We start from the raw sequence: 72,089 nt of genomic DNA, 5'->3' as shown, positions 1-72,089 counted from the left end.
CATCAGCAATTTATAGCAGGACTGCAACATTACAGCAGACAAATCTGACACCAAGTGGCACTTTTTGGGGCCCAGTGCCACCAATACAGTGATTGGTGCTACAAAAGCTGGTTATTGTTTTTTTTTTTCACACAGGAGAACCGCTGGCCCTGCAGTACATGTGGGGTGGTCGACAAGTGGTTAAGCATAGTGATTTTAGAAAATGGATTTTCGCTGTTTGAGAAATTGAAACTACTTCAAAAAGGATGAGAGTCATGTGTGCTACTGCTTGTTTTTGTTTTTTGTTTTTTATACCAGGTTTCTTTTTGGCTTTATTAAAAAAAGAAAAAAAAAAAAAAGGGGGGGGGGGAGAAGAAAATAATCCTAACAGGGAGGCTAATGAGGGACCCTACAAATGTCACCTTCATTTTTCCTCTACTCTGTCTCCAATGTATCTTTCCAAAGTACTGGTTTTATTTTGTAAAGATCTCAGGATTTTTGCTTATTTTATACAGCAATGATCGATCACTTTTCCCAGTCATTCACTGCTATTTTTGCCAATGAATGCCCATTGAAAGGTTTTCCACACTTAAAACTACATACACCATCAAGTCACATTTTGTTACCATGGGCCCACTTTTGGATTTCCTATCCTTTAAAAGTGATAACCAAGACTTGGATTTCTGATTAATCTTTTATTTTAGCTCCAACCGAAATTTGCTTCTAGTTTTGGATAGGGTCAGATTTTTACTTTTTTACTGTCTGACTGCTATTGGGCAGATTTGCCCTTCCCATCTCTTGTAGTGCCTGTACAAGAACAAGAAGATGGAGACAGCAAAAAACCTTGTCAGAGGTTCTTACCCATCCCTGCTCTACTAACAATGTGCATGCGCGCTTCCTCTTTTCCCCCATTGGAGAGATTTCTGTGTTAGTTATTGAGAAGATTTCTTAGTACCTAATGCCTGGGCAAGGTTCTAACCCTTCCACCCTCAAAAGTAAATAAAATATTTTGGATGTAACTGGACTTTAATCACAGATTGCCATGGAGAACCACAAGGCTTATTCTTGCTAATTCATTATTGCTTTGAAAATAAGTGTAGTATCCACCCTCTGCAACTGTGAATGTAAAAGAGGATTGCAGGTGAACATGGCTAAAGCCCCGTACACAAAGGTGCCATCAGCCGGTTCAATAGAAACTGGCTGACATTCAGTCCATGTGTACTGCAGTTGGGCTGGCTTCTATCAAAGGGGCATGACTGAAAAAGGTCTGCTGAGAGCGCTTACTGGAGTTCTGTCAGGGGGGCCGTCCCCCTGTCAGACATAACAGCAGGGAAGATTTCTGTACTAATATCAGATTGTTAGTAGAACGGCTCTGACCTGAGTGGTTAGGTTTTTTTTTGTTCAGCCCACTGGGCCAGCACACTGTAATGAGACACCAATAGAAGAGGGCTATGACATTCAAAGTGGGATAGAGCAGTTCTAGGGAATTTGCAAAAAAAACACAGAATAATGCAGGGAATGTACAGTCAAAAGAATACAGACATCCCAACCTGCAAAAACTAATTTCAGGGAGGTGGCAAACTCATTTCAGGGAGGTGGCGCTTCGCGCCAGCAACAAAGTATTTTTGAAATCACATTTTCAATATTTTTTCACAGTGCTTTGCAGATGACACCAAGCTATGCAGTGGAATAACGTCCTTACAGGATGTCTCCAATTTACAAGCCGACCTCAATGCACTGTCTAATTGGGCAACTATGTGGCAGATGAGGTTTAATGTTGAGAAATGTAAAGTTATGCACTTGGGGGCTAAGAATATGCATGCATCAATATATAAGGGGTCCATATAGTGAACTTGGTGTTGAGTTATTCACTTTACGGTCAACACAGAGGACAAGGGGACACTCTTTACGACTGGAAGAAAAGAGATTTAATCTCCAAATACGGAAAGGTTTCTTCACAGTAAGAGCTGTGAAAATGTGGAATAGACTCCCTCCAGAGGTGGTTCTGGCCAGTAGATTGCTTTAAGAAAGGCCTGGATACTTTCCTAAATGTACATAATATAACTGGGTACTGACATTTATAGGTAAAGTTGATCCAGGGAAAATCCGATTGCCTCTCTGGGATCAGGAAGGAATTTTTTCCCCTGCTGTAGCAAATTGGAGCATGCTCTGCTGGGGTTTTTTGCCTTCCTCTGGATCAACTGTGGGTATAGTGGATTGTACGATTTTTTTAAATTTTTTTTTTATGGTTGAACTGGATGGACTTGTGTCTTTTTTCAACCTGACTAACTTATGCTTCTGGGGAAGGGGGTGGGTGGTATGTGGCAGTGGACGGTGTCAGTAGTTTTTTTAGTTTTATGAATTGATTTTTTTACAATTTAATTCGTTTTTAATTGTTTTTCACAATGCTTTTTGGGGGGAGGGGGTTGAGGTAGTGGACAGTGTTGGTGGGGCAGGAGAGAGTGGTGTCAGTAGTTTATTCTATTATTATTTTTTAGAATTTTTTAAAATATTTTTTTGGGGGCTTTGGTGAGATATCAGGGGTCTAAACAGAACCCTGACATCTCCCCTTTGAGATAGACAAAGGTACTGAGGTCACAGATTCCCCAGTCCCTTTCTCAGCACTAGCACTAAAGATGAATGAACAGGAGACAGAGGCTCCTGTTTATTCATAAACTGAGCAGAGTAAACACAGTTTACTCTGCTCAGTTATCACAGGACACAGGAGTGATCTTGCTCACTGTGTCCTATTCCTGACAGTCCCCCCCCCCCCTGCAGCCGGTGGAAGAGGAGAGGAGGGGAGCCAGCTGCGAAGGATGAGGGGGGTGGAGGAGGACAGGAGGGGCGGAAGACAACATGGGGGCAGGAGGAGAACAGGGGGGGGAGAGAAGGACAAGGATGGGGCCGGGGTGAGGAGCACACAGAACAGCCGGGAATGATCGGTGCAACAGAAGGGACAGCTGTGAACACCGATCTCCCTTTATAGCTTTTTAGCTGTCAGCCACAGGAGGGAGAGAAGGAGAAGCGGCTGTCAGCTAAAAATCTATACAAAGGAGATTGGTGTTCACAGCTGTTCCCTGACGCACCGATCATTTACCGGAGTTCATGAGACGCTTGCGGGTGTGCGAGAGCCACCGCAGAAATACGAGAGACTCCCGCACCTCGCGGGAGACTTGAGATATATGAGAATATTTCAAACAAATAAATGTTTTATGGAAATGAGAGCATTTCAAATAAAATTTTTCTGTGCTGCTTTTTTTAAATTGGAAAAACAGTCTTTTATAATACTAGATGCTACCTGTCAATACCTGAGGTTTTACCAGGTGCCTATTGAAGAGCGCAGGGAAAAGGACCATGCGAAGTGAAGATAAAATATTGTTTCACGAGACATATGAGGTTTTCAGCAGTTAAATATCTGACGTTACAAAGTTTTATTGGGTTTAGAGGTTTCAAAAAGGAATGCAGAAAGTAAAATTATTATCACGGTAATAGTACAAAGACACAATAAGGGTTACAGACCAACATGGTTTCCAGGAAGTAAGAGGGAAATTAAAACTTAAAAAATAAATAAACTGCAACTGTAGATAAGAATAAAATGATACAATATGCCAATGCCAAGATGTGCTGGTGGTCATGTAGATTCCTGGGCCTGCATTGTAAAAAAATCAGATTCTTACATGTCTTCTTCCTCATCCTCTGTGGATTCATCCTCTGTCATTTCCTCCTCTGAGAATTCTTCAATTCTCCAAGCATAACGAAGATAACATGTGATGGAAACAACAGAGGATCGAGAGTCAGGGTCCTCAGAAAGCAATTTGTTGAACATGTTCAGTGCCTCTTTTGTCAACTTTTTCCATCGAGCTGGTGGAGAAATGTTGTTGCCACTTTTCTGCCAGCAGTGGAAGGCCTGGTACATCTCATCCTCCTCCACAGCAGCTTCCCAGGGATTGTCTCCCATTAGAACAACATAAATAAGAACTGCAAAGGCCCAGGAATCTATGCTTGTTGTCACAACCAAATACTCATCGCTTTTCATCGCACACTGCTCTGGGGACAGAGATGGGATGATGTGTGACACGGAAGTCACAATACTGCCAATAGGCCGAGATAGTCCAAAGTCACACAATTTGACACTGTGGCATTCTTTGTCCATAAGCAAGATGTTGTCCGGCTTAAGGTCTCGGTGCACCAATCTTCGGCTATGCATGTAATCCAGAGCCCTAGCCAACTGTGCTGCACAGCGTTTCGCCGTTATTTCTGGAATTTCTACCTGAAATATTAGACCGAAAAACCTTTTATGAGACATTTCAATAGTGCATGAAATACAATAAACATGGTTAATGTGAATTGGCTTTAATTGTTTTAAAAGGAATTTGCTATGCTGACTTGCAGCTTTCATGAGGATCCATACACCCTTCAGTTGTGGGTGAATTGACAACCAAAAATACAAAGGCAATCTGACATTTTTCCTTATTGCATGAAAGGTGACAGCTGAACAAAAAGGAACAAGTAATATATTTAGGGAGAACTGGGTTGATGTATTTTTTAGGTTTTGAAACATATGGAAGACCTTCATGTTCCTAGCAAAAATGAGCAGGGCTATAATGGAAAGAAATTGGAAATTCTGCAGATTTTTTTTATCTCAAACTTTACTTTATGCCCTTTTTGGGAGCAATCATCTAACTTTAATTGACTTGTCATGTATTTTATCTACTGAAACTTTAACCATTGCATTTGTATGAAAAATCTGCATCCCTTGTTCTGGAGTGAGACGCTAATGCAGCACACTTTCACAGTCATGTAGTGGTAAAGATGGAATATTGACTGCTCTCAATGTGTCTATATTGAACAAAATGTGGAGAAGTTGGCAGTAGCAATCAATCAATTTAGAATATATTTTTTTTCTCCATAAAGAAAATTTTAAATTTGGTTGGTTGAGGTCAACAATAACAACTCTAATTTTGTTTTTAATTTTCTTGGTTCTAGTTTTAAGAAAGGAGACACAATGAACCAAATGTACAAACACCTCACCTCATGCTCAATGAGTTGATGTAGGGTCCCAGCTGTAGCCAGCTCCTGGGTCATAATGTAATAGTTGGGGGTGTTTATGAAGATTGGGTGGGTGGCTATGATGCCATGGTGGTTGGATAGAACGATGGAATAGGATAGTTCCTTTAAGAAGGCTGTCAACTTGGTCTTGTCTTTTTTCACCGCTTTCATGGCCACTGGGTTACCTTAACACAAATGAGAGACACATTAACAATCAGATCCTAAACCGGACTCTAATGAACATCATACAAAAGGATTTTGTTGTCCATGTCATACTGTGCTAGAAAGATGGAGAAATGTTTTTTGTTTTTTGCCTTTATATAAAACAAGTTCTTCTTTTCATACATTTGACTTTGAGCGCTAAAAAAAAGTGCAAGACACATTTTCTTCAGACACAGTTTTGATGGGATCTTACAATGTCTCACAGAACAGTCTTTGATTTTCTATAGGAACCAACTGTTTTCAAACCAACCCTTTATCACTGAATATTACAAGATTACTGCTTACAGTTATTTGAATTCCTATTCCTTATTGAGAAAATTTTTGTTTACAATTTTGGAAATGTAAAAGTTTAAACCAATGTTTTAAATACTTTCTTTTTTCTAACCAATGAAGACCAGTTTATTATATGGTGTATCCATAATGGTCTGCAAAACATGCTGAGATAGAAGATATTCCATTGTCTATAAAGAGGGGGTATACCTTGCAGTCATTGAGTTGTTCTTTTCTGCAGCCCTTCTGCTAATAACCGTTTGTAGAAAGCTTATATTTTGCTTGGAGCTGGTCACTAACTGGCTGCTATTGGCTCACATATAAAATGCTAATATATAATTTCACGTTTTCCCAATTAAAATACTGAATACATTTAAAAAATAAATAAATACATTATATTAACAGATGATGCATTACATGTCAATTAAAATACTTTAGGCATGACAATAATTGCTTTTACATACCTGTGGCCTTGTCCTGAACGAGTAGGACTTTACCAAAAGTGCCTTTGCCCAGTCTCTTGATGTACTGAAAGTGATCAGAGATATCCTTAACGTACACTGTTGTAAAAGCAGGTTCCATTGTAAGGTGTGAGCGGGTGGGAGTCTTCGGATACCTTTTTTAAAAGAAATAACACATTTTTTCAAATGTCAATGACATTAGAAAACAAACTTTTCATAGATGACCATTTATGGCCCATTTTCATTCTTTCGAAGCAGGATCTGATTGTGCTGTCTTACATTAAAATCCCCAAACCTTTTGTATGCTATACCACCACAGTTCAAGTAAAAACACAGTAAAAATCGTATACAGATACAAAAAAAAAAAAAGTGGTGGATGACACCTTGGTGAGAGGGATTAGTAAATTGTCTGAGACAGGTTCACATCCAAACGAAACTCCATGCAAATTGGCATATTTAACAATGTGAACTGTTTGACTAATATAATAAATGATTTTGCAGGTTAGTCTTGAGTCCTGCCAATTACACAGCTCAGTCCCTGACATTTTTAGAATAGTAGAACATATTTGGTTGCTATTGTAACCCCAAATGTACTTTGACTATCTATGCAGAGCATAGCAGTAGAAATGTTTTGTGGAGGTTTAGGATTAAATTACCAGGTTATACAGTATTAGGCTGAGAAGAGCAAAAGCCATCTAACCTTAAACTGTCAAATTTTCTTTGATGTAGCAAACCTTCATTGACCCATGATGACAATCAGACAAATGTCCAAATCTGCATTCCACAAGCTAGAAACTCTAGAGCAGGGTTCTCAAACTGGCGGCCCTCCAGATGTTGTGAAACTACAAGTCCTATTATGCCTCTGCCTGTGGGAGTCATGCTTGTAACTGTCAGCCTTACATTGCATCATGGGACTTGTAGTTTTGCAACAGCTGGAGGGCTGTTAATTTGAGACAACCGCTCTAGAGCGTTATAAGACTCAAAAGGCTGCCATCACAGCTCTCCACTCATGGAGAGGCTAGTAAAGGCTGGCAATTCATTGGCTTCCATAGTTTTGAGGCAGAACAAGTATACATATTAGGCGTTTAGACTTGGCTTTGACTTTCTAATCTGCATGTTTGTTCAGGGGTTAGTGAAGAAGAAAAAAAAAAAAAAAAAAAAACTTTAAAAACTAGGGAATATGTAGGCTGCATTTGCTGACCTAAGAATACTCAGTTCTTGGTACAGGTTTCTATTAAATATCTGCAAATGTGTATCACTTTTTTTTTTTTTTTTAATTGTTTCTTTTTTATTTTAAAATGGGTGGAAATGTAGGCTGTACTTAGAATTGTATTTACAGTGCATATACATTTTCGATAAAACCAATTAGAACTTTTTAATAATAAAAATAAACAGGCTTGTGGATATTTGTCGGCATTAAATATAATCTATCTTTTGGCTTAAAAATGACTTGCAACACTGTAGTCGGCTTCATAGCAAGGGTAAATACAATTGATGAAAGATGACCGATTCCCCCATCAACACACTCACATTGTGGGGTTTATTTACTAAATCTAGAGAGGGCAAAATTAATCACAATGATGCAGAGAAATCAATCCGCTTCCAGGTTTTATTGCTAAAGCTTAATTAAACAAGCCGATTGATTTCTCTGCAGAATTGTGACAAATTCCGCCCTCTCTAGCTTTAGTGACACTACACACAGTGTTGATGGGGGATTCAAGCAATTATTTTTTAAAGAAAATTGCATAATTTATGGCCAGCCTAAAGTGCTACCTCCCTCATTTTACAAGCATTTCTTGCATCATTTCAGGGACTGGAACCAAAATGGAAATCTTCCCAACAGAGCACAGGCAGCAAAATACAGAATAACAGTTTGTTCTAAAATTTTTCTTACCCAATCCAAAACTGAAAAAGTTTGGGCTTTCTATACATAACATATACGGTTGTGAATGGTGATGGCCATTTCTAATGTCTATTATGATCCTTCCCTTGCCATCTTAGCCTGATCCGCAGCCCATCAAACTGAACACCAGATGGAAAAAAAGACAGTGACCAACTTACCTAGAAAATGCAGTCACTGCTCAGTTGGATGGAGAATATTGTCCTGTAGGACAGAAAATGTCCTCAGTCTGGTTAGTCGGTTAAAATTGGCTCTTGTAGGATCCAAGCTACCTTCTCAGTCAGATCTTGACAGGTTTTATATTGACTGAGGGTCCAAGAACATCAGACTTTATAGTAGAGATCAGAAAGTGGGCTGAGATCACCTATTGTCTAGAGCTAATGAAATAAACCTAGGACTCTTTTAAGATGCTAATCAAGCATCACCAAGAACCTGACCATCCTCTGAAGCTGTATTGTGATTGAATTAGATGTAAATGAACCCAGGTAGAAACCAGGCAGGTTAGAAAAACTAGGAGGTTCTGGGTTTATGTATTTTTAGTAAATATGAATTCAAGATCCTGAAAATTAAAATGGGAAGAAAAATATTATATTATAATAAATTTTTTTTTACATTTTAATATTTTCCACTCCTCTACCAGTGCCTCTATATCCAAATTGAAAACTATGCAAACTCTGCTAATAAGAAAAAGGTCATTTCGGTTATAACATTTCATCTTGACGTTATAATAGTATGTATTTTGTATAAAGTTTTATTAAAACAATTGCTTATCTTCTCAATGAGAACGGTTGATTGTGCCCACTGCATGTGTATCTGTTCCAGATATAGCTAGAATTGGCAATATATGCATCACCCATTTGTGGCCACTACAGGTCACAACGGCTGTTAAAAGACAAGTATCCATTGATATTATTTCAGGAAATTTCCAACATAAATTAAGGGTTCTTAATATTTAAGATCACAAACTGCCAATGGATTCCCCAATATAACTCCCTACCAGACTGTCAGTCAACACCCCTCGTCCTATTGGGTACCATCTTCAAAAGAGGTCAATTGCTTGGTTTTAATTGAAAAGGAAAGCTGAAAAAAAAAAATATAAAAAAAGGTCTTCATAATATTTATATAGGAACAGAAAATCAAAATACAATAGCTAGTGTTTTTTGTGCAAGCAACACACAAAATAGAAGTGCAGTTACTGAGCATGCTTATGCTGATCCTGCCAACGTTTTCTGAGAATACTTGTACTTGCAAAGATGTCCATGTTTAGGGATATGACATTGACATTATTGATGATCTAATTTAAAAACCTTTTAAAAGGTTTTAGATCTGCTTCTCTGGCAATAGTGAGGACTTAATTAAGAATAGACATACATGATAACCACCTCCTGTAAAATGGTAGGTGGGAGAAGCCTGCCTGTCTTGACATGGTCTAGTGCTTCTGATTCTCCAATTAACTACATGGGAAAAGTGATCTACCCACCCACAGGGAGATTATACATATTCAGTAATATACCTGTGCAATATCAAGCACTTATGACCACAGAAGGTTATCATTCAGGTAGCCTAGCTTAGAACACAAACTACTTAACAGATTCAAACAACGATGAAAATAAGGACCACCACTTGCCAATGCTGGGCCACCTTTATATTACTCATAGATGTACGTTTAATCTGAGAATGTGCAGTCAAATGTTGGTTTATCTAAAACTGCCAAAAGATATCAGAGGGTGTTGCATTGCAATGAAAAGTGTATAAATCTGTCCATAGACACCAGAAGATGGTCAGATATGCTCAAACCAGCTCCATAGCTTTTTGCTGCCAAGCACTTTTACATTTTTCTAGGCATGAATAGAAGTCAATTTGTGTGTATCCCTATGGGTGAGGTGGGGGGGGGGGGGGTAGCACACTGCAGATATTGCCAGCACAGTCTTATTAGGGGGAAAATGATTTCCATCCAACATGAATTTTCCTATTCCTCCCTATGGAGTCTTGACCCACATGATTTGTGGGTGCCACAGAAATGAAATGTTTACTAGATCTGATTTGAGAACTACTACGTAATGTGTATGGACACTTAAAAGACGAATAATATATAGTGAGACATTAACAATTTTGTATGAAAATTATAAATACTCTTTAATAGAGATTCTAACTTGTCGCCTTTCTATGCGGGTTGTAATGGCTGACAGACACCCCACCCCCCTTCGTGTAAAAAAAAAAAAAAAAAGACACGAGAGAAAAAAAAAAAACCCACACACACCATTATGCCTTTTCATTTGCCCCATTTATTGTGCACAGTATGAGAGGTACAATTGTACCCTTCCTGTATCTCTTTACCAATATTTGGTATGCTGAGGGGTAAATACATTATGAATTTGAACTCGCTTCTGATTAGGCTGCATTCATATAACCTCAAACTTGTCAGTGGATCTAAATGTTCTACCCTTTTTTACATGGTGACACAATTAAAAATATTCAATGGTTAATACTGATTTTAGACAACATTTGCTTTTTATTGTCCTGGAACAGAATTTTTTAGTGTTTGACAAATGTAAAAGCAGTACAGCTTAGAACATTTATTACCCTTTTTGCACATTTAAAACAAAATAAATATCAGAATGTAGCAGATGTGTGAAACGTGTCTCCTTGAAAAGGGGATAATAGGAGTGTTTTTCTGTATGTGTGAAACAAAGGATGTATTGTCATGGAAGCTGTGAAATTATAATGAGCGGGAGGTATCTGACGATGTCTAAACACAGGTGTCAATGGAGATGGTGGACACGCCAATGAATAGCATAGATTTGTGATGTAAACAAGGATGGGAGGGCACATTACTGCATACCGCCACACCCTTCTATCAGAAACTGGACTCGATTCAATTAATCTGCTCAATAGATGTCTCATTGATGACCATACATTCCAGCAAATTTTATATTCTGCAGGAAATTTGAAGGATTAGGCATTACATTTCGTGCTGCTCCTGAAACTCTAATGAAAAGTGATCTCAGCACCTCCTAGACATAAACATCCTTTATTTATATTTATTTGAATTTTACAAGGACCCAAGAAAACTGCTTGCAAGTATAGCAGGTCACCAATTAGATCAATAATTCCGTTTCCCCTTCACTTATCGATGGCTTGTAGGGATAAGTGCAGGGAGCTTAGAAAAATTGGATTTTCACAGTTTGCTTGGAAAAATAAACTTCTTCCCTGCTGGCAAAACATAAGGATTACTGCTAGCAACTATAGCCGCTGGCAGTAATCACATCTGAAAAATCCAACAGGCTGGTTGTTTTGAAGTTGATCCCTTTTTAATTGGCTTTAGTACAACCAGCCTGCTCATAGATGGATCAAATCTAGGTCAGTCCCTGCTGAACAGGTCAAGGTTTGATCCGTCTTTGGATGGCTTGAGTGTACCTTGGGTACATATACTGTACATAATGAAATAGGACAAAGGCCATGTGTAGTAATGGCTTTTTTTTTAATGCATTTTATGACATCCTATTTAAATTCAGGTGTGTTCAAATTTGCTTTTTTTTTATTATTTCCATGTTTATTTAGACTGCATTCAAATAAGCTGAAACTTTAACAACTTGTCCTGCAGCTTTAGTCAAAGGTCAGTAACCCTCTGTCACTTTGTAAATACCACAAAGTCAATTGGTCATTTGCTTGCACCAGTTCCTGAGGTTTCATGCGACATAAGGAAAAAAAAAAAAAAAAAAAAAAAAAAACCCACACAATTCATATAGTTTCTATCAAAATCACTAGTTGATTCAATTATATGAACTGAAAAAGATGTTCATGCTATGCACGATTCTGTGCCTCACTTTTTTTGCTAAATGGGAGTTTTGGTCAGCCAATCATTTATAGATCTCAACTAAATTTTCTTTATCCGCTTGCCGACGGCCGCACACAGATATACGTCGGCAGAATAGCACAGGCAGGCAAATGGGCGTACAGGTACGTCCCTTTAAATTTGCACCCTTTCGGGATCGTGCTCGCGGGTCCCGGGAACTCGATGTTCGCTGGCGATTGCGGTGTGGAGAGGTAGAACGGGGAGATGTAAACAAGGCATTTCCCCGTTCTGCCTTGTGACATGACAGATCTACTGCTCCCTTGTCATCGGGAGCAGTGATAGCTGTCATGTCCTAGGTAGCCCCTAGGACACACTTAACCCTTTGATGGCCCCCTAGTGTTTAACCCCTTCCCTGCCAGTGTCATTTACACAGTAATCAGTGCATTTTTATAGCACTGATCCCTGTATAATTGTCAATGGTCGCAAAAATGTGTAAAAAAAAAAAAAGCCATAAATCTTTCCTATATTTTGTAGAGGCTAAAACTTTTCCCGAACCAATCAATATACGCTCATTGCAATTTTTTTAACAAAAATATGAAGAATACATATTGGCCTAAAGTGATGAAGAAATTAGTTTAAAAAAAAATTGGGGATATTATAGCAAAAATGTTTTTCTTTCAAAATTGTCGCTCTTTTTTTTGTTTATAGCGCAAAAAATAAAAACCGCAGAGGTGATCAAATACCACCAAAAGAAAGCTCTATTTGTGGGGTAAAAAAAAAAAAGGAAGCAAATTTTGTTTGGGTACAGCATTGCATGACCGCGCAATTGTCAGTTAAAGAAACGCAGTGCCAAAAATTGTAAAAAGTGCTCTGGTCAGGAAGGGGGTAAAATCTTCCGGGGCTGAAGTGGTTAAAAGCACGCAATCTTTTGAATGACATTCACATTTTCTGAGAACTTTTGTTGAACATTCTATGACCAGCTTTACTCTATAGTCTTTGTTCAGACAGTAAACCTTTATTTTTTATTTATTTCTGTATTTGCTCTTGTTTTGGAGAGATCTCAATACAACAAAAAAAAAAAAAAAGCCACACATTAAAACTTGTCACTGGGTCTAAAAATAGCAAATCATTTAATTTGGAATACCTGTCCAAGAATGCAAAATACTGTACATTAGCCTTGTATTAGGAACAAGCTTTTATACTGCATGGTACAGTTTATAACATTTAAAAACCGAACAATTATCGATGTAGTGGATAGGAGGGCTTTCTATATATGAAAAAACAAAGGATATATTATCACTAAAGTTGTGAAATAATAACTAACAAGGGGACACCTGATGTCTAAAACACAAGTTTCAATAAAGGAGGAGACGGACACACCAATGATTACTTGATTAGCAGAGCATGGCACAATTTTATGTTTAAATAAAGGAAGAAGGCAATATGGGCACATCCTTGGTGCCCACAGCCATGTGCTTGTAGCAGAAACTAAACTTGCATAATAGAGGAGTAATCTGCTCACTACTTTACAATAATCTAATCCTGTGTTCTACATGTATGGTATAAGACATGTTTAGATTTCCATACAAAGTACTTTATTTGCATTCTAAAAAGGGATCTAAGATAATTGTTTGCATGTGTAGCAGGTCACCAATTAGATGAAGGATTTGGTGTCTCCTTAGCTTGTCAGTGACCTGTAGGAATAAGGCCGGCCATAGATGGATGGATATTTCTTTCCTGCAACCACACAGTGTTGACAGGGGAATCCGTCCAGCAGAGCGAAGCTGTTCCCAAGGGTGAACAGTGATTATTGCTAGCAGCTATACTAAACACTAGCGAGAATTGCATGTAAAATCCGGCTGGCTGGTTGTACCAGAGTTAGGCGATCAACTTGATACATTCAGCCTACCCATACTTGGTTTCAAATTTTCAATGTCACTGAACTTTAATCTCAGATACCCAATGGAGACCCATGATGCTTATTTTTGCTTTGCAAATTAGTGTAGGATTCACCCTGTGCAACTAATGTGAATGGAAAAGGTTTGCTGGTGAACATGCCTAAAGCCCTGTACACAAGGGCAACATTGGCTGCTTCAATAGAAATCGGCTGACATTCAGTCCATGTGTACTGCAGTTAGGCTGGCTTTCGTTGAAGGGGCATAACTGAAAAAGATCTGCCAAGAGCGCTGACTGGAGTGTTCTGGCAGCGGGGCCGCCCCCTGTCAGAACTAGACATGTGCACTGCTGAAATGTATTTTTTCGTTTCATTCGTTACTTTGAATTCATAACTTTATATAAAGTCGAAACGTTGCATTAGTTTAGATGCGGTATTCGTTATTTCGATAATTCATAATCCCACAAAAATCCAAAACAAAAACATTTGGATAATTAAAATATTTAGTTTAACCATTCGTTTATAACTATTATATAGTAGTATTTATTATTAATATTATAGGTATTGGAATTTCCTTTCAAAATTGGCTGTTAGTTAACATAAGGAATATGAATTCATCTGAAGTTGCAAATTATCCAGCATTCGTTATTTCGGATAAATTTGTATTCGTTACGTTCACTAACGAATGCTGGATAATTTGCAACTTCAGATGAATTTGTATTCATTATGTTCATTAACAGCCAAATTTGAGAGGAAACGTCAGTTACCTATATTTTAATAGTTTATAACTATTATATAGTTTAAATAATGGTTAATAAAACTTATTTTAATTATAATAGAAATTAATCGGAATGTTTCGTTCTTTCAAACTTTCAGAAAACTTTTATAAAAAAAAAAAAAAAAAAAATTGGTTAAAGCCATCTTGTTAATTCTGAGGTTTACGAAATAACTAATATGCCGAATTGACAAAAAAAAACTAATTTGAAACTAATTGCACAGGTCTAGTCAGCACACAATAGAACACCAGGCAAGATTAATGTACCAACATCAGATTGTTAGTACAGTGGCTCTGGCCTGTTAGTTTTTTTCCGTTGAGCCCGCTGGGTTGAACGAAAAGAAAAAAATAAATAAATAAATAATATAGCAGTGTGTACTATGCTTTAGTTTAAGTACATGAATGAGCCTGTGATCAACGGTTGTATTTTATCAAGACAAAGCCTATGTGCTGTTCAAACATTCAGAATTCCATATCTCTGGTATATAGTGAAAGGGGCAGATGAAGATTTGTGAAGGTAGTAGTACTGTAAAGAGACAGAATGAGTAATATGGTTTTATAATCATTGCTGCTTAAGTACAGGGCATTTATAGAATGGGGCTTTCCCATAGGATATACCCAGAGCTATCTTTTGGTTAGGTGAAACATTTGCAGTTAATTAGAGTTTGTGTCAGTTAATAAACCCCTTCAGTTACTACTTACTAGGATGCTCTAGAAAAAAAATTAAGGGAATTCAAGGGACATTTGCAGTAAAAACAAGTAATCCATCGAGGGGGCCGATTGCACATTGACAACAACGACTTACTCCTTTACAAGGACCCCTCTTTAAAGTTCAACTTTTTTAGATGGCCAATGGAGTGTCTCATACACCAAGTGAAGAATCCCATAGCTACTAATTGGAAGTCATCTTGTACTGTTTGATTTTAGCAGAGTAAATTCTGATTGGTTGCCATGGAATACATCTGTGCAGCTATGATTGGCATACTATGCTGTAGCCTGGGATAGGTTTTGACTATGTTAAACCAGAAGGTTGGCATACACATACATAGAGCAGCAAGGATGATTAAAATGGATCCACCCTGCTTTTTACAAAATTCTGGTCCCAAACGGAACTACACCAGACCTCACTCCGGCCTATGAACACTAGAGCGCCTACGTTATTTGAAATTTGAAACACTGTACCCAAGTCAATCTATCAGCCTGCCCATAGATGGATCAAATCTCAGCTGGTCTCTGCTAAATTTTGATCCATGTATGGCTAGCTTTAGTGGGTTTTATTTAAGACCAGATTATTCAGGTTTATAACACTGCTTAGTAGAAATGGTATCCGCATCTTGAAGTGCTACCATGCTGAGGCCATGTAGAGTGTATATCTTCTATAAAACAAACACTGAGCTTAGACAGAAGGACCCTTTTCTAACCCATACCTAGACAACGCCAAGCATAACCTACAGAGTAGATATGGCTCCTAAAATAACGTTTCAAAATGCGAAGGGACTAATCAGTCGCGATTTTGAAAGAACAACCCCCTCAGCTTAAACATTGTAGTCCCCCCCCCCCCCCCCCCCCACTGTTTTGCCTTTGTAGAGAAAGAGAAAAGGGGTTATGATACACTAGATTACCAAAAGTATTGGGGGCACCTGCCTTTACACGTACATGAACTTTAATGGCATCCCAGTCTTAGTCTATAGGGTTCAATATTGGCCCACCCTTTGTAGCTATAACAGCTTTAACTCTTCTGAGAAGGCTGTCCACAAGGTTTAGGAGTGTGTCTACGGGAATGATTGACCATTCTTCCAGAAGTGCAATTGTGAGGTCAGGCACGGACGTTGGATGAGAAAGCTTGGCTCACAGTCTCCTCTCCATTTCATCCCAAAGGTGTTCTGTCAGGTTAAGGTCAGGACTCCATGCAGGCCAAGCAAGTTCTTCCACCCCAACCTTGCTTATTCAGGTCTTTATGGACCTTGTTTGCGCAAAGGGTGGACTCAATACTGAACCCTATGGACTAAGGACTGGGATGCCATTAACCACTTCCCGCCAGCTGGCCTTCATATGACGTCCTTGACTTTGTGCAGCTACAGGCATCATTCAGATATCAGCTTTTTCAGCTGGCGATTCCCTACACTACAAGAATGATCATAGCAACTGTTCCACCGCTTGGTCATTGTTATGGGCGGCAAGAGGGGACATTCCCCCCTCCCGCCACCCTCCGGTGCTTCTACCGACTCATCGCTTCCAACGGTGAGTTGGAGACAGGATCCGCTGGCCCCGGATGTTTACCATAGAGCTTTCTGGTGGACCAGATGGTCGCCGGAGTCTCTAGGATTGTTTGGAGGCCGGGCGCGATGTTATATGATCACGCTCAGCCTCTGCATTAAAACAAACGCTGCCGCCTCGGCTGGAAAGCCAAGATTTTTTTGGCTTTCAGGATTTCCAACCTAGAGGTGAGATGTGGGGGGTCTTATTGACCCTATATCTCACTGTAAAGAGGATGTTTACATTCCTTGTAATAGGAATAAAAGTGATCAAATTTTTTTTTAATAAAAAGTGTCAAAAAAAATATTTAAGTACCCCTGTCCCCGCGTGCTCGCACGCAGAAGCGAATGCATATGCAAGTCCCACCCACATATGAAAAAGGTGTTAAAACCACACGTGAGGTATCGTCATGAACGTTAGAGCGAGAGCAATAATTCTAGACCTCCTCTAACTCAAAAAAATGTAACCAGTAAAAAATTTTTTAAAGCGTCGCCTATGGGAGGTTTTAAAGCGGAGGTCCGTCGGAAATTTTTTTTTAAAAGCCAGCAGCCACAAATACTGCAGCTGCTGACTTTTAATATATGGACACTTACCTGTCCAGGGAGCCTGCCATGTCACCAACCAAAGCCGATCTGTCCGTCAGCTCTCGGCTGCTGCCACCGCCATCATCGGTAGGGGAATCAGGAAGTGAAGCCACACGGCTTCACTTCCTGGTTCCCTACTGCGCATGGGCGAGTTGCGCCCTCGCTGGTCCCTGCTGTCTTCTGTCTCCCAGAAAACAGCGGGGGAGGACAGAGTAGGCACCGGAAGTGGCGTAGGTCACCATGAACGCCGCAGTGATCTATGCCAGGAAGTGGGACAAAATACCTGTATCCTCCCCCCTGAAAGGTGTCAAATGCGACACTGGGGGGGGGGGGGGGGGATTCCAAAAAGGGGACGTTCCATTTTGGGTGGAACTTCACTTTAAGTACCGAAGTTCGGCGCCCCTTCCACAATTCCACGAGCGTGTGCAATTTTGAAGCGTGACAAGTATCTATTTACTCAGTGTAACTTCATCTTTCACATTATGCAAAAAAAAAAAAAATTTGGCTAACTTTATGGTTTTGTTTTTTTTAAAGCACAGGACCTCCCCCCCCCCTCCCCCCCAAAAAAAAAAACAAAAAAACAAACCATATATAATTTTTGGGGCTTCTATGCAATTTTCTAGCAATAAAAAAAAAAAAAAAAAAAAATATATATATATATAAAGATAATTTTTTACATGTAGGAGAGAAATGGCAGAATTGGCCTGGGTGGCAAGTGGTTAAACTGCATGTAAAAGGCAGGTGTCCCAATACTTTTGGTAATATAGTGTAGTCATTTAAAAAGAAAAACAAAAAAGGGGGAAGAAAAACAAAAAAGGATTCTGTTGCCTTTCAATCACTATTTTCAGAATGTGATCAAGGTGGTAGATATGCTAGAAGCTACCATCAATAAATCAGACCTTTACCAGTGTCCGCCTGTATTCTTGACATGTGAATCAAAAACTCCTTAAAAAAAAAAAAAAAAAAAAAAAAAAAAACACAAACAAAAAACTTAGAATACAAACACACACACACACACACACACACACACACACACAGTGCAAAATCCCAAAAAAGTTATTTTGTATAAAATCCCTAGGTGCAAAGTGCTGTCAGAAAGCTGTGCATAAACACCAATTTCCATGAAGTCACCGTGGTGCTAATATGCAAACATCTAGTGCAATCTTCAATGGTTTAACACGGTGCCACCTCCAATCCCTATGTGGATCCTTCCCCAACTTTGAGAACTCTTTAGATTCCAAGATTATAAAAATCAAGAGAGGATAACAGAAGACATTGCATAGTTCCCTTTATTAAAATAAAAATCAAATAAAACCAATGCACTCAATTCAGCAGTGCTATCCCAGCACCAATTTTGCAGTTTTTGTAAAAGAGCTTCATCTGCCCTCTGCACAAAGTAGAAAAGTCAGAACATCTGTCCAGTTTTGGTTGCCATCCTTGATGGGCTGATTTCTTTTTACTTCCTGTCCCAAGGACAAGAAAATACGAGGATGGCACTGGGACAGGAAGCCACAGTTTGTTTGGATGGAGGGTTAAGACTACAGTCAGGTTTTTATCAAATATACTGTTTGAAGTAAACGTCTGATTATTGGTCAAGCTTACTTGATGCATTCATGCCTTCTTCCTTTTAAAGTACAATAGGATTAAGAAAGCATGTTGCAATTGGCTGTGCACAAAAATGCATTCAGATAATCAATCCACAGAAAGCGTTCATCTATAATTGCAACAGCAATTTAATCTTGAAAATGTTTACAAATATGTAGTAACTTCCATGGCAAAATACAAATCAGAATCTGAAACTGTACTTGTGAAAACTATCTGAAGAGCTCTTGGGGTCCCAGACTCATCCCCTTGGCACTTGGTTACCAGAGACTTAATAATTCTCTGGAGAGACATAAGGAATTTCAACTAAAGTTGCATTTTCTGACATTTGGAATGGGTTGCATGGGACATTTTCAGTATAAGCTATTCCTGAGCTCCTGGTCTCGCATGATAAATTCAGTCTCTTCAATGTTTTTTTATCCTCTTCCACTGAGGATTCCTGATCCGGTATGATCACAAATTGAAACTCTTCATTCATCTTCCTCCGTGGATCCATTCTCGTCATCTTCTCTCTAAAAGAATTCTTTAAATATAATGACTATTCATTACGGTTTCTCAACCCTTCATTCTCAGTTTCATAAGCTCTATAACTCATGAGAGAAAATGGAGGGTCGAGAGACATGGTCCTGTAAAAGAAACATGAACCTGTTCAGGGCTTCATTTGTGCACACATCCCATTAAGGTGGTGGGGAAAGGATATTGGCACTCCTTCTGCCAGTAGTTGTAGACCTGGTACATCATACCCCCCTCCACAGCTCTTTTAGAACAAAAAAAAAAAAAAAAAAAAAAAAAAAAAAAACCAACACTGAAAAAGCCCAAGAATCTACACTTCAAGTGATGACCAAATACCCAGTGGCGTAGCGTGGGGGGTGCCGTGGCCCCGGGCGCGATATTTAGGGGGGCGCCAGTATGTGTCACTGGCTGCCTCCTCCTAATTTCTAATTTTGTGTCCCCGGCCGCCATGTTAAGTGTCCGGCGCCCTGTGATTGGGTGTATGGGGGTCATGTGAGGTGCCCCGCCTCCGCACATGACCCCCATACACTCAATCACAGGGTGCTGGATACTGAACATGGCAGCAAGCAGAGCGCAGGGGAGAGAAGAATGTGAGCCGCCGCTGTGTTCTCCTCCTCATCCGGATCGATGCAGCCAGGATAAGAAGGTAAGTGAGAGTCTTGTTACTGGGAGGGGGAGGGAGGGGGGCGAAAGAGAGAGACACTGGAGGCAGGACAGTGTAGTGTAGTATAGTATGGAGGTCAGTGTAGTGTCACTATGGGGGGCAGTGTAGTGGTCAGTATAGTGGTCAGTATAGTATAGTGGTTAGCATAGTGGTCAGTACAGTGTAGTATGGTGGTCAGTATAGTGTAGTATCGTGGTCAGTGTAGTGTATGGTGGACAGTGTAGTGTATGGTGGACAGTGTAGTGTATGGTGGACAGTGTAGTGTATGGTGGTCAGTGTAGTGTATGGTGGTCAGTGTAGTGTATGGTGGTCAGTGTAGTGTATGGTGGTCAGTGTAGTGTATGGTGGTCAGTGTAGTGTATGGTGGTCAGTGTAGTGTATGGTGGTCAGTGTAGTGTATGGTGGTCAGTGTAGTATGGTGGTCAGTGTAGTATGGTGGTCAGTGTAGTATGGTGGTCAGTGTAGTATGGTGGTCAGTGTAGTATGGTGGTCAGTGTAGTATGGTGGTCAGTGTAGTATGGTGGTCAGTGTAGTGGACAATGTAGTGTAGTGGACAGTGTATTTCTCAGTGTAGTGGTCAGTATAGGAATCAGGTAGGTCAGTACTATTGTATTTGAAGGGACTCGGGGATAGCTAAAAGTCCGCAGGTTGGGGGGGGCGCAAATTACTTGCCTTGCCCCAGGTGCTGACAACCCACGCTACGCCACTGCAAATACCTCTTGTTCTTGAGGTCATACAGCTCTGGGGATAAAATCAGGATGGTGTGAAATTGAGATGACAATCTTGCCAATAGTCCTAGTTAGGCCAAAGTCACACAATTTGATTTTGTGACATCTTTTGTCCACGAGCAAGACATTGTCTGGTGCCAATCCTTTGCTATGCATGAAATCCAGAGCCCAGGTCAACTGTATTACTCAGCGTTTTACCATTTCTTCAAGAATTCCCACCTGAAAACATAAGACATTTCAAAAATCACAACCTATATACATAGTTTAGGTGAATTGAAGTTAATAGTTCTAAAGGAATTTTTTTATGCAGACTTGTAGCTTTAATGAAAAAGGTCAGTTCACCCAAAACTGAAATGTGCATGGGTTGAATCTGGGATTCAGGATCTGGGCTGCTTTGCAAAACCACTGCACAGAGCAGGCAAGTATAACTTTTTTTTTTTTCTTTAAAAAAAAACAAAAAAAAACAAAAAAAACATACACTCAATAAAATAAGCACTTATCGTCTAAAAGTAATGCAGTCATTTAGACTCCATTCACACCTGAGCATAGTGATTTACTGGCATATTTTAGTTATTTTTTAAAAAGCGGTTTTGCAGCTTTTTAAAGCATTTTAGAAGTGTATTACAAGAGTCTTACAGCTTCAGGCATTTTTGTTTAGCCAATAGGAAGCATTAGGGTGAGGAGAGGGAGAGGAAATTAGGGGTGGAGATCTGCTATTTGAGTGTAAGGCCCGGTTCACACTTGTGCGATGCCAGACATTGCATGTAATTCGCAGCGCACTGCTGTTCACATTACATGCGATGTCTGTGCGGTGTGATTTCAGCCATACAGATAGTATGGCTGATATCGCACCAAATTCGGTCCAAACACGCACAGGACCCTTTTTTCTGTTCGGACCAGAATCAGATCGCATGCATGTTCGCACACATGCGTTCCGATTCATGTCCGAACTGTCAGTTCACAGTGCGATACGCGAGCTAAACTGGGGGTGTTGTTAACAATGTATTGACACTCCCCAGCAGTTCGCATATGGCAGTGTGAACTGACATGCGAGTCAGTGCGATGCAGGAACCTGCAGTGGATTCGTAGGGTTCTCGCATTGCACCAGTGTGAACCGGGCCTTAAACACAAAGTTAGGCATTTCTATTGAAGTCTATGGGGCAAAAAAAAAAAATTATTGCAATCTGCCAAAAGAAGCTCATATGTGAAAAGAGGCCATTGAAATTAATGGGTTCTGGTTTGTTGAGCGTTTAAGAGCTACACGCTACAAGCAGAAAAAAAATCTCAGGTGGGAAAGGGGCCTAAAAGGTTTCTCCCCCCTCCCCCTTCTTTTATTTAGACACATTGAGAATAGTGGAGTTGTTGGCAGTAGCTATTTTCCTGGGGAAAATAGATATATATATCTCTAACTTGATCAACTGATGTCAGCAACCATTTTAAATGTTGGTTTTCGTCTTCTTGTCTCCAGTTTTAATAAAAGACTCACTTAACCAAATGCATAAACAGCTCACCTGAGGCTCATGTAGGCTTCTGGCCATAGCCATTTTCTGGGTCATGATGAAATAGTCCAGGGTGTCAAAGATTGGGTAGAAGGTGATGCCTCGGTTGTTATACAGAGAAATGGGCATGAAGAGATCCTTTAGAAATGCTTTTACCTTGTGCCTGTCCTTTCTCACCAATTTCATGGACATTGTTTTACCTAAACACAAATGAGATATATCAGCCGTCAGATTCTAAACCGTATTGGTTCAGCAGGGACTGACCCCAGATTCGAACTATGTATGGGCAGGCCAATTGTACCCAAGTTAATCAACCATGCTTTGCAGGAAAGAAAAACCATCTACGGCTGACTTTACATCACACAAGGATTTCATTGTTCATAATAAACAAACACTTGGCTCTTCCTTTGTATTATACTGTGCTAGAAACATGGAGAGAAACGGATTGCCTAAAGATGAAATAAGTTATTTTTCATTCCTTTTGATTCAAAAAAAAAAAAAAAAAAAAACCACACACACACACACACACACACACACACACACACACACCAGAAAGCGGGTTTTTTTGCAAACTGTTTCGATGTGATTTAGAACAGTCTTTGTTTTCTATAGGAATCTATTGTATTCTTCATTTTCAAACCAGCCCCATATCATTGAGAGAAAGTTTCCTATTAAAAAAAAAACTTCAGTTTTTTTGGGTGAAATTTATTTATATTTTTTAAGTTTAAAAGTTTAAGCTGACATTTTAGAATCTTTAGTTTTCTATCAAATCTTCATTAAAGACATGTTTAGTACAGTGTTAATTTTGACAAATTTCGTTTTAGTCTTGACTAAAATACCATCTGCAATTGTTTTAGTCCTCTAAAATTTAATGGGTTTAGTTCAATTGTAATGCATTTAAGCATTTCTTTAGAATCGCCAAAATTATATACGCCTGGAGTAAAAATTCAACATATTTATAGTATTAAGGGTTGAACATGCACTACAGATACAAAATTTAGCCGTTGCGATATATAAAAGGTCTTTATAAATAAAACCAATTTTCATAAACAAATACCGTATTTATCGGCATATAACACGCACTTTTTTCCCATTAAAATCGGGGGAAAATCGCGGGTGCGTGTTATACGCCGATCCCCTGCGATCCTGAGCTTCAACATCGCCGACCACGATTTGAAAATGGCACTGCTGGCGCCAAAATACACAGAGCCGGTCCTCGGCTCTTCTCGGCCACTTTCGGCTTCACTCGAGCGCCGCCCGAACCTAGCCGAGTGTACTCGGCTAGGTTCAGATAGCTCCGCTCAGTCACGCCCATCCCGGGCGGGACTACGAGTGGAGCCGAAAGTGAACGAGAGCCGCTGAGAAGAGCCGAGGACCGGCTCTGTGTATTTCGGCGCTGGCGGTGCCATTTTCAAATCGCGGTCGGCAATTTGGAAGCTCAGGATCGCGGCACCATTTTCAAACTGTGAGCTACAAGGCTGCACTGGGGCAAGGCTGCAATGGACACTGACAAGGCTGCACTGGGGCAAGGCTGCAATGATGGGCATTTAAATGTAAGTTTTTTTTTTCCCCTTCAACTTCCCTCCTAGAAGTTTATTTTCCTTAAAATTCCCTCCTAAACTTGGGGTGCGTGTTATACGCCGGTGCGTGTTATACACCGATAAATACGGTATTTCTTTTTGACAAGCAGAAGTACAACTTGAAAATATAAAAACGCACCCTATAAAATCTATTGAAACAACTACATTTTATAAGAAAAGCCTTTCATGTTTTTTTCCTTTTTAGCAGGTTAGTAGATACCCCCCTACATATTCTTATGTGGTAGTGCAGTGTTAATTTTGATGTCAAATTTCAATTTGGTTTTAGTCATAGTCTTGACTAAAATGCCATTTTAGTTTTATTCGTGTCAACGAAATTGTTTTAGGTAGACAAAATGAACACAGGTTTAGTATAGGAGGTGTCCATAATGGTCATGACAAAGCATGCTAAGCTTTCTACTTATGGCTAGTACACATGGGCTGAATGTTGGGTGGCATTGGTTGGTTCAATAGAAACCAGCCGATATTCGTCCCGTGTGTACAGCAGCCAGGTCAGACAAAAGCCAGCCCTTCATCTGGATTCAGTCAAAGGTCATGACCAAAAAAAAGTCCAACAACCAACTCCTGATCCTGGAGTGTTCTGACAGGGGTTTGGGAGGGGCTGTCAGAACACAATAGCTCAGCAGGGGAGATCTCTGTACCAATATTGAATTGTTAGTACAGCAGCTCTGCCCTGAGCTGTAGTTTTTTTTTTTTCATTCAAACTAGTAGGGTGTACTGGCTTTAGGCTGCCAAAGAGAGTGCTGGCTGTTTCTTTAAGACAGGAGTCCAACCACCGGGTCGTGGAATCTCTGTGGCAGGCCGAGCGGCATGAGAGAGCCAGGCGGGTTGGCTGGCAGATGAGAGAAGTGGTAGGATGAGCGACCAGAGAATGACATCTCTCACCGCCTGCTCTGCATAGCCACAGTTCTGCCCTCACTGTGCAGCCATGAGCAGCAGAGAGATTACATCATCTCTCACTGCCCGCACTTACTCTGGGAGCCATGTGATGAAAAGCTGGGGAGAGAGACTGCCAGATCTGCTGTCACCAATTTGCCTTTTAAAAGTGACAAGCTGCATCTGGTATTTTTTGGTGGCAGGCAACAGTGGGAAGCTTCAGTTGGTGGCAATCCACATTTGGTGGCTAGGTGACCTGACACTCAGGGCTCCCACTGATTCTACATTATGGCAAATTGAACCATTTCATTTTATATTACAATGTAATAATAGAAATAATGCACTTCAATCATCTTGGCACCAAATCAACCATGGTGCCGTGATGATTGAAGCTCCAACACCAGCCATTGCCTGCAAAGAACTGCATGGCACCCCCCCCCATTGGTATGTCTTAAGTAAAACAAATTTTTTTCTTCTTGTGCTAAATGGGTGGGGGAGGAGGAGGAGGAGGAGGAGGAGGAGGAGGAGGAGGAGGAGGAGGAGGAGGAGGAGGAGGAGGAGGAGGAGGAGGAGGAATTTCAAAACTTACCAATAAGATGGTATATTCAACAGATTAAAATACGTGAAAGCTATAATTGCTTGTACCGTGGCCCAAACTCTGATGTATTGATCTTGAGAATTTCTCAGCGTACACAGTTGTAAATGTAGATCCCATTGTAGGGTGCAAGGTGGATATCTTTTGTTACCTTTGAAATAACACATTTTCCAATGTCAATAAAAATAGAAAACACACGCACACACACAAAGCCCTTCATGGATGGATGTGAACCACATAAACACACCGCAAGATTTACAACATAAAATGGACCTAAAGTGTGCCCTGGTCTGTATACCAAAAAAGGGGGCATAACCATAATAAGTAATAGATGTGTGTGGAGATAAATAAATTGAGAAATGCCCCGAAAAAGGGAATGGGAGGGTATCTTGCACAGGAACCGACAAAGACCACAGTTGAAAATGGGCCGACTTTGTAGCGTGTGACAACGAAGAGCAAGAATGTACGAATTAGTTGGCTCAGGGTTTGTGCTTGACAAACTGAGCCATGAATTTGTGGTTTGCACGAGGCTATACAAGACTACGCACGGAGACTTTAATAAATGGACTCGTAAGTTCCATTCCTGGGCCTCGATGATACGGGGTACCTAAACAACGATACGTGAAATGAAGAAATGACATACCAATCCTACCTGTGACAGTTGAGCAAGACGCAATCTAAAAAAAAAAAAATATATATATCATGAACGGAGAACCAAAAGCCTCTGGAAGTTCAGACACACACACACAACTCACGAACACCAAATGAGTCCGCCTAGTGACGAGATTAGAGATATTTCCATTTGGAATACCTGTCAAAGAATACCCAAATTAGCTTTGAATTGCCTGAGAGCAGAATTTGTGTCAAATGAAAAATTAGTACTTTAATACACTAGTAACACATTTCCATTTTTTTTTTATTTTACTAAATAGATTATAATGCAGTGATCTGCAAGGACTACAGATGTGTTAAGTAGTGTCTGCCTGGAAGAGAACAGGAAGGTGTTCTTTAGGTGTAAAAACAAAGGATGTATTGTCATGGAAGCTGTGAGCACCTGACTATCTCTAAAAACAAGTGTCAAAAAAGGAGATGGTGGACACACCAATGATCAGAATAGCTGGGCCAGGCACAGACATGTGATATAAACAAAGATAAGTGGGCATAGCCATTTTGGAAAAATGGATTTTCATTCTACATTTATATAATAAAACAATATATCAGCTACATGCACCCAGTCAAGTCACACATGTCATCATGGGCCCACTTCTAGATTTCCTATCCCTTAACCGCTTCCAGACTGCCCACCCTACATATACTGCGGCAATGAGCGGGTCCGGCGGCCGACGCCACGACACGCCGTTCACAGGAGACACGGACCAGTAGTGTCACTGGTCCCCAAAAAATGATCACTTTGTGGCAGACAAATCTGACCGTATGTCGCATTCCTGCTAAAAAAAGCCATTAATCTAACCCTTAGTTTGGTTTGCACAAAAGTTATTGCGTCTACAATCAATAAACGTTTATTGGGATTTTACTACCAAAAATATGTAGCAGTATACATATTGGCCTAAACTGATGAAGAAATTTTATTTAAAAATGTTTTATTTGGAATGTTTTATAGCAGAAGGAATATTGTTTATTGAAAATTGCTGTTTGTTTATAGCGCAAAAAATAAAAAACGGAGGTGATCAAATACCGCCAAAAGAAAGCTCTATTTGTGGTAAAACAAATATTATAATATTATTTGAGTACAGCATCGTGCAAGTGTCAGTTAAAGCAACAGCGCCGTATTACAAAAAAATGGCCTGGTCAGGAAGTGGGCAAAAACTTCTGTTCTGAAGTGTTTAATCAGAAAGTCTTTGTGATTTCACTTTTAACTTACCCCCAGCCAAAATGTTGCTTTAAGTTTTGAATAGAGTGCCAGGTTTTTACTTCTGTCTGACTATCATTGGGCAGATTTGCCCTTACTTCCCATCTCTTCTGTCATGAGTTCTAACCCTTCCCTGCTCTACTAAAAACTAAACACATTTTGATAGAAGTTGGGCTTAATCACGAATGATGTTCCCATGCCGCGAGTTCATTTTTTCTGTGACTATTGTCAATCAAAAAAAAAAAAAGAGGAGTTTGCGTGAAAATGGCTAAGTCTAGGTACACAAAAGCCTGGATTTAGCTATTACACTGTAAATGTAAAGGCAATTTTATCATTTTATTAAGAAGGCATGATTGGTTGAAAATTAGCCTGTTTTTGCATCTTTGAACTGTTCACTCAGAATACCAAATGGCTGATATATAGTGACAGGGGCAGATATAGTTTTATATGGACATTAGCAATATCTCACGGTTTTACAGTCCCATTGGCACACAATAAATATAACACAGTTGTGCTCATAAGTTTACACACCCTGGCAGAATTTATGATTTCTTGGCCACTTTTCAGAGAATATTAATGATAACAATCGCAAAATGGCCTGGTCATGGGGGGGGGGGGGGGGTAAAACCTTCCTGAGTTGAACTGGTTAAGCATAATTAACATCACTGCTCCTGAAAAAAAATAATTCAAAAACATTTTTGCATTGATACATGTCCTCCAGGGCAGTATTCAGGCCCCCATACCCCTTGTAAGGCCCATTACTTGCATGGAAGCCTTCGAAAATTGGCACTTTTGATTTTTCCCGTTTGGCTCTAATAGACTTCAATGGGGTTCGCTGTTTGGGTTAAAACATTTTCCCGGTTTGGGAGTTCTGCTGCAAACCAAGCAGGGGGGTGTTCGGCCCATGTCTATTGTATAGTCACAAATTCTTTATTTTGCCATATTCATAAAGAGTATCCAAAATGTAACCTATAACAAAAATTCTAAAGTTTTCCTTTACTAAACGATAAAAAAAAAAAAGAAGTATTTGTACACACACACACACACACTTTAAAAAAAACTCTAAAATGAAATTCTCAGCTGAGCCCGCACTCCCACAAGTCAGAGTGAATAATAAAATTATCCTGCAAGAAAATTATCAGCCCTAAACTGAATTGTGGGATGATGATGATGGATGATGATTTTGCCGCCCCCCCCCCCCCCCCCCCCCAATAATACAGCACCAGCTGCAACTGGATTTTACTGTATAACAAATCAAAAAAGGTTGCTAAAAAAAAAAACACATCTTAGCCACCACATATTTTGTGTGGATCAAGTATCAGGATACACTTTTAAATGCAATAGAGAGGGAAAAAAAAAAAAAAAAAATAGTCTAAGGCCCTGTTCACACATCGCATCCAATTCGCAGGACATTTTAAAATGCATTCATTTGAATGCATCTGGTTCACATATGTGCGTTGCATTCACACTGCACATTGCCCAAAAAACTTGTGCGTTTTTCTTGGCATTGCGGTGCAAATTACAAGCACATTATCTTCTATGGGAACACATCTGATTCGCAGATGCATTCCGTTCTGAACACAAATTCTCTCCTTCTCCTCCCCCTCTCCCTGCTCACTGATCCGCAGCTACAACGGAGAGAGGAACCGCTGGTTTTTTCCTCTTCGCAGAGAAAACGGAGCTGGAATTTGCACCACACATATATGAACCCAGCCTAAAGCTTTATGCAAACTGGTACTGTAGAGGAAGTCAGTTATTGGTTGGAAACCACCACTTTCACTGCACCATTTTTGATTTAAATATCTTCTTTTCTTTCTGGGAACTAATAAAATCCATTTTACCACCATAGCATCACTCCCAATAAGTTGCACTACAGAAATCTATGCAGTATCAGTGGTCGGATTAGCCTGTGTCCTGCTCACTTTAGTTTTAGGGGCAGTTCACACCACATGCAGTCCAGTGCAGTTTTTTTTCTGCATTAAAAACGGTTGGAAAGTAGGTCACATGACTTTCAATGGCAAAGTTTACACCAGTGCAGTCAGTTCCAGAAAACAAAACAAACAAAAAAAACACCCACACCACACAAAGCAAAGCATCTGCAATGCATCAAAAAGGCACCGGAACGCCCATGCAAAGACGCACCTGAAACGGATCTGGAGTGCATTTTTGTGGTGCGAACTGGCCCTTACAGTTGCATAGGTTTTATTATGCCAAAATAAAATAAGCAACAAAAAGGTAATGCAAAAGAAAAAAAAAAATACTTAATACATTTCATGAGATTCTAGTTTATTACAATACATTAGCTGCACCCAATTACACAAGCAAGGTGCTACAGTACCTGTAGAGGTGAGCTGGTATATCCACCTGGGAGTCAATGTATACTTATAATGGAAGAAATACAAGCAGTCATAAGAGGCAGCCTGGCTTACCAACACATTCCAGGGTATGAGGCTTCAGCTGCATAGTGGGAATGTGTATATTCCATGTTCTACTAATACCCTAGCAAAATGGTCATTTGAAATGAACCACCAAGCAGCACTGAGGATACACTGGTTCATAGAGCCACTCAGGTTTTTAATGAATAAGCTAGTAAACCTTACCTGCAGGGTGCTCCCTACTAGTTTGAAGCAGGAGAAGGAATGTGCATGGTGTTCACTTTCCAATTAAGAACCCAAAAGGTGAGGTGTAAACCACAGTTGGAGGCCACATGAGCTAATGCAGGTGCAGCTTATTGAGAACATCCCTTGCTTATTTGTATAAGGAGCCTTGCCCTATGTGTGTGGGTCATACTAAAATAAAAGTATCAAATATACTTTTAATGCTTAGTGAATATCTTGTGACCAAAACCCATTACACTGAACCCATCCCATTCAATTATAGCAAACAATGTGGGACATTCAGAGTTCTGTTCCATTACCCATTAATTATAAATCTACCGAATTAGCTTAAGGCCCCTTTCAAACGGTCGTGTCCGTGTACGGACTCCGCTTTGCTCAGCAGGGATCGCTCCACTGATCCCCGCTGAGCCGGTGGATGACAGGTCCGTCTCTGCTCGCTGTGCAGGGATGAACCTCCTGTCTGTTTTCATCCGATCTGCCAGACGGATGGAAAATAGGGTTTCTATTTTAGTGGATTGGATGTCAGCGGTCATGTCACAGCTGACATCCGTCGCTCCATAGACCTGCATGGAGCATCCGTTTAGGTCCGTCTAAAAAAAAAAAACTGACAGGCAGACCTAAACGGTCCGCCCGTGTGAAAGGGGCCTAACGGATAATCTTATAATCAGGTGTATCATGTTACAGATGGACTAGCCTCTGCTCCCCAGTTTTGACAGCTAGCAGGGGATTTTCTCCCCTCGCTAGTGGTCACAATCTGAAGAGTGAAAAATAAAATAAATACACACACACACCATGTGGGGCTCCCAGCTGCATCATTCATAGAATTCTGTGAATGGGAAAACTACAATTACAGAAGCTTTTCTGGCTGTTGGCTTATATTTCTCCATGAACTACCATGGCGCTGTTGAGTGCTGTGGTAGTTCATTGATTCTGTCATTGTAAAACTGCCTGCACGAGGTATGGGCAGACAGCTTACACTGACAGTCTGCATGACATCAGTGACCTGCTGATCACTGGTGCAATGCTTTCCATGATAAAATATACATTTTATATATAGCCATTTAACCAGAAAAAAGTGCATTATTTTTTGTTTATAAGGGTGAACTTATCCTTTAAAAAAAAATAGCATTGGGTGCTAATTTAGAGCGTTAGGGCACCAGTCACAATGAATGAAAGCAGATGCATAAGAAAAAAAAAAAAAAAAAAAGGGGAGGCATGGACATGCATTATTGTAACGTGCCTCTAACATGCGTTGTTGCAACACACAAATCTGAAGGAGTCCTGTAAGTTTTATTCATACATCAGAATCTCAAAATTGAAACATATTTAAAAGCATTGGTCAATGTTATGCATATTTTATATACACACATACCCTGTATATGCCATCATATACAGTGAGTGAGCCATTGCTCAGTTTGAATCTCTACAGTTCTGCTGAGTTTTATTTGTTTAAAGTAGAACTAAAAGGCAAAAAACATTTTTTTACATTTTGGATAGTGTAGTGTTGGGTTATATCCCTTATGTCAGTTTTTTGCCATCCGTGTCCCACTATGGAGATTTTCCTTGATTACCTGTATCATAGTCAACACAGGAAGTTAAGGAAATGGGTATGTCACCACCCAAATGGTGGCCTAGCTTAGAAAATGTTGGTTCCTAAACCTACGCAATAATGCTTTGTAGTATTAAAATCCAGCTAAACTGACCTATCTTTGTTTGTGAGAGCAATTTATCAGTTCCCACCCCATGTCTGCCTATATTCCTGCTGCAGGCTTAGATATATGGTAGATGGGCAGAGATATTGCCAATATACAAAAATTATGTGCTAAAGGCTAGAGTGGCAATGCACTGGAGTAAGCGGCTCTTTAATGGATGATCAGGTCAGAGCTTGCCTACTGCTCCAGATCCGTCTCCTCTAAGGATGAGCTCAGGCATGTTCACAAGCCGCACATGCTGAGCCCGCCAGGAAATCGGCACTGCACAGCGCTAATCACAGGCAGTGAGACACGATGTGCGGCTGCAGAGATCGGGAAATGTCTCACTGCTTGTGATTAGCGCTGTGCAGTGCCGACTTCCTGGTGGGCTCGGCCCTTACGGCTTGTGAACATGCCTGAGCTCATCCTTAGTCTCCTCTATTCCCAAAGACCAGCAAACATGCTGGTACATGTAGTTATATGGCTTTAATATGCAGAGTTCTTTTGTTACCCGTTATCCTACAAAACTTGGGCTCTTCCTGTTGAGTCAACACTTCCCTATGGAGCCATCACTGAACCAACTAGCATGTTCCTCCCTTGTAGCTGTGATACTGGGGATTACCTCATTCCACATGTGAATAATCCAATTCATCTGTCAAGTTCTTATAGCATCCCGAGGTCGCTCCTCTAAAAATGAGTTATGTTAAAACCTTCCCAGTGCCTTGTTTGATGTCTCTACCTTGGGCATCTCCTGCTGACTGCCCTGTCAGCCCAGCATTCCATAATGAGCGTCATACACCTCTGTTGGCAGAAGAGAGCACCCAGGGGGCCACCACCATCCAGGGAGTAGCCCTAAGGGAGTACTGTCTCTTCTAATCCCAAAGACCAGCAGGAATACTGGTATGTGGAGCTCCACAGCTTTATCTTGCAAGGCTCTACTGTTACCTGTTATCCCACAGGCCTTGAGTCCAAGACTGATTTCTCACCTGCTGTTGAGTCAATTAGTTATATGCCAAGCCCAGCTAGACCATCTCTTTATTTAAAGTGGAACTCTCTCAATCAGCATTAACTCTTTTTAATCCTTATGCTTCTAGCTTTGGTAAATAGGAAGGTATATAATTTACTTTTTTTTTACATTTCTTCAGTTTCTTTTTTATTTCTGGTCTAGGCCAAAATGATGTCACACATCCCAAGAGTCATTTTTTCCCTTTTTTCTGAAGGAGAGGTTTTCTCAGCTAAGCACACCCTCCTACCTGCATACCTGAGCTAAGGGCAGATGAATTCCAGGAACTAAATGCTACATGAATCATCTGCCCTTATTCAAGATGGTCATGGCTTGAAAAGCTTGGGGGGTATTTTCAAAGTGATTTCTTAAAAGAAAAAGAAAGAAATAAAGCATGGGGATATGAATGCTGCAGATCTGTCTCCTCTGAACCCAAAAATCAGCAGGCATGCTGGTACATATCGTTCCATGGCTTTGTAAGGTTCTACTGTTACTGTACCAAGACTTGTGTTCAAGACAAGTTAACCACCTGCTGTTGATTCAATTAGCTACATAGCCAGACCATCTCACTTTCTATGTAAGCTGGGCCCATACCTTCCTTCACCTATAGCAGGAATATGCAATTAGCGGACCTCCAGCTGTTGCAAAACTACACATCCCATCATGCCTCTGCCTCTGGGTGTCATGCTTGTGGCTGTCAGAGTCTTGCTATGCCTCATGGGATTTGTAGTTCTGCAACAGCTGGAGGTCCGCTAATTGCATATCCCTGCCCTATAGCAAGCCATTGTGCTGCAAGTTTGAAAATGACTTGTTAAGCTATAGACTTGCCAGGCTTCACAAGTTTGTTGCACGATTGCAGCAAGTCCACATTGCATAACTCCAGATCCACGTTCTTTGCAAACATTCTGCAAGTCTGCTGCAAGTTCTGGTTCAGTTATGTTGTGCAATAGTCATCCCACCACAGGGGTCACTGTAGCTGAATTTTCATGCTGTAGACTTTCAGAGCTCTTTGTGTAGAATCACCACTAAAACGTTGCTCTTGCTTGAGACTTGCCACACAAATTTGCTACAAATTGAAAAAGTGTCAGCTAGAACTTGTGCTTCAAGTGCTCTGCAAGTGTATAACTTGCCAATAAGAATGTGCAGCAAGTTAACAGACTTACATTTTAACACTGCCACATATTTGTGGCAAGTTATCCTTGCTATCTGGGTTGCTACATATTTGTCTCCCCTACTCCCAAAGCCAGTAGCCATGCTAGTATATTTGGTCCCATGCCTTTAACATGCAAGGTTCTGGAATTGCCTGTTATCCTATAAGACTTGTGCTTAAGACTGGTTAACCACCTGCTATTGATTCAATTAACTACACCCCTGGCCTAGCTAGACCGTTTCCCTCTTCTATTTAAGATGCACTTATTCCCTCTGACTTTGTCTAAACAGTAGCTAGTGTTATTAGCCCCAGGTCTCTCAGTGGATTTGTATTTGTAAGAAGATGTCCATTGTCCCCCAATGGATAATTTGCCTCACGACCCAAAAGCACCTAGCGTCCATGGTGTTGTTGTGTTTTCATGCACACCTGCCAGCCTGGGCTGTACTCCCTACTGTCCTGTAGGGATGGGCTAATGGTTCGGCCCAAGCATGAGTTTGTGCTGAACATTTGGCCGTTCGCCGAACACCTGAATTTGCAGGGTGTTCGCCAGGTGTTTTCCCCGACGAACACCCTGCAATGCACTGAGTGCTGCACAGTGCATTCTGTGTTCAATGCTTTGGCCATTCAGGGTGCAGTGTAAGCTGGTTGTTAAGGAACGGGGCCGGAAAGCCGGCAGCAGCGTCCTTAACAACTGATGAGTCATCAGCTGTCAATGGGTTTCCCCGCTGACATCTGAATAATAACATTTTTTTTAAAAGTGGCGGTTAAAAAATAAAGAACAAAACAACATTATATGTAAGTGATTGGCCATCGAAGGGGTATGGGAGTCTGGGTACTGCCCAGGGGACATTTATCAATAAAAGAAAATTTATAAAAAAAATATTTTTTTTCAGAAGAAGTAATTTTAATGATGCTTAAAGTGCAAAAATGAAAATGAAAAATTCCTTTAAATATCGTGCCTGGAGGTACCCCTTAACCACTTGCCGACCAGCCACCGCAGTTGTACTTATGTAACATTGCTTCACCCTGTGGCCACTAGGGGGGCGCGCGCCCCCGCTGCTCACCCCCGCTGCTCGCCCCCAGAGCCGATGCGAGTGCCCGGTGGTCACGATCACTGCTGGGCTCCCGCGATAGCGACTGCCACACTGAGAACCGGGATCTGTGTGTGTAAACACACAGTTTCCGGTTCTCTGAGGGGAGAAGAGACAGATCGTCTGTTCATACAGAGTATGAACAGCGATCTGTCATCTCCCCTACACAGTCCCCTCCCCCTTCAGCTAGAATCACCTCCCAGGGAACACAATCCCTTGATCGCCCCCTAGTGTTAACCCCTTCCCTGCCAGAGACATTTTTACAGTAATCAATGCATTTTTATAGCATTGATCGCTGTAAAAATGCCAATGGTCCCAAAAATGTGTCAAAATTGTCCGATGTGTCCGCCATAATGACGCAGTCCCGATAGAAATCGCAGATTGCCGCCATTACTAGTAAAAAAAAAAAAATAAAAATGCCATAAAACTATCCCCTATTTTGTAGACGCTATAACTTTTGTACAAACCAATCAATATACGCTTATTGAGATTTTTTTACCAAGTATACCAAATATGTAGAAGAATACATATTGGCCTAAACTGAGGAAAAAAATAGTTTTTTTATATATTTTTGGGGGATATTTATTATAGCAAAACGTTAAAAATATTGCGTTTTTTTCAAAATTGTTGTTCTTATTTTGTTTATAGCGCAAAAAATAGAAACCGCAGAGGTGATGAAATACCACCAAAAGAAAGCTCTATTTGTGGGAAAAAAAGGACACCAGTTTTGTTTGAGTGCAATGTTGCACGACCGCGCAATTGTCAGTTGCAGTTGCAGTGCCGAATCGCAAAAAGCGCTCTTGTCAGGAAGGGGGTAAAATCTTCCGGGGCTGAAGCGGTTAATGTGACTGTAAAGTGGTGCATTTGTAGCATATACAGAACATGCTACAGCAAAACTGACATTTCTAAAGAAAAAAATTTCATTTAAAATAACTCACAGTTATAATTCCGGCACCCGGCTATTCAAAATTTAAAAATAAAACGGCGTGTGGTCTCCCCCATAATACATACCAGACCCTTATCCCAGCATGCAGCCTGGCAGGTCAGGATGGGGGACGACGAACAAGTGCCCCCCCTTGAACCATACCAGGCCACATGTCCTCAACATGGGGAAGGGGTTGGTGCTTTGTCCCCATGGGGACAAAGGCCTATTCCCAACCTCCCTGGGCTGTGGTTGTCGGGGCCTGGGGGTGGGGGGCTTATCGGAGTCTGGAAGTCCCCTTTAATGAATACCCTTATGCCTAATAATAATTATATCATGGTTTTGTGTCCCCTCTATAAAGGGAGAGGGGGTAAGGGGGTTTAACCTGTTTGTCCTGATGGCTTTTGTCTTCAAAACAAAGTAATAGGTAATCAATAATTTTTAGTTGTCATCAGAACAGTAGGCGAGGGGTAATCTTCCAATGTGGACAACTGTCCCATAACTCTGTATAGATTTTCTCCCATTTCCTGTTCCAGCTTCAAGATGAGAAGTAAGGAAAATCTGTAAGACTGTATCCAACAGTGTTTTAATCATCCCTTACTTTATGCAAAATTATCCAAGACTGTGACTAGTAGTAGAATAAATTATTTTCCTTTCTAACTTGGCCAGCAATAACTTGGTGTAAGTTTTTTTTTTTGTAATTTATAGACTGTATTAATTCCATAATTCTCTGTATTTCCAGGATCCATAGGATGATATTAGAAAAAGTGCTGGAGTGTCATCAGCTTTGCTTTACTTACCCATGGCTGGATGATTGAGTGAAGAGATCCAGCAGGTGCCAATTCCTGGCTGAACATATAGTAGTGTGAGATTTCCAGAAAGCTGGAATGAGCAGAGAGAAAGCCTTCATGTTCAGTAAGATAGAGTGGCATACGCATGTCATGCAGAAAGTTTTCTGATCCTTTTTCAACATTTTTAGGGCAACAAGTCTACCTATTAAAGTAAAAAGTTGATTATAATGAGATATGAGCATCCAAGGCTATGGATGATGTCCGGTACATGAACCCATGAATTTTCCATAGATTGGATGAGGTTTTTTTTCACAATGTAGCCATCTTCTCTGGGCCCTTGCTAGCAGTGAGCTAGGTGGCTTCCTTTACAGCTACAGTGTCTTGCAAAAGTATTCACCCACCTTGGCTTTTTACCCATTTTGTTACATTACAGCCTTTAGTTCAATGTTTTTCTAATCTGAATTATATGTGTAGCGCTGGTAGATTTACAATCTACCGCAGATTAGGTAAATTTAGTAAATTGTGTGTTATGAAGGTTAAAAGTTCACCTCTGTTTCAGCTTGGCTGACGTTGTGTGTGCTTCCATGCTGACAAATGGTAACAGCGACACCCACCAGTCAGTGTTGGAAGGGCAATGTGTTGAAGTGTATAGATGCTCCTCTGTCTCGGAGACAAGCTCGGTGGAGGTGGTCCTCCGAGTTGCATTCTGGGAAGGGGGTATTTATGGGACAGACGCCATGTTCTAAGTTAGTTTTTTCAGCCCACCTGCTGGCCCTCCTGGCCGACAGGTATGCGTTAAGGAGCTACCTCGTGGTCCTCCGATCGGGAGGCCCACGATCCTGCGGCGCAGGGGTGGGTCCAGGGCTTGTCTGGGGCCTACCACTGCAGCCGAGGAATGGTCCTGAGCTGTCGGTCCTGTGTGACGAAGCTGGACAGCCGAGGAGATCCAAGGGGAGGACCCGTCTTGGAGAGATCGCGCAGCGTGCGGGTCTATAGAGGGGCCTGGTGACTCGGTTGCAGGTCGTATCCAAAAGAAGTAATTATACAGCATAGTGTCGCCGGTTCGGCTTAAAGGTATTGTGACTGACTGTTCACTGCAGAAGATCTGATACATCCTGTGGCAGAGGATCGTGCAGATTTACCCCCCCCCCAAACAAGTCTGTGGCAGAGACTTTAGATTCGTGCTGCGTACTGGCTGCTAGACCGTGAGAGAGGCCTATCCAGACGAGCAAAGAGTGTATCCTATGAGGGGAATGCATTCCACATAATTATCTGGATTCTACGGGGACATTTGTTGCTAAGATCTTGTAAGAAGATATTTGAGTTTCTCCTGAAGATTTCCTTTTCTGTCTCTTTACTGCTACTTCCTAAAGTTTGACTGTTTAATAAAGCATTGAAAACGTACTCCAGTGTTGGTGCATGTGTCGTCCAGCAGTAAACTCAATGGAACCCCTAGACCCGGTGTCGGTGAAACAGAGGGAAGCAAAGTGAAGGTAACAGACCCGCTTAAACCAGCAGCTCCACCGTGAGTTAGTGCTACATATGTGATGGATCAGAACACAATAGTTTAAGTTGGTGAAGTAAAATTAGAAAAATATATACGTAAAACTATTTTTCAGAAATAAAAAACTGATAATTGGTATGTGCGTATGTATTCACCCCCCTTGTTATGAAGCCCATAAAAAGCTCTGGTGCAACCAATTACCTTAAGAAGACACATAATTAGTGAAATGATGTCCACCTGTGTGCAATCTAAGTGTCACATGATCTGTCATTACATATACACACCTTTTTGAAAGGCCCCAGAGGCTGCAACACCTAAGCAAGAGGCACCATTAACCAAACACTGCAATGAAGACCAAGGAACTCTCCAAACAAGTAAGGGACAATGTTGTTGAGAAGTACAAGTCAGGGTTAGGTTCTAAAAAAATATCCAAATCTTTGATGATCCCTAAGAGCACCATCAAATCTATCATAACCAAATGGAAAGAACATGGCACAACAGCAAATCAGCCAAGAGACGGCCGCACACCAAAACTCATGGACCAGGCAAGGAAGGCATTAATCAGAGAGGCAGCACAGAGACCTAAGGTAACCCTGGTGGAGCTGCAGAGTTCAACAGCAGAGACTCGGGGTATATGTACATAGGATGACAATAAGCCGTAAGCTCCATAGAGTTGGGCTTTATGGAAGAGTGGCCAGAAGAAAGCCATTACTTTCAGCAAAAAATAAAATTGCATGTTTTGAGTTTGCGAAAAGGCATGTGGGAGACTCCCAAAATGTATGGAGGAAGGTGCTCTGATCTGATGAGACTAAAATTGAACTTTTTGGCCATCAAAGAAAACGCTATGTGTGACGCAAACCCAACACATCACATCACCCAAAGAACAGCATCCCCACAGTGAAACATGGTGGTGGCAGCATCATGCTGTGAGGATGTTTTTCAGCAGTCGGGACTAGGAAATTGGTCAGAGTTAAGGGAAAGATGGATGGTGCTAAATACAGGGATATTCTTGAGCAAAATCTGTACCACTCTGTGTGTGATTTGAGGCTAGGACGGAGGTTCACCTTCCAGCAGGACAATGACCTCAAACACACTGCTAAAGCAACACTTGAGTGGTTTAAGGGGAAACATGTAAATGTGTTGGAATGGCCTAGTCAAAGCCCAAACCTCAATCCAATAGAAAAGCTGTGGTCAGACTTAAAGATTGCTGTTCACAAGCGCAAGCCATCCAACTTGAAGGAGCTGGAGCAGTTTTGCAAAGAGGAATAGGCAAAAACCCCAGTGGTAAGATGTGGCAAGCTCATAGAAAGTGACTTGGAGCTGTGATAGCCGCAAAAGGTGGCTCCAAAAAGTATTGACTTTAGGGGGTGAATAGTTGTTATGCACATTGACTTTTTCTGTTGTTGTGTCCTATTTGTTGTGTGCTTCACAATAAAAAAAAAAATACATCTTCAAAGTTGTGGGCAAGTTCTGTAAATTAAATGATACAAATCCTCAAACAAACCATGTTAATTCCAGGCAACAAAACATGAAAAATGCCAAGGGGGTGAATACTTTTGCAAGGCACTGTAGGTCTAATGTTCCCTGAACACACCAAGTATCTGGGTTGTGGATAGGTGCCCATCACATTTGATGGTCAAATCTGTTAAATACTAAGCTGCTTATGTGGCCCACTGTAACTACAGTATGTATGGCCAACTTAAATCAAATCTGTCAATTGCCAGGCTTTCATACTGACCCTTCCAATTAAAATTTTAGAATCCCTAACCTGGAACAAGTATGCAGATAAGGACTTTGTAAAATATTAAGGCTTATGCTTTAGCATTACAGCCAATATCTAGCACCCTCAAGGAGAGATTAAATACAGTGGTCTTCATGTCTTTCTCGTGGCAGGTTTATGTTAAAACATGAAAAATTACAGATTCAAGAAATTGATCAGACAGGTTGGTTTAGCCTTTTATTTTCTGTGGGAACAGTTCTAGCTGGCTTAGACTGGACATGATTGGACGCTCCATTCACTCCTATGGAGCAGTGGATGTCAGCGGTGACATGTCCGCTGACATCCGCCTCTATCCAATCTGATCCTGTCTGTGAAACTCAGACGAATGGTCACCTTATTTTCCATTCGTCTGGTGGATCGGTCAGGCGGTCCGTTTTCATCTGATCTCCCCATAGAGGAGAGTGGGGCTCTGACAGCTCCATCTCAGCACAGTGAGTGGAGATGGACTTGTCAGCCGCCTGCTTAGTGGGAATCAGCGGATCGATCTCCCGCTGAACAAAGCGGTTTCCGCCGGGCGGATCGCCCATGTGAAAGGACCCTTAGGTACAGTAAATTTGCTGGAAGCAAGTGGCAATGCGCTTGAGTAATCAACTTTTTTCATGGATGACTGGGTCAACCTAGTGCTGACTGTCACAGCTTTGCTTCAGATCTGTCTCTACTATTCCCAAAGACCAGCAGGCATGCTGGTACATGTAGTTCCTTGGCTTTAACTTGCAGGGTTCTGCTATTACTGGTTATCCCATAAGACTTGTAGTCATGACTGGTTAACCACCTGTTGTTGATTTAATTAGTTATGTGCCCAGCCAGTGCATCTCCAATTCTATTGAGGCTGGGCTCGTTCCCTATTTCAGCAATAATTTGGAAAATTTAGGCCCCTTTCACCTAACAAGCCCGCTCGGATCTGCCTGTCTGTTTTTCAAGCGGATCCAAGTGGGCCATCCATTGACTCCTATGGGGAGATGGATGTCACGGAGATGTGTCCGCTGACACCCATCTGATCTGCTAAAAACAGACCTTCGCCATCCATCTTGGCGGATCGGATGAGATCTGATGAAAATGGACATGCTGTCTGTTTTCGTCCGATCTCTCCATAGGAATCAGCGGCACTCTAACAGGCCCCTCCCTGCTCCAGTGAGCGGAGACGGACCTGTCATCCACCAGCTCCGCGGAGATCAGCGGAGCGATCTCCTGCTGAGCTGGTGGACTCCGCTGAGCGGATCTGCCCCGTGTTGAAGGGGCCTTAGGGAAGATGGGAGATCTAACTAATTTTAAATTTCACCTCTCTTAAAACTTTGACTACACTTATGCCCAATAAAGTAAATGTAAAGCCAAATACAGCCACTAAATAATAGTAATCCCCATGCAATAGCTTGAAGCCTTATAACCCAGATTGTAAGGCTTGTTACAGAACATACTGTAGATCTAGTTAAGGGTATGTCTGAGGGCTAAAAATATATTTTAACTTATACAGTTTTCTTAATAAGGGGTTTTAAGAGCCTTAAATGTCAATATTAGTCCCAGTCATTTCAAATTGCAGTGCATTTGGCATCAACTAAAAGTTGCCCACAATGAGAGCAAGTGCTTTAGGTTGGGTTCACACTGAAGCACAGAACGGCTCACAGCAGGGGTCCAGTGCGTCCCTGTTCACAGTTTCAGGTCCGATTTGAGTCCGAATGTTTGGCTGAATTCAGACCTGAAACAGACTAGAAGATGCACAGGACTCACAATTCGCACCAGAACCGCTTTGGAGATGTGTGAACCGACTCCATAGAGAGCCGGTCACAATCTCCTGACATGTGAATTGGATGCTGGGAAATCCGCAACAGTGTGAACTCAGACTTATGTGAAATGTAGAAATGCTCAATAACCCCCCCTAACCTCCTATTAAAAATTACAATTTGTGCCTATGCAAATTATAATTAAGCTAAGCAGAGCAAAACCACTCATTTAAAGCTGTAGTGAACTAAAAAAAAAAATCAAGTGATTGAGCTTAAAATAATGTTAACAAATGTATGTCCCTATACCTACCAAGATCTTACAATTGACTGTTTTCTCACAACAGATCAGTTATAAATTTGTAGGGTTTAGGTTTCCTTCATATATGTTGGTGGTATAAAGATAAGCTGCCAAGATAAACTGTGAAAGGTGCCATTGCTAAATAAATAGTATTATACAGGAATTCTATAGTGCCAACAGTTTGTCCAATGCTTTACAAAATGAAGGCAGACAGTATGGTCAAAGTGTAAGTAAACCCCCCCTATCGTTTTCAGCCAAGGAAGCTGCCATCTTTGCCTCTGTTTAATCTATAACTGCCATGATTCTACACATGTGATCAGTTATGACACCAGCCATTGGATGGTTTGACAATTTGGTTGAGAGCACAACCAATGGGAATGTAACATTTCCGGCACGAGCCAGAAATGAAACTGTTTTATGGATGGGTTTACTTCTGCTTTAAAATACAAAAAGAATCAGTGGGTCCTGCTCATTATAGCTTACAATTCACAAGGGAGGGTCACGTGATACAAGAGATAATAATGTGGGGTTGTGCGGATGGAGAAAATTTAAATTACAGTTGTTAGATAGAAATAAGATGGGCTGACTGAGCTAATAATATTAGTAAATATATGAAATGTAAAAGGTTAGTTGGAGGCTGGATAGGCTTCTCTAAGGAGATGGGTTCTCATTAAAGCTAAGGGGATACCCCAGAGCTTGCACCTTTTAAAAACCTCCACATATCCATCCTGATCAATTCTGTTTACAAATCATTTAAATCATTTAAAATTGTTTTATGAAGTTCCCTGCCTAAACTGGCTTACAGTGCCTTGCAAAAGTATTTACTCCCCTTGGCATTTTTCGTGTTTTGTTGTCTCACAACCTGGAATTAACATGGATTGTTTGAGGATTTGCATCATTTAATTTGGTGGCAGGCGATGTGGCAAGTGACACGCTCAGGGCTCCCACTGATTCTGCATTATGGTGAGTTGAACTATTTAATTTTATATACAATGTAATAATAGAAATAATGTGCTTCAATCATCCTGACACCATAACAACTATGGTGCCGTCATGATTGAAGCGCCAACACCAGCCATTTCCCCCCAAAAAATGTATTTTCTGGCAGTGCCCCTCCCGAGATTAGACTCTGGTACTGCTGTTGCCTTTCAAAAGAAGCACTGTTTATTTGAACTAAAGCAAATTCAAGAGTCATTCATAATCATTCACAACAATACATTCTATGTCACCATGATTTTCTATTATAATGTATTCATCGTCTCCCTCCAGTACAATTATTTCAATCTCCTTGTCTCCTGTTACAACATTTTCCTCTTTCTCCTGTTCCAGAAGATCAATGTCTTTTTGGGTTGCATCTTCAAAGTTCCAAGGAAAATGAAGATAGTTTAGTACAACTCCTACTTCATTCCTGCAGCTGGGGTCTTGGGCAAAAAGTACATGAAATAAATCATGAACCCTCCTGTTAACCTTCTTCCAACCATTTGGTGGTGGCATGTGGCCAATGTTGTTCTGCCAGTAAACAAACCTTTGAAACGATAGATTTTCAACAAGAGCCATTTGCCACGGAAAGTTTCCAGTGAGGAGAACGTACAAAACAACACCAAAGGCCCAGATGTCAACACTAGGATCCACGACAATTGATTCCGTGGGCTTTAGTGTACACAGTTCAGGAGACATGTACTGGTTGATGGGTGACATTGATGGAACAACAGTACCAACACATTGAGTGAGTCCAAAGTCACTTAGTTTGACGTTATGACATCTCTTGTCCATAAGTAAAATATTATCTGGCTTCAGGTCCCTATGCACCAGTTTTTTACTGTGCATGTATTCAAGCGCCTGGGTGATCTGTAATGCACAGCGTTTAACCAGCTTTTCTGGAATTCCCACCTGGAAAAGTAAAAACGATTATATGAAATTCATGTGAAATATCACATTTATACAATGTTAATTTCTAAATCTGCAAATGGAATTACATGTTAACATGATTGCAATCAATCTAAAATATTTCAGCAATGTAGGAAAGATGGGAGGTCTAAGTGATTTAAAATTTTGCCTGCATCTTAAAAACTTTGACTACCCTTTCATATAGAGTGGTGAAGCATTAAAACTTATGTCATGTTATTGTTTCCTATATCCCCCCTAGGAATTGAGGTTGTAGTGGAGGGATGCAACTGCCTCTATTTGTTGATTTTGTCTCTGAAGCAGAAGGTAATAGTTAAAGTGGTTCTAAAGCCTTAAAGGATAAGTTCACCTTTCGTAACATGTTACATGTTACACAGACCGGCCCCCGCGCATCCCCACTGTGACAGCTAGTGGGGTTCTTCTCCCTCCCCGCTAGCTGTCACAATTTTAAAAAAAAAGTGGCCGAGCGGGGCTCCGCTTGCCCGGCCATGTCACTGATTGACAGGGCTCTGTGCATGGAAAACTACAAGGCCCGGCAGCCTTTGCGGCTGTCGGCTTGTAGTTTTCAATGAACTACCACAATGCTGTGAAGCACAGTGATAGTTCATTCATGTTTCCTGTCAGATTGTATCTGCTTACCTGTACGGGATGTACCGGCAAGCAGATACACAGGCTCTGCTGGAGACCTGCATGGCACCAACGATCTGCTGATTGCTGGTGCAATGGTTTACAAGCTCCAAAAAAATAAATTTATTCACATTTGTTTACCTGCAAAAAAAATGTGCATTCATTTTTTTTTGTAAAACGTGAACTTATCCTTTAAGGTTTTAGACCTTCAAACATTCTATGCATGAAGGTGCAAAACCTTCTGTGCTGCAACTTCATCTTCATGATGGGATTAAGAAAGATCTTCCCAGAGAATGTAGACTGCAGAAAATAACTGACAGGGATTTTTACCCTTCCTTATTTCTTTCCAACCGGGCCAACATTACTTGGTATAAATGTTTGCAATTTACAGAATGTACCCATGACAAAACACCAGTTACTCTTTATTTCCAGGATCCCTAGGACCATATATATATATATATATATATATATATATATATATATATATATATATATATATATATATAAATGAATAAATTGGCAAGCAAATGCTGAAGTGTCAGCTGCTTTATTTTACTTACGCTTGGCTGGATGATCGAGTGAAGCGATCCAGCAGGTGCCAATTCCTGGCTGAACACATAGTGGTCTGAGGCTTCCAGAGGGCTTGAATAGGTAGAGATGAAGCCCTTGTGTCCAGTAAGATAGAGTGAAATGCACACTTCATGCAAAAACTCTTCTCGTTTGGTTAGTTCCTTTTTCACCATTTTTAGGGCAACAAGTCTACCTGTTAAAGAGAAAAAATGAATTGATTTACAAATAAGATTTGAACATCTAAAAGACTCTGATGTACAATACTTGAGTCCATTAACTTTACATAGACTGGATGGTTTTCTTCAACATGTAGTCAGCTCCTCTGAGCCTGTTAGCAGTGTGTTATAGAGCTATGCAGCTGGATCTATTGTCCTCTGTATATGCAAAATATGAGGGGAATGGGGATAGTTGCTGAAGCCATCCTACTCAGCCCTCCAAGGGGAAATTATCTATCTTGGTACCGACCACAAAATTCAATTGAAGATAAAATATTAATTTATTACATATAAAAACATATATCACAACATCTAAATCAAAACAATTGTCCTCTGTAAATGCTAAGTATCTGGGTTGTACATAGAGAACCATCAGTTGTTATTAAAATCTGTTACCTGCATATGTGGCTTACTGTAACTGCCTATGACATGACCGGCTTAAAGCAAATATTTCATGAGAGAAACAGGAAGGTTGCTATTGGTAAGCTCCTCTTCAAAATGCCAATTTCTTGGCTGTCATGTTGTACCCTCCAAATGTAATATACAGTGTATATAGAATCACTGACTTGTATCATGTATGCAAATATGGACTTTGTTAAAAATATTAAGGCTTTCTCTTTGGCTTAACAACTAGCACTTTCAGGAGAATTTAAAAGAAAAAAGGTGGCCTTCTTGTTTTTACCTATGGCAAGGTTACGTTAAAGACATGTAAGAGGATTAAATTGAGAAATTGAGACAGGTTGAAAGACTCTTATTTTCTGGGGAAGCAATGCCAGTTGCCTAATTGGAGTTTTGTCCTGTTCTTATTCAGCACTGAGAAGATAGGAAGAACTGGTTGATCTTTGTGCATTATGATCTTTAACCCAAACTACTGTAACAAAGCCCATATGTCTAAGGTGACAATTTTTTTTAGCAAAGATTCAAAGTTTTTGTTATCTGTTTTTTAGGTTCAAACAATTGGGCAAATTAGAAATACTAATACATGAAAGTAGGTGCTGCTACCTCCCAGTGTTATAATGTGGATTTACCACCGGTGCTCTGGCAGAGGCAGCAAGATTGCAGAGTAAACAATGGAGTGCCAGCTTTTCTAAATAAGAAATACTCTTTGTAATTATTTAAGAGAATTCACTTACCCATTTCCCTGTCTACCGCCCTCACAACTAAACCATAAGTACCCTCTCCAAGCTGTTCCAGGATTTCATATTCTTCACCACAAATTCTTCCTTCAATCCCACAAGTTGAGTAGAATGTCATTTTGAATATGGTGATATCAGGCTTTCTCTGCACATAAGAGCACAACATTTTTATGTAAAGACTTTTCGCTCAAAATTCTTTATAAATGTATTTCAAATGTTGCAATTACTTTCTTTTTGAAAAGAAAACAAAAATACCAGCAATATAGCAAAGATAAATTTAGAAGACTAGACTTACCTAGGCACAGAATGGACAGCTAGGAGTAGAAGTTCAAAGTGAGTTTCTGCAAAAGTTGATAAAATAGCTTCTGCAAGGTCCAGTCTTAGAAAGATCTTGAAAAAAGTGGATATCTGTGGTTCACAGACCATCTTGGTCTTTTATAGAGAAGTTTAGACAGGAGCCAAGCCAGGAAGCTTCAAACCTTCATTTGAATGCAAATCGAATCATCACCTGAACTTGATAAATCAATGTGACTCCTTTGTGTCTACAGTGTAAACAGGTTCCCATCACAGTGGGTAGTAGGGAGTGGACATGTCTTTATTTTCACTGTTTTCAGATTGGTAATGTTGACAACAATTGAACCTCTGAGGGCGTTTGACCTGTTCAGATTAAAACTTCTGTAGTAAAAAGGGGTTTTAAAAGTAAAACATGTTAGATTTTAGCCTTTACCTACTTTATGGGATCAGGCAATAATTAGATCATCTTTGAGGTGATTAAGGAGAAAACTATAGCTCTATGCAAAACTGGTATTGTAGATAAAATACACTATTGGTTACAAATGACTACTTCTCACTGCACCAGTCTCGGTTTTAAATATCTTCTGTTCTAATAATTTTTTGGACTTATTAATCTATAAAATGTCATAAATCATTTTATTACCATAGCGTCACTCCTAATATGTTCTACTTCAGAACGCTTTGTAACATCTATACAGTAGCTGTTGCTCAGATTAGCCTGTGTGCTGCTGGCTTTAGTTGCTTAGGTTTTTTAATGCTAAAACTCAATATTGTAACAAAAGGTAATTCAAGTTACATAGTTACATAGTTAGTCAGGTTGAAAAAAGACACAAGTCCAATTCTATACCCTCAGTTGATCCAGGGGAAGGCAAAAAACCCCAGCAGAGCATGCTCCAATTTGCTACAGCAGGGGAAAAAATTCCTTCCTGATCCCCCAAGAGGCAATCGGATTTTCCCTGGATCAACTTTATATACTTTTCAAGTATATATCTGAATAAGGTTCATAATGATAAAAATAAATGTCTCATCCCTATAGCAGAATATTGAAAAACTATCATACCATGTAGGACTTTGAAGGTGTCACAAAAATATCTTGGTCAAGTATAAAAAAAATTCTTTACACTTTATTTTATTACAATTCTGGAAAAAACAGCATTTCTATTTCAGAAGGAATCTCATACACCAGACTCTCAAATTTAAATCATTAAATGCATTAGTCAAAGGGTTACTTCTTGTATTCCTGATTTACAGTAGATGAGGTAGGACTGACAGTAATGTACAGTACATTATATACACACCATCATATATAGTGAGTGTGCCTTGCTCGGTTATGCAATCTTTATAAAAATGTTCTTTGCTAAAGCAGAGCTAAAGGTAAAACTTTTTTCCAATTTTGGTTAGAGTAAAGCCCCATACACACGGGACGAATGTCAATCGGCAACGGCCGGTTAAAAAAAAAAAAAACAGCTGTCATTCAGCCCGTGTGCAGCCGACTAATTCCCAATCAGCGCTCTCAGCCAATGGCAGAGATCGCTGATCGGAGTGTTCTGGTGGGGGGGGGGGCATCCCCCTGTCAGAACACAACAGTCCAGTGGGGGAGATCGCTGGACTAACTTTACATGGTTAGTAAAGTGGCTCCGACTGGAGCTGTCAGTTTTTTTTGTGCAACCCGCTGGGTAGCACAAAAAAAACTGTTCGTGTGTACCCGGCTTAAGGGATAGTTCTATCGACTGTTCCTCCAAAGATAGGGAATCCCTGAATGTCACCAGAACTGGTGCCTCCATTAGAAGATTTTCTCTCTATTCCTCTTTTGGCGACAAATTTTAGGATTTTCTTTCATTTTCGCTGTCATTGATAACTGCCAACAGGAAAATTGAGAGAGTGAATCTCCCTAACGGGGGCACAAGCAGCAATAATAACCCAACAGGTGTTTTAAACTCTCTACACTCTATCTTGCTTATTAAGATGGGTACATACATTTGGCTACTTGGTGACTTATGGACTTGATAACCTTTTGGCCATTTTCAGGGTACCAAATATCTAAATGGTTGCACATATAAGAATATGACTTGTATGATGGGGTTTTTATATGATTTTAATTTCTGAATAAATATCATGGTATCTTTTTGTAACAACATGTGTTTGCATGGTTTGTTTTCACAAGATATTCAGCTGTGAATTGAACTGAGAAGTAGACCTACAGTATATGTGAATCTCATTGTACAACTCAGATTATTTCCCAGTCTTAGTGTAAAATATCACATCTGCAATAACGTATATAAAAATGAAATTACCCTTAAAGCAGTGGATTTGAGTGATATTTTAACACTGCAGCTAATGTTCCAGCCACCTTTGTCTGTATTCAAAATGTAATTATTGCACAGGTCTGACAACAAAAGGTCTACGGGAGTCGTTCTATATTTATTGTTCTTTTGATAGTAAAACCTGAAGGTGTAAATGGTAAAGTGCTCAATTCATATGTATGCTCAGTACACAAACCAAGGGCAGGGTTAGAAAACTTTAATCAACTTTGATTTAGTTATGCAGGTAAAAAGCTGTTTGAGCATTGTTTTGTTACAAGTTGAAGCAAAAAAAATGCTCCCTTTCAGGGACACATCTAAAAGAAAAAAACGAAGTGCTTAGGAACCATTTGTACCAGACACGGTGTTAATTACTAATGTGCAACTTGTTGGCCAATTTAAAATTTTTTTTTTTTTTTGTTATAAGAAAAGCTGGAAGCTCTTTGTATTGCAATGAGTAATTCCAATGGTTCCACTTGCCAATTGTTGCATCCTAGAATCCTTGCACAACCCTGTCAACACGTCACACTGAATATGGCCTAATGCTGACCATATGCTTAGTCAATTCTTTAGCAATTTCAACAAGCGAATAAACCAAGGAAATCTACCTTCAGTGTTTTTAAACTGCAGCTGATAGAAATTCTTAGAATTCAAGCAAATGTTGAAATTGCAAGAAAATTGTTTGATTGGCCAACACGAAGGATTGTAACCCTAAGATACCAAACATTTGTCTTGAATAGTTAAAAACAATACTGTATCAGCTCTTCCAAGGCTGGAGGACCCACTGAATGAGAATCTTGCCATGAAGGTGTGTAAATAATGAAACCAACATTTCTGACCACCACGCAGCATACAGTGCTGAGAGAACATTGCTGTAAATGTTTCATCAATCCAATCAGCTCAGTATTTCCTGTCTGGCACCGGGTGTATTCAAGCGCAAGTGGGTGCAAGGAATGTACATCAGGTACCCCTTTTGATGTGCCCGTGCTCAAGATTCTTAGAAATTTACCCGCATGAGTATCAAACATCTAAATTGATGCCCTAGTGCCTTTGTCAAGACTATTCTAGGGTTCATCAGACCATCCACTAGTTTGTCTTCTGGCACTTCCAGTTTTTATATTTTGGTTATTATCCGCTGACTGTCCTAGTTGTTGAAGAGCTGTCCCTGGCAGGGGTAGTCATTTTAACTACTTGATAGAGCTACCAGTTTTCTTTTATGTTCAATACTCTCAATGTTAACTGGTCATGAGCAAAAGAGGCTGCCACCCTTTTCTGATACTACTTACCTGTCATGTTCAACCTCGTGTGTCAATACGTTGAAGCACAGGCCTGGCACAAATATGTAGTTTAGGACTTCTAGCTATTCTGCTTGTATACTCATTTCACATCAGTGACGTAAAGTATTGAAGCCACTAGATCGGCACAGAGACAGAAAACCTAGAATATTCAGGAAGTGGCTACCTATGGCAGCCTCCATATTTCCACATGACTGGTTCACTTTAGCTGTCTATAAACAGATGGCAATGATTTAATGTCTCAGACACCCAAAGGAGTAATCTGACAGAAAGCAGTCGGTGAAATCTTGTTACATTACAATTGCCCCCCACCCTATTAGGTTGACACTAGGTGCCCCTCTTGCCACTAAAAAAGCACAGAAAACTTTAATACAGTATGTGTTGTGTGTCCCTGTCATTCCTTTACTTTATGTTTCTTTGGTGGTGGTGTGTCCCCATGGGATTTGTACCAGCACTAAGAAGCCTTTGAACCATGTTTGTCCAACAGCATACATTAAGGCTGAATTATACGTAGTTTTATTAGACACAGCTTAATTTCAGTTCTATATTAATAAATCATTAATATGTATTTTGCTTTTAGCGCAAGTCCCTAAATTTGACTGGGTTTCGACCTCTTGTAAGCCATTGTACAACAGAGCGCAGACTAATGCCCCGTACACACGGTCGGATTTTCCGACGGAAAATGTGTGATAGGACCTTGTTGTCGGAAATTCCGACCGTGTGTAGGCTCCATCACACATTTTCCATCTGATTTTCCGACACACAAAGTTTGAGAGCAGGATATAAAATTTTCCGACAACAAAATCCGTTGTTGGAAATTCCGATCGTGTGTACACAAATCCGACGGACAAAGTGTCACGCATGCACAGAATAAATAGAGATGAAAGCTATTGGCCACTGCCCTGTTTATAGTCCCGACGTACGTGTTTTACGTCACCACGTTCAGAACGATCGGATTTTCCGACAACTTTGTGTGACCGTGTGTATGCAAGACAAGTTTGAGCCAACATCCGTCTGAAAAAATCCTTGGATTTTTTTGTCAGAATGTCCGAACAAAGTCCGACCGTGTGTATGGGGCATAAGAGAGGGAGAAGCAGCACAAAGAACCAACCAGTTGTGCTGCAGTGCTCATGTGCCAACATGCTGATTGGAGGAGAAAGCAGAGATGAGCTTATGAGTCTGCTGCTTCTCATTTGCTCACTATGCTCATTCACAGGCTGTAGGAATTGACAAGACCTGTACATGTTAGTGGACTGCAGCAGAGAAAAATCAGATCTTCTGCTGAACAGTGCTGCGCCATGTGCCAGAGCTTTGAAATGTTAAGACTGGGTGGACAGAAACACAAAATGGCTAATCCACTGGCAACTAAAATCGCTCCTGTGTATTTATTTGTTTATTTAGCCATTTGCCTGGCGCTCAGCTTTAATTTTCTGTTACTGCTTTTTGGCCTACTCTATCAATCAAGCCTGCAGGCCTCATTTAGCAATATTTTCTTAATTTTTCTTTAGACTTGGTAACCTAAGTGACCACAAACCCCTTCATTATAGATCAGTATATCTGTCATCAAATCTGGTATTGACCTATACTGGAGCAATGCACTGTGGGGCTGAATGTTAGGTTATGAACATTTCTAAACAGAGTTAGCTGGTCCACCTCTTTACAGAAAAGGTTGCAGGATCTTTTCAAGTAATTAGAATCATACATACGGGGGGACAATGTTAATTAGCATTCATAGTTTAGCTCAGTGTTTTTCAACCTCTTTTCATTCAAGGCACCCTTTAAAAATGATGGACAGTGTCAAGGCACCCCATTCTAAAATGTAAAAACTATTCTAATAGCTTTACATAATGCAGCAACATCCACACAAGTAGGACACCCAACGTTAGAAGTGATTTATTCTTCCAAAGCAAATACACTTTTGCACACTAGTACTGACTAGTATTCCAATGTTTCTCTTCTCCCTCAGTTTTTCTCCATCACTCAGCTAATGTGACCCCAATGCTGATAGAGAGGGGCAGAGGAGGGTCAAACAAGGATGCTATGCAGGCGACTGACATCCTCCTTATCAACCGATGGTTGTTAGGACGCCAGCAGCTCCAGGGTTGTAATGGTGTACAATGAAAACCTGTGGCTTTGTGTAACTAAAAGGCAGCCGTCGTCCACACACCAGCTTGTATACAATTTTAAGGCAATTTTTAGGCATTTTACCAAGGCATCCCTGAAGAAACCTCAAGGCACCCTGGTTGAAAAAGGCTGGTTTAGCCTGTAATACATCTAAAGTCTAGTACACACGATGAGATCATCAAACTAATGATCATCTGTTTTTTTTTTTTTTTGCACGCTAGTCTCCATATTGAAAACAAATAGGTTACTAAAATGCGAAAATTCCTGTATGACAGAATAAAAATTCAGACGCGGAGTCATGTATATGTATTGTATTTTCGGACGAAAACCAGTACTGATTAAACGAAAATCGTACGATCTGGGATCGTAGGAGGAAAATTTTTGTGTTTTTTTCCTTCGGATGATTTCAGACATAAGCTGTTACGAACAATCAGATTATCGTATGATCGCTTCAAAAGGTGGAATTTTTTCATGTGTACTATGCTTTAAACTGGTTATACAAGGTTAAAATTTTAGTTTAAAAAATTACAGTTTTTGAAATGTTCAATTAGGACCAAATGTGACCATTTTTAAGTTTAATAATGAGGGAAATGGAAAGTGAAAGATGATTTTTTCTTTTCTTTTTCTTATCTGAAGGAAATTCTGAATGCAGACCTCAGTCAAGAAAAAAAAGAATTTTATATATATATATATATATATATATATATATATATATATATATATATATATATATATATATATATATATATATATATATATATATATATATATACTTTGATTTCCGTTATTTTTTAATATATCTGGGAATCCATTCAAATAGCAGGTCTGGACAAAATTTTTAAAGGACCTTGCTTGATTCAATTATGGCATTATTGAAAAGTCTGACAAACAATTTTTCAGAATTCAGTACAAATGTTTGAATGAAAATGCCAAGCTGGTGATTCTGTCCGCAGCTCTCAGTTTATTTAAGGATTTTATGTGAGTGGATCTCGGCTGTTTTCCAGTAGACAAAGGCTACATTTCCTCATGTGATTTTTGCAGCTCAGCACTTCAGGAAATGTTCTATGGCCCCTTTTGCCAATAAAATGTTGTAATTTGAACTTTTTATGTTGTTAATTATACTAACATTCTAATAATACCAAAGTGCTATAATAATTTTTCTAGAGTTGGGTAAGTGTGGCCTCCCAGTTAATTTATTCCTCTTAATTTGGCATGTCTGATGTACACAGAACACACTCCAGAGTCACCATGTAACACCTCTCCTGACAGAACACAGGCCTTTGAAAAAAAAGCAACTCTGGTGGGACTCGAACCCACAACCTTTGAATGTCTACAACACTGCTAGAAGTCCAATGCGCTATCCATTGCGCCACAGAGCCAGCTGGCTATGAGCCTTCTGACAACTCATCAACAGGTGTACTCTGCTCTTCACAGTGTGTGTATACACATACAGAACGTAGACGCTCCTCTTCCCTGCGTCTATAGCATATTTTTCATCCCAATGATCCTATGACTATCCATAGAACAGTAAAGAGAGGAAACTTTTCTTTATTGTATTTCTGTGATTAACCACTTGACCTCCGGAAAATTTACCCCCTTCATGACCGGGCCATTTTTTGAGATATGACACAGCATTGCTTTAACAAATGCACGGCCATGCAACACTCACCCAAAAAAAGTTTATTTAATTTTTTTCACACAAATATAGCAATCTTTTGGTGGTATTTGATCACCACAGTTTTTTTTGCACTGTAAACAAAAAAAGGCCAACAATTTTGAAAAAAAACCCAATATTTTTTTACTTTCTGCTATAAAGCATATCCAATTAAAAAGAAATTAGGGCAATATGTATTCTGCTACATATTTTTGGTAAAAAATCCCAATAGGCGTATATTGATTAGTTTACGCCAACGTTAAAGCACCCACCAACTTTGGTATATATTTATGGAATTTTTATTTTTATACTAGTAATGGTGACTTATAAGGTGACTGCGATATTGCAGCAAACAATTGGACACTAACTGACTTTTGACACTTTGCGGGAACCAGTAACACTAATACAGTGATCAGTGCTAAAAATATGCACTTTCACTGTACTAATGACACTGGCTGGGAAGAGGTTTAACATCAGGGACAATCAAAGGGTTAACTGTGTGCCTAGCCAGTGTTTTTGTGTACTGTGTGCTGCTTTTACTAGGGGAAGAGATGGCTCTCCATTTTGTGTGTTACACTGACGATTGGCGGGTGCCGGCAGACATCCAGTGTCCGGCACCCACAGATCGGCTTCTGTTTTGATTAAGCACAGCAGAAGCGGCCCGCCGCTGCAACTGCTGCTCCCCCCTGTAGGCGGAAGTGCAGAATCACATATATATATGTGTGATCCTGCACAGGAGGGCCGCTGGGTAGCAATAAATCTGCTATAGGGTGGTCCAGAAGTGGTTAAACATGCAAGCAATTGGTGTAACATTCATGCAATTGTGTAGTAAATTTCCCAGGTGAGCAACTGCTGTGATAAAATTAATTGACCATAATTAAAATGGGAAAATAATATTTTTCCTGAGGTAGTATTTGTTTCTTTCCCGATAGTTTGGGGTTATTTTTTATTTAGCAGTAGGGATCATTTAAAACCCCTGTTAGCAAATAGAAAGTATTGTGGAAATTTCACTTTCCATTATGGAGTCAATAAAATAGAGGAAATCTCTCTTGAGAGGGAAATCCATCTTATAGTTGCCACCAGAACAGGTATAACCCGTATCCTGTATGTAGGCAGGTATTAGTTAAGGCTGCCCCAGCCGGGAAGTTGAGTAAATTGTGTTCCTAAATTTTCTTTTGACAGGCGTCACTGGGTCCCACCCACTGGTTCTGTGTGTTATAAAAGGAACAGGGGGTTTGAGCCCAGAGGGGGAGAAAACCTAGGGGATTATGTAATGCTGTTCAACCGGAGTATGGAATCCAGTGACGTACCGTAGCCCTAGTTCCCACTGCCCAGGAGGATCGCTTGTCGACCCTCTTGAATATGCCAACTATGGCCTTTGCCAGATATGGACTCTTTGCTATGCAGGTATGCTGGGGCAGCCACGAGCCTGAGTTAGAGACCAGGGTTGTTAGGGAAAGATTGCACTTTATGTTGAACTGATACCTGTGAATGCCTTTTGCCTGGTCTGAAGTTACTAAAGGGATGTAATGCAAGTAACTGGCATATATAGTCTACAGCTTGGGTCACTAAACACCTTGGGGAATTAAGATAAAGGTAAAAGAGTTAATACAGTGTGAAGATACAGTGGTTAATAAGGGTAACAAAAGTCTCTCTAGCAGCCTGTCATAAGCTTGTATATGTGGCAGGTGAGAGAGCCTCTTGCAGTGAGGGAGATGTTGCGGCACTCCTTCAACTTCAACAGCGATCCATCTCCCATAGCAATGAGGAGTAGGTCTGCACCACTGGGGCCCTCATCCTGTGCAAAGGTATGGAAAAGGAAGAGTTAAGTGACGTACACACATGAAGTCCACGCTGGACGGGACCCCATACCGTTACTGGGAGTGAGGTAGCGGTGATATGCTGGACTGGTGGAGAAGGCATTGGCCCTGCGTGTCCCTACTAAATGCACAAGTGACTGTGCTGATGCTTAATACATCAGGAGAGATTATTAGAGTTCAGTCAGTTGTTCCAGTAAAGGTATCCCACCAAAGAGTCTAGCGTAGTCCAGAACCAAGCCCGGATTAGGCCTCTTATGCGACTCTTGCTTGGTGCTCAATGAGGAGGGAAATATGGAGGACGTGATGACCAACCACCCACCTACCCTTACATGTATTTGAAGATTCCTGTTGTGGAGACAAGTCAACATTTTTGAATTTTCCCTCACTTTTAGTCCTGGTAACAGCAGGGACAGTAAAAAGTTGACATTGTCTAATCCCTACCCATAACTATAAAAAAGCAAAAACTTTTGGATTGAAATACACTTTAACACTTAGGGCTAATGCACATGGGTATATGATATGCTGCCTCGGATCTGTAAATTTTATAAGGCTCTAAATACAGCAGTATTGTATTCCATGGGTTCCATTCACACAGCTTTCTTTTGATCTGTATCGTTGGGCTGCATCAACAAAACAAGAAAATTCTCTGCTCACGGTTTAAACCATATTTTACTCTTTACGCCCGTAAATGTTTATGCAAACATTTACATGGATACAGTGTAACTGCACAATGTGCCCCACCACCAAGTAAATTCAGGAACAAGATGTACACAATTTGTAGGTAATGGTAACACAAGTACAGAATGACCCCGGGGTTCAGTTATTCTAAATGATAGAAGACCGAGAACATTCTATGCCTGAGCCACCACCATATAATTTACTCATTTAGGGCAAGCTGTAAATATCATGTGTAGGCAAAGCAGAATGGCTACATTCATATACAGTATATACATAGTACACTTCTCAGCTGGTACTGGCATAAGTGGGTGTATGTTTGTATGAATTGAAATGCAGTATGGACCACTTCTTTTACACAGGACCTTGCTGGTATATGGGGTAGTGGGTGTATACTAGATCATCTCCCCAGCCAAGAGACAGCTGGTGCTTGCATTGATCTCCCTACCAATGTCCAATGGGATGCTTGCTGGTAGTGAACTTTCATTAAGCATAATAAAACCATTTATACACTTTTGGCAGAGAGTCCACTCAAGACCCAAGATTGGGCTCTGGTATTTCCTTTGTAGACAATTATTTTGGGATTACCCAGTCATATTTTCTTGAATGCTATAATAATATATACTAATGCGCAAACAAATTGATTATAAATATAAATAAAATGAAGTAGCTGCCAACATGGATAAGTGTTCCCACACAGTGACAATTTGAATAGAAATTAATGTGGCGCTCACTGAATGAATCATCATAATAAACTTCAACGAATTATGTGCAAAATACAAAAGTGACAGTGCATCAAAAACGTAATTAACACGCATAATAAGGTGCCACAGTATTAAAAGTGATAATGCAATATATAAAGTGCTCTTTTTGATGAAGTCACGTGATCAGTGACGCAATGCATCGGGAGGAGCCAGGTGACATCACTTCCAGTCACGGCCGAGACTGGAAGTACTATATGTGAAGCTGTTTGTCCTGATTTTAAACTATAATTTTACTGCTTGGGATGATTCATTGAGTGAGCGCCACATTCATTTCTATTCAAATTTTCTTGAATGTGACATCTGTTTGCGTGTCTTTTTTTTGCCATAACTTAGTGCTGAAATTTTCTTGTTTAGAAAGTGTTGGATGAGTGCCAGGATCGGAGGAACTGCCAGCTGCTTGTCAACAGTCGTTTATTTGGCTCTGATCCATGTCCAGGAACCAGCAAATACCTGGTGGTGGGATATAAATGTAGGCCAAGTAAGTACAACATTCCCCAGAACTTTGTAAGACTTGTAGAGAAGAATCCCCATTGCAATTATTTAAAGGGCAAGTTCAGCCAAACGTATGCATGTGTAGAGTCTGTAGAAGCTTTTTGTAAAGTACTGTGCATAGTCAACCCCCCTTCATGTTTACAGGCCTTGACTCTGGCCTACTTATTTGTTTTAATATATATGCATATAACAAGTAAGGCAATTGCTTTCTATGATGTTCAATGCTCATGTGTGAACTTATGTACAAGGGATAAGCTGTACTCCTGCACTGTGGCCTGTAAGCACCAAATGACCTTTCCAAGCCAGGTAGTGTATTTGCATGGGAGGTAGACCTTTTATGTTTAGAATTTAGGACTGGGGTGGGGAGTTTAGCATGTAGTACAGTTTTTTTTACCTCATTTTGCTTCCTATTCCAGAGACAAGAGAGAACAAGGTTTGAGTGAACATATCCCCTGTTAGATTGTCACCATCAGAACAGTTCTACCCATTGAAAAATTTCTATCCTTTTCTCATCAAGTGAAAACTGTAAATTTTTGTATTTTCCATCATGACTTATTATCACTTGGACAAGAAGTAAGGGAAAATGGGGCTGCAGAAACCAGCAAACATGACAAACATGCTAACCCTCACCCACTATCCAGCACTGAAAACTCAAAGTGCCTCTCAAGCCAAAACAATTTGTACCAAAAATACGGCACTGGAACTTTCAGTGACTCTGCCTCTATGTAAAAGCTGGTTTTTGACCAGTGGGTGAATGGTTTAATTCACTATTAGAAGAAATGTTTGTTTTTAATCAGACTAGAACATTGTACTGTTATATCTATGCTTTCATTTTAGATGAAATTAAGATTAAGGTGGCCTGTGAGGACGACCGACTGAGGCTGAGCTGTAAGAGGAATACAGTAATTGCTATCTATTCTGCTACGTTTGGAAGAGTACAAGGTGGCAGCTTGGAGTTGCCCATACCAGGACCTAGCCATGACTTCTACAGGTAAGAGGGTATTCTTTTTGAGGACTCCCAACACTCCAGTTTGTCTTGCCTTGTGGTCAATCCCATCATGACCAAAGATTTGTTTTTATGTAAATCTCCAGATCTTCAACTGCTTCTGCTTTGTAAATAAGTCCAGTGTGTTTAAGTTGAAAATGAGAATTTTGATTGTTTTCTGGATAATTTGTACAAACAAAAAGTTATCATACAGAATGTGTCAAATAACGCTTATATTGGAAGAATGGTAAATACAGTATGTGTGGTTCATCTGATAATAATAATTTGTATTTTATCGTAATAGTAATTGTTAAGCATGGATGAACAGTTGGACCTTTAATCATAACCTGGTCCAATTTTGTAAGAATAGTGATGCCACCCCATCTCTTTAGATGTGCAAGGCCTTGCTCATATGGGTGCTGGGTGCAGAAGTGCAGACTGTTTTGGCATGTACTGCATGCACTTTCCCTACAGTGTATCCCCCCGGAATCGAATAAACTAAAATGCATACCAAGACCAAACACAAACATAAACCCTGATAAACATGAAGAAATGTCAATACATTTTTCGGACTAGACCTGTGGGGGAGGGTTTTGAAGGTGTTAACTCTTGCCAAGCACAACTGGAAATCCATTTGACCTAGCCTCATGTTAAGGCAAAACTTCCAATACAGTACACTGCCATGTATGTCAGGTTCCTTATAGGTGTATATAAAGGCAAATTTTCTATCCATGTTTGGATAGAGCAGTGGGGAAATAGACCTTTCAATAAGTTTTTATTGCTGACTGTGTCCCCACTGGGGAAATTCATCCCTTTTTATTTTCACTGGTGGTCATTGTCTCAAGACAGAAAGTGAGGGGAAATCCCATCACTTTGCTTGACACCCATTCTTATGACAACTCTGGAATATGAGAACACAGACTGCAAAAAAAAAAGACAAAACTTGTAAGGGGTGTTTATTAAAAAAACACCCAAGACCCTCTGGCTTTACACTTTAAAAAAGTTGCCTGCAATTTGACCCCAGGCTCTTTGTGGACTTCTGTTAGGCTAGCCACTCGTGCAGATTTCTCTTGTTTAAACAGGGTGGGTGGAGGCATCTCTCCTGCTGGTTATTGCATTGTCTTGGGCGGGGGCTGTTAGAATGCTCAAACAGTGACTACATTTGATTGGATTTTTTTTTCCCAACTTGCTCCGTTGACAAAAGTTGATTGAAAAATCAACTCTTTTGTTGAACAGATGGTGCCGATTTAGGACCATCCACGGTCAAATTTCAGATGATTTAGCAGGAATTGGCATTATAGATGGTAGAAGGCTAATTATAGCAGTAGGAGCTAGAAATACTGTGCCAGGCCTTTTAGAAAAAAAAAGATTTTAAAACCTCATAATTGAGCATGTCAAATATGTCACTAGAAAGGACACTGGCATTGCAGTACCATTAGAACAGGACTTATAAAATTTGACCCCTCCTGAGTTTATAATTATATTCCCCATTCTGGAAAAGCTCAAATAGTATCAAGATTGTATTTAGCTGCCTATTGAAAGTAAGAAGTCATTGGCACCCTATACTATCATGGATGGGAAATTGCCACCCTATATGCAAGGGCGGGAGTGAAAAATGCAGACAAGGGGCCGATAATAGGGTAGGGAAGACATAAAGCCACTGCAGTCAATCAAGCGTTGCACAGTTGGCAGTAGCCTTTTAGAAGCGGTGACACACCAACCCTCTTCCAAGGTTCACAGCTATATGTTCATGAAACAATTATTCTGTCCTGTGATCTCAGAACCCGTCAGTTAGGTTTTTAAAATAAACACTACAGACATAGTAAGTCTGTGCTGACCAGAGGCGTAACTAGAACCTTCAGGGCCCCGGTTCAAGAAACCATGATGGGGCCCCCCCTTCCATCCGAGCTCCGGTGTTCTGCCGAGAAAGTTCCTGTACTGCGCAGGCGCAGCGCTTGCGCAGTACGAGCTGACAGAAATAGCCGAAGCTGAATAGGTGTAAATCAGCTATACATGGCGCCTGTAACAGGGAATGTTGGCAGCTACTTCATTTTATTTATATTTATAATCACTTTGTTTGCGCATTAGTATATATTATTGTAACATTCAAGAAAATATGACTTTTTTATTCTACCTCTAGGTCCACTTGGATGGTGGGGCTTAAACCTGGACTCAGGGCGCAGGCGCCATGTACTGCTGATTGAAGGTTTTCAGCTTCGGCTATCTTCGGCGGCTCCTTAGTCGTTCGTACTGCGCAAGCGCTGCGCCTGCGCAGTACAGGAGGGTCCTTATCTGCCGGGGGAACTTTCTCGGCTAGACACCGAGCTTCCAATTTTAGGAGGGTGTCCATGGATATCCTCCCAAAACCATGCTTCCCGCATGCCCCCTGGGACGTGCATCCAGCGCAATCACAGTGGCCCTTTACCATGTGATGTCAGCTGATCACATGTAAACAGACTTGCCGGTTATCCGCAGCCCTTTCCTCCCACGCTGTGTCTGTTTTAGGAAAGGACTGCCAAGAATGTCAGTAAATTGTTTACACTGATAATCAGTGCCCCAATCATCAGTGCCATGTATCAGTGCCCATCAATGCCGCCTACAAGTGTCACCTATCAGTGATCATTAATGACGCCTATTAGTGCCCATCAAATCTGCCTATCAGCACCACCTATCAGTGCTCATTATTGCAGCGTCCATCCGTGCCACCTATTGGTACTCTTCAATGCTGCCCATCAGTGCCCATCAATGCTGCCTTAGTTCTGCCTATCAGTGTTCCTCAGTGCCCATCCATGCAGCCTATGAGTTCTGCCTAACGGTGCTCATCAATGTCCATCAGTGCCCCCTATCAGTGCCTCCCTTCAGTGCTCATCAGTAAATCCTATCAGTGCCCCCTAGTGCCTTATCAGTGCCCCCTATCAGTGCCTCCAATCAGTCCCCCCTAGTGCCTCCCATTGGTGTCCCCTATCAGTGTCTATCAGTGCCCTCTATCAGTGCCCTCTATCAGTGTCTATCAGTGCCCTCTATCAGTGTCTATCAGTGCCCTCTATCAGTGTCTATCAGTGCCCTCTATCAGTGCCCTCTATCAGTGTCTATCAGTGCCCTCTATCAGTGTCTATCAGTGCCCTCTATCAGTGTCCTCTATCAGTGTCCTCTATCAGTGTCCTCTATCAGTGCCCATCAGTGTCCTCTATCAGTGCCCATCAGTGTCCTCTATCAGTGCCCATCAGTGTCCTCTATCAGTGCCCATCAGTGTCCTCTATCAGTGCCCATCAGTGTCCTCTATCAGTGCCCATCAGTGCCCATCAGTGTCCTCTATCAGTGCCCATCAGTGTCCTCTATCAGTGTCTATCAGTGTCCATCAATCCTCTGTCTTCTCAGGACAGCACGGCTCTGAGCGGAGAGCGTGTCTCTCAGGTAACAGCAGCACATGGACACCGGCATCGATAGTTTGTTTTATTTCCCTCTCCGGTCTGTCCTCTCTCACGGGATGACAGAGGACACACAGCTGATCTCTCCCCCTTCTCCCCCTCCCCTCTCCTGTGTGCTCCGCGGGCAGTCAAGTGTGAAGCTAAGGAGCTTTCATTTCCCGTGTAGCACACAGGGGAGGGGGGAGAAGGGGGAGAGATCAGCTGTGTGTCCTCTGTCATCCCGTGCCAGAGAGGACGCACAGAGAGGGAAATAAAATTGTCAATGCCGGTGTCTCTGCGCTGCTGTTAGATGAGAGACACGCTCTCCGCTCAGGGCCCTGTGAATAGCAACCCCGCTGGGCTCCCCCACAGTGGTGGAAGGCCGGGCCCCATCGCAAGTGCGACTTTTGCGACCCTGGTAATTCCGCCACTGGTGCTGACATATGGTATGGTAATGTTATGCTTGCAGCAAACTCTGTTTATAGTAAGATTTGGTCATTTATTTGTGTAGTTCGTTAATCACATGCGTGTTTCATCAAGCCGTATTATTCTTCTAGCATTACAGTCGATGGGGTCATGTACAAAGTCATTTTGAATGATATATGTGCAAATTGCCTACTTTTTTCTGCATCTGACAGTCATTTACCAAAAGGCAATGTGCATTTTCTCTATATTATGGACTTCAGAACAAAGTGGTCAGAATGTTTCCCCAAAATCCTTGAAACCATAAATAAGGAAATTGTAATGAAGGCCTAACCTGACCACCTAATCTGAAAACAAGCTGCTTGTTGGTCGTCATGTGTTTGCTGTTTACTGTTCACCACATAACCCTGAAATATAAATGCTATCTGTCAACCACATCTGTGAGTACCCAGCCACAGGTGTGAACCCTGACATCGGCTAGCCTTGGTGGAAATCGGCAGCAATTGCCAGGAAAACCCAACCTAATTAGTATCTTTAACTCAACAGTCCGCCATGGACTTTTTAGGAAACAAGACAGATGTTTCACTACCTTAAAGCATATTTAAACCCCCCCAAAAAAATGTAGTACAATACAGCTTACCAGTCATAAGATGTGGTGGTTGCCCACCATTTTTGAGCCTTCATTTTACATTTTCTCCTGCTGACCCTATCAGTGACACACTTCCCTTTCTAGAATGACAACATTTACTGACCCCACTGTACCTATGGAGCAGCTGTGTTGTCACTTTTGAACAGAAGGTACTTTAGGACTGCAAATCCCTCTCCATCTTCATAACTCTTGGGTGTAGGAAGGGGTTACTGCCCTTCTACTATAAAAATCACCCTCTACTTGGAGAAAGAAGCTTCCCCCTAATTTTAAGGGATCAGAACTAATAGGGGGGGGGGGTCTGTGGGTCTGTGGGTTCTTTCTTTTGGAGGATGGGAACTAAGGAGAAGCTAAAGAAATGTAATTGTAATTATGTGCCCCCTCCTTCCACTTTGCTGGATATTTATAGAGAACCACCCTTATATGGGACTGCTTACCATTTCTATGGACTGTGATGAAGTTACTGTTACCACATCTTTGGAATTGTATCTATCCCATTGCTGTGGATTATTTACAACTATTTAAAGGAGTTATGTGCTGAACGTAGCCTCTTTTTGTAATGCAATGACTAAGAAATAGGGCAATTTATTATGCACAGCCAATGCCTTGTAACAGTTTATCTGAGTGAGTCCACACCTGGACAGCCTAGCCTTGGAGCTGGTGGTGGTTTAGAGATGGGGTTTCCCTCCTGGCCATGGGAGGAGAGTTCCCCCGTCAACAGAACACAAACTAGGTGACCTTGGCCCCCATGTCTCATGGGCCCGGGGTGTTCTGCTGGACCTCCAAAGACTTAACATGTAACCACAAGTAGGATGCAGGGCCCTGCATGTGAGTGTGCTCTGGGTGTAAGGGGGAGTTGATATGCAGGGGATCAAGTGGAAAGGGTCTGAAACCCACCATCTGAGAACAGAGGTCTGCATGGAGCAGAATTAGTATAGAGAAAGTGGCCTCTGGGAAGCCCTGACTACAGGGGGAGGTGTTACATAATAATGGGGAAAACTGGGAACAATGCTAAGCGTTAGCTGCTAAAAGATTTCTGGCAGGATCAACACATTTTTTTGTGCTTATTGAACAGATATAAAAAGTATTTTAATGGTGTATATTTAACAGACCACAAAAACGCAAGTAAGAGAAGTACAGAAGTTTATTGTTGGGTTTGCATACACTTTAACAATATGTACGCATGCATATACAGTACATACATTCACACATGCCAATCCTCCTTGGCATGAAATATCTGCCAGTGATGGGGGTGAGCACACCTCCCACTGGTCATGATGAATGATTATGGTTTCGTTTGAACCACACAGTTCTGCAGTCTTCCCAGCTTTAAAAACAGGTGTTATCATGTTGTACTTAAAGCAGTATTAAACCCAAAAATTAAATGTAAAATATTGCAGCCCAACAGTTTTCTATAAACGTTTTCCATTTTTGGCTTTTTTCTTTTATTTAACCTGGTGATCCTGCCAGTAACACACTTCCTGTCTTATAATGGCTACATTCTGGATGAAGTAGTAAAGCAGATAACTTTGGACAGAAGCACTGTCATTTTGGGGGAGGTTAGTGCTAGACTAGCAGATTTAGATAGACTTGAGTAACAAAAATAATGTTGAACTCCAGTTAACAGTTTATAAACCGTTATAGCAAAAGGTTTTTCTTTTAGGAATAAAGGTTTTGCATCAATTAATAAAAGCTGGCCTTCGTAAGCAACCCTGTCAGGGTTAAATGGTTATCTCAACTCTCTGACTGCTACTTTGTCTGGACAGCTTGGTCTGTTAAAAGAAGTTGAAAAATAACGGACTTTCTAGCTGGATCAAGAGGGTAAAATAAAGGAAAAGGGCCTAATAAATGTAAACTATCGTAGCTATCACCATTGTTAAGTTTAATACAGCTTTAAAGGCATAAAAGTTTAAAAGCTTCATGCCGTGTACATGTGATCGGACTTCTCGTCGGAAAAAGATATGACGGCTTTTCCGACGGGATTCCTCTCAAGTTTGTCTTGCATACACACGGTCACGCAAAAGTTCGCTGAAATTATGACCGCCAAGAACACGGTGACGTACAACACTACGATGAGCCGAGAAAATGAACTTCAATGCTTCCGAGCATGCGTCGAATTGTTTCCGGGCATGCGTAGGGATTTTGCGGGTAGGAATTGCCACAGACGATCGCATTTTCGGATAGGAACTTTTCCCGACCGAAAAATTGAGAACATGCTCTCAATCTTTTGCTGGCTGGAATTCGGCCAGCAAAAGTCAAATGGAGCATACACACGGTCGCATTTTCCGATGAAAAACTCATCGGTCTTTTGTGGGCCGAAATTCCGATCGTGTGTACGCGGCATTGAAGTTTTTTTCCCATTGTAAACTATATTATTATTATTATTATTATACAGGATGTATATAGCATCAACAGTTTGCACAGCGCTTAACATAATGAAGGCAGACATTATAGTTATGTTACAATTTGGTACAAGAGGAATCAGAGGGCCTCGCTCAATAGAGCTTACAATCTAGGAGGGATGGTCAATTGATACAAAAGGTAATAGCTGTGGGGGATGAGCTGATGGAGAAAGTAAAACAGTGCATTAGTTAGAAGCAGGATAAGCTTCTTTAACCACTTCTGCCCCAGAAGGATTTACCCCTGACCAAGCCCTTTTTTGCGATACATCACTGCGTCGCTTGAGCTGACAATTGCGTGGTCGTGCGACGCTGTGCCAAAAAAAAAAAAAAAGAAAAGTCCCTTTTTCCCCACAAATAGAGCTTTCTTTTGGTGGCATTTGATCACCTCTGCGGTTTTTATTTTTTGCGCTATAAATAAAGAAAGAGCGACAATTTTGAAAAAAAGCAATATTTTGTACTTTTTGCTATAATAAATATCCCAAAAAATATATAAAAAAACAAATTTCTTCCTCAGTTTAGGCCAATATGTATTCTTCTACATATTTTTAGTAAAAAAAACGCAATAAGCGTATATTGATTGGTTTGCGCAAAAGTTTTTCCGTCTACAAAATAGGGAATAGATTTATGGCATTTTTATTATAAATTTTATTTATTCATTTATTAGTAATGGTGGCGATCTGCAATTTTCATTGTGACTGCGACATTGCGGCGGACAGATCAGACACTTTTGACACTATTTTGGGACCATTGGCATTTATACAGCGATCAGTGCTATAAAAATGCACTGATTACTGTGTAAATGTCACTGGTAGAGAAGGGGTTAAACACTAGGGGGCGATCAAGGGGTTAAGTGTGTTCCATCAGTGTGTTCTAACTGTAGGGGGGATGGGTTCACTAGAACATGACAGAGATCACTGCTACCGATCACTGGGAGCAGTAGATCCCTGTCATGTTGCTAGGCAGAACAGGGAAATGCCCTATTGTGTGTTTTTCTCTTGTTTACATAGGCATCTCCCCGTTCTGCCTCTCCGTGCCACGATCATGGGCCACTGGCGGACATAGAGTCCTTGGGACCCGCGGACACACAGTGCGCGGCGGGCGCGCACGCACCACCCACTAGCTGTGGATGATGCAGCAAGGTAGGGGTACATAGTTTTGCGTACCCGTGCCATTTGGCCGACATATATATCGACGTGAGCTGGTCGGTAAGTGGTTAAAGAGAAGGGTTTTCAGCGATTGTCTAAAGATGGATAGATTAGGGGACAGTCTGACAGATTGGGGTAGGTAGTTCCAAAGAATGGGAGAAGGGGTGATAAACTGTATCAAAGGCAGCGGAGAGATCCAAGAGTAAGAGTACAGAATAATGACCATTGGTTTTAGCTATTAGTAAGTCGTTTGTGAGTTTTAGGAGAGCAGTTTCTGTGGAGTGCTGTGGACGAAATCCAGACTGAAGGGGATCAAGAATGTTATTCTCAATGAGGTGGTCGCTCAGTCAGTTGTAGACTAAATGTTCAAGGAGTGTGGAGGCAAAAGGTAGTAAGGAGATGGGTCTTAGATTGTTAAGATTAGTGGGGTCCAATGAGGCCTTTTTTGGTATGGGACTGACTAGTGCATATTTTAGAGGGTTGGGGAAGATGCCAGTAGAGAGGGAGAGGTTGAAGATATGAGTTAAAGAGTGTAGGATAGAGTCAGAGGGTGACCATAGTATTTGAGAAGTACAATAAAGGGGGAATTGGGACTTTAAATGAGGGACCCAAAAGGTGCCTCCATCCCGATAATGAATGCAAGAAAAAAAAAGGGATTTGGGACTTTATATGAAGCAATTGAATAGTGGAGGAAGGTTAATATAAAGTATTTTATTAGCATTGATATCACAGCATTAAATCATTGTTCATTTCATGTATATACGTATGGAGCGTGCAGAAGCTGAGCAAAATGAATAAGACCAATACATACAAAACAACGCATGATCAGAAGAGTAGATGTATAAATAGGAAAAAAAGGGGAGATGGTTCAAGCACGTGCCACAGGCACCATACCCGCTGCTGGCACATGCACCCACAAGATGTCTGCGTATCTACAAATTAGTATAAAAACATCATAAAGTATACTGGTAATGGATGAATGAATATCAGTCCGTGTGGAGTGTAGCTGTGGCATCAAGTAAAGCTCTATGCGTTTCGTGGGTTTTCCCACTCGTCAGGAGGGGATGCGGCAAGCATTCCTATGGAATATATGTAAAAAGATGTAAAAAACTGTATTCTAAAAGGAAAAGTTCTCAAAAATGTTCTTTAAGAGTATGATGATTACATCACTCACCCACCCGGACAGCAAATGCAACGCGGGATAGCTGGCACATGGCCGGCCGAGAACACAACCCCACCACGGGACATGAGGCGGCATAATACAGGGATACAACATCAGAGGGTAAAAAAGCGTGCAAGAAATGGATATGAACTCCATGTGGCAAAGGTTGAGGTATACTTCATTATGCAGGAGTATCTAGGAACAAAATATTGAATATGTGTATAATCATAACAACATCATATTCTGAGTAATAGTAGTAATTTTATATATAAGTGAACCCAGTGTAGCTCCACAAGAGATGGTGATGAAGTGGGAATAGTGCCCAAGAGTATGGGAATATATGTAAAGTAATGAATGGATACATGGGTCTATAAAAATGTGAAAAAAACCTAAAAGGATAAGTGACAGGTAGAAAAATTAGAATAGACGAAATATTTAACTCAAAAAATGAGCAACAAAAGAATATATTCTAAACCAAAGAAGAAAATCTTACCAATGCTGCATAAGGCACCACCAGAAGATGGACGTGACTGGTGTGCAATAACCCCAGAGGGAGACTGGTCATTTGAACAGCTCACTACAAAGGGGAGTGTACATATATGCCACCAACGCCACGCCAGTGGACCAATGGGGGAGAAAAAAACCGCACCAGAACTTATACTAATTTGTAGATACGCAGACATCTTGTGGGTGCATGTGCCAGTGGTGGGTATGGTGCCTGTGGCACGTGTTTGAACCATCTCCCCTTTTTTACCTATTTATACATCTACTATTCTGATCATGCGTTGTTATCATAGGTGTGCGCAGCCTCTTGCATTAGGGTGTGCACCCCAAAGCTCAAATACATATGCATGTGTATATGTACTGATGGTGTCAGTAGGGCAGTGGACAGTGTCATTATTTTTATTTTATTTTTAAAAAAATTATTGTATTTTGTAACAATTTTTTGGTGGATGAAATATCAGTGGTCTAAACAGGGGGGAATATGCACCACACAAGGCGAGTAGGGTGTGCCCAGGCACACCTGGCACACCCTGTGCGCACGCCTATGGTTGTTATGTATGTATTGTTCTTATTCATTTTGCTCAGCTTCTGCACGCTCCATATGTATATACATGAAATGAACAATGATTTAATGCTGTGATATCAATGCTAATAAAATACTTTATATTAACCTTCCTCCACTATTCAATTGCTTCATATAAAGTCCCAAATCCTTTTTTTTCTTGTAGTATTTGAGAAGGAACAGGGTCCAGCGGGCACGAGTTTAGGTGGGCGTTAGAAAAAAGTTCATTGACTTCCTCTGTAGTTGCTGGGTTAAACAAGGGAAGTATTGATTGTACAGGAGGACAAAGAGTGTATAGTAAGGGAGCTATCTGTAGAGTGGAGATCTCAAAACAAATTGTCTCAATCTTATTTTTGAAGTGATTAGCAATCTCCTGGGCAGTGAGTAAGTTAGTGGGTGGAGGAATGGAGAATGAAGTAGAGCATTAAAGGTAGAAAAGAGTTGATGGGGACTACGTGAGAGGGTATTAATGAAAGTGATAAAGTAGGTCTGTTTGGCAGTGTGGAGACAGGAATGGTATTTTTGGAGAACAGATTTATATTGGCTGAAATCTTGATGTGACTTTTTACACCACAGACTCTCAAGTGCATGACTTGTCTGTCTGCCAGGGTTGTAGCGGTTGGGGCTTAATTCTGTGCGTAGTGAGGGGGCCAAGGGTTGATGACAGTGAACTGTTGTAGATAGAAGAGGCCAGGTTGGGGCAGGATAAGGATGAGATTTTGGCATAGAGACAATCTGTAACAGAAAAAAGAAGAGCAGGGTTAAGGTGGCGAAGGTTTCTAAGGGTAATTGGTAGTTGGAAGGCAAGGAGGAGGAAGATAAGGAGAGAGTGAAACAATTAGGCCTCATGTACACTGCTGCTGGTAAATGGACGTTGGGTTTAGAAGTATTTTTTGAAACGCAAAATAATGGGTTCAGTACGGATGTTCAGAGGCATTTAAAACACCAAATGCCTGTAACAGCCGATAAACGCTGCTAAACGCTGTAACCCGCATTTAGCAGCGTTTTGTTTACAGATGTTTTTCATTTTAACAAAAAACAAAAAAAAAAACTTTTTTTTTACAAACGCTTCTAGATGCAAAAGCATGTAAGCGCAACTAAATGGATGTTTTTGGATGCGGGTTTCTAGAAGGGATAAGCTTCGTTTTCGCGTCAAACCCATGTTCAACTCGAACATCGTGTGTTCGGTCATTCGCCGAATTACGAACGATATGGGTAGTTCGCGCCAAATTTGAGTGGCACGTCACGGCCCATAATTCACTGCGGCATCGCAGTGCATTGCTGGCTGATTATTGGCCAAGCATGCACTATGAACGGCATGCTTGGCCAATCACAGCGCCGTCTGAACAGAGAGCCGTAATTGGCCAAAGCCAAGGAGGCTTTGGCCAATTATGGCTCAGGGGGTTTAGTACACGGCGGCCCTGTGTAGCGTGTTCCAGCGTTCATATAGAGAGAGAGAGATACAGAGAGACAGAGTCATTTGATTTAAGTTAGATAGAGTAGGCAGGTTGAGTCAGTTAGCTGCAGTTACAGTGTATTGTGCATATATATATGCATCCCAGGTGTTGTATATTTTATATATATATATATATATATATATATATATATATATATATATATATATATATATATATATATATACACACACACACACACACACACACACACTGTATTCAGTTTAGCTAGATCCTGTTCTTCTCTTCCTAATATACTGACAGGCAGGCAGGTGTTTTTACAGTATTTCCAGCTACTGTACTGTGTTCCCCGCACAGTCTCACCTACAGTATAGCTACCTGCAGCCAGGTGCTTGTGTAGGCTCATTGAAGTATTTCCAGCTACTGTACTGTGTACCCCGCACAGTCTCACCTACAGTATAGCAACCTGCAGCCAGGTGCTTGTGTAGACTCATTGAAGTATTTCCAGCTACTGTACTGTGTACCATGCACAGTCTCGCCTACAGTATAGCAACCTGCTGCCAGGTGTTTGTGTAGGCTCATTGAAGTATTTCCAGCTACTGTACTGTGTACCCTGCACAGTCTCACCTACAGTATAGCAACCTGCAGCCAGGTGCTTGTGTAGGCTCATTGAAGTACAGTACAGCTACTGTACTGTGTACCCTGCACAGTCTCACCTACAGTATAGCAACCTGCAGCCAGGTGCTTGTGTAGGCTCACTGAAGTATTTCCAGCTACTGTACTGTGTACCATGCACAGTCTCACCTACAGTATAGCAACCTAGAGCCAGGTGCTTGTGTAGACTCATTGAAGTATTTCCAGCTACTGTACTGTGTACCATGCACAGTCTCGCCTACAGTATAGCAACCTGCTGCCAGGTGTTTGTGTAGGCTCATTGAAGTATTTCCAGCTACTGTACTGTGTACCCTGCACAGTCTCACCTACAGTATAGCAACCTGCAGCCAGGTGCTTGTGTAGGCTCATTGAAGTACAGTACAGCTACTGTACTGTGTACCCTGCACAGTCTCACCTACAGTATAGCAACCTGCAGCCAGGTGCTTGTGTAGGCTCACTGAAGTATTTCCAGCTACTGTACTGTGTACCATGCACAGTCTCACCTACAGTATAGCAACCTAGAGCCAGGTGCTTGTGTAGGCTCATTGAAGTATTTCCAGCTACTGCACTGTGTACCCTGCACAGTCTCGCCTACAGTATAGCAACCTGTAGCCAGGTGCTTGTGTAGGCTCATTGAAGTATTTCCAGCTACTGTACTGTGTACCCTGCACAGTCTTACCAACAGTATAGCTACCTGCAGCCAGGTGCTTGTGTAGGCTCATTGAAGTATTTCCAGCTACTGTACTGTGTACCCTGCACTGTCTCACCTACAGTATAGCAACCTGCAGCCAGGTGCTTGTGTAGGCTCATTGAAGTATTTCCAGCTACTGTACTGTGTACCCTGCACAGTCTCACCAACAGTATAGCAACCTGCAGTCAGGTGCTTGTGTAGGCTCATTGAAGTATTTCCAGCTACTGTACTGTGTACCCTGCACAGTCTCACCTATACCGTATAGCTACCTACAGCCAGGTGCTTGTGTAGGCTCTTGACTAGGGATGAGCCGAACACCCCCCTGTTCGGTTCGCACCAGAACATGCGAACAGGAAAAAAGTTCGTTCGAACACGCGAACACCGTTAAAGTCTATGGGACACGAACATGAATAATCAAAAGTGCTAATTTTAAAGGCTAATATGCAAGTTATTGTCATAAAAAGTGTTTGGGGACCTGGGTCCTGCCCCAGGGGACATGGATCAATGCAAAAAAAAGTTTTAAAA

The 72,089-nt window shown here is 40.9% G+C and overlaps 2 protein-coding genes and 1 non-coding gene across 3 annotated transcripts; all 3 read right to left on the bottom strand.

Annotated features, from left to right (window-relative positions):
* Positions 1 to 3,652: 3,652 nt before the first annotated feature.
* Positions 3,653 to 6,102, bottom strand: LOC141141170 (serine/threonine-protein kinase SBK1-like). The gene is made up of 3 exons (XM_073628871.1): positions 5,985 to 6,102; positions 5,011 to 5,213; positions 3,653 to 4,249 (listed from the first exon to the last, which is right to left on the bottom strand). The coding sequence occupies exons 1-3, from the start codon at positions 6,100 to 6,102 to the stop codon at positions 3,653 to 3,655; spliced, it is 918 nt and encodes a 305-aa protein (XP_073484972.1).
* An 8,698-nt stretch (positions 6,103 to 14,800) lies between these two features.
* On the bottom strand, positions 14,801 to 46,268 carry LOC141141168 (serine/threonine-protein kinase SBK1-like). The gene is made up of 6 exons (XM_073628870.1): positions 46,148 to 46,268; positions 44,790 to 44,992; positions 42,915 to 43,587; positions 22,205 to 22,392; positions 20,892 to 20,912; positions 14,801 to 14,872 (listed from the first exon to the last, which is right to left on the bottom strand). Exons 1-6 carry the CDS (start codon positions 46,266 to 46,268, stop codon positions 14,801 to 14,803), a joined length of 1,278 nt encoding a protein of 425 aa, XP_073484971.1.
* A 7,187-nt stretch (positions 46,269 to 53,455) lies between these two features.
* Positions 53,456 to 53,542, bottom strand: TRNAR-UCU (transfer RNA arginine (anticodon UCU)). The gene is given in 2 exon segments: positions 53,456 to 53,491; positions 53,506 to 53,542. It is a non-coding gene; the product is annotated as a tRNA-Arg (tRNA).
* Between the last annotated feature and the right edge of the window lie 18,547 nt (positions 53,543 to 72,089).

Source organism: Aquarana catesbeiana, linkage group LG04 (genome assembly GCF_042186555.1).
Source record: "Aquarana catesbeiana isolate 2022-GZ linkage group LG04, ASM4218655v1, whole genome shotgun sequence".
NCBI classification, from domain to species: domain Eukaryota; kingdom Metazoa; phylum Chordata; class Amphibia; order Anura; family Ranidae; genus Aquarana; species Aquarana catesbeiana.
This window is presented reverse-complemented; position numbering and strand designations above follow the sequence as displayed.

Bases quoted from the DNA above. Each gene is read 5' to 3' on its own strand.
- LOC141141168 (XM_073628870.1), bottom strand. From the start codon at position 46,268: ATGACATTCTACTCAACTTGTGGGATTGAAGGAAGAATTTGTGGTGAA. The intron at 22,393-42,914 runs GTATTGTTGTGA...ATTTGTGTTTAG, and splicing joins AAATCATGGTGACATAGAAT to GTAAAACAATGTCCATGAAA. The intron at 20,913-22,204 runs GTGAGCTGTTTA...TTATGTTTTCAG, and splicing joins GAAGCCTACATGAGCCTCAG to GTGGGAATTCTTGAAGAAAT.
- LOC141141170 (XM_073628871.1), bottom strand. From the start codon at position 6,102: ATGGAACCTGCTTTTACAACAGTGTACGTTAAGGATATCTCTGATCAC. The intron at 5,214-5,984 runs GTATGTAAAAGC...ATTTGTGTTAAG, and splicing joins CGTTCAGGACAAGGCCACAG to GTAACCCAGTGGCCATGAAA. The intron at 4,250-5,010 runs GTGAGGTGTTTG...CTAATATTTCAG, and splicing joins ATCAACTCATTGAGCATGAG to GTAGAAATTCCAGAAATAAC.